The sequence below is a fragment of the Mytilus galloprovincialis genome, chromosome 10 (assembly GCF_965363235.1).
Source record: "Mytilus galloprovincialis chromosome 10, xbMytGall1.hap1.1, whole genome shotgun sequence".
NCBI lineage: Eukaryota > Metazoa > Mollusca > Bivalvia > Mytilida > Mytilidae > Mytilus > Mytilus galloprovincialis.
Window position 1 is genome coordinate 37,694,720 of NC_134847.1, and position 72,089 is coordinate 37,766,808.

The window sequence follows — 72,089 nt, forward strand, 5'->3', positions numbered from 1 at the left end:
CAAAGCGTTTTATAACATAGGGAGAACATGCACTCATACTTAGTGTAGCATAAGCTTCTGACTGTGTTTTGTTTGCATTCAAAAATTGGAGGCCAAATGGACGTCCACCTTGAGCATCTTTTGCTGTCGGACTAGCTTTGTCTAGCAATAGTTATATTTTTACACACAAGATATGACCAGTAAAACTAATAATAATTAAAACCATTAAATATACAATCATAAAACTAAGATATTATTATAAAATTGTCTCTTATCAATGTTATTCCGTGTCCTTTTTCCAAGTAAATATGTTAAAGGCCATAAAACTACTAACCGATTCCAAGATGTAAATAAAAAACAATTATACAGAGGATATCAACCTACGTTTGGAATTATTATGTACTTGAAGTGTTGACGTGAAAACATTATGAAAGTACTGCATTTAACAGATTATTTTATTTCAGTTACAATATCAAAACAAATTAAAATCAATTCTGTTAAATTGAAGAATTGGGTTTCTTTTCTAGTGTGTACATAAACTTTAAAAAAAAAAAGCTCCAACTTATTTCAAATCTGTTTTTTACTTGACGATATATTGAGTTATCCATAATAATTGTGTTTTTTTTAGGAAGTACTTTGAATGTTAGATATTTCTTTCACATTTTTGCACCAAAAACAAAATGTTCTTTCCGGGAAGCTTTATACAGTTTGTAATAACCTATACTAAATCAACATCGAAAAGTCAAAACTTGTTCTTGCCATGAAAATGTCAACGACAATCAATGATTGTTTTTTCAGGACATAAACATATTTGAATGACTGCTAAAAGTGCACTTCTTGCTTTTTTATATAGATATAAAAGTGCTTTTCCTTCTTTATTTTGAAAACATAAGTCTTTTTCGGCTTCATTGAAGAACATCCGATTATAACTTTTAACTTAGAGTACTGTAGTGAGATGTGTCTTCCGTTAAAATTTTAAATCTTAAATTGACTAAAAAAGAAAGTCTCTTGTTTTCTAATTTTTGTATAACAAATTTACAAGACTTGTAATTTACAACCATGACGCGTCATTAGAAACGCCAATACAACGACCTAATGACCAACATATATCTGGAGGTGATCAAATAGTGTTGAGAATAAGACACGTGTCTTTATTATATGTCCCTCTATTTATGATTGCCAACAAGTTGAAGACACAGTTGTACAATTATTAAAAAAGCTAAGATCTGTCCTCAACAATACTAAAATATGTCATGCACTAAATAGTAAATCATTTTAAGGTTATTATTTTATCTTGTAGGTTTAGAGATGATCACAATTGTCCAATCTGTCGCACTGATTGCAAGTCATCGTTTTCCATTTAGAAAAAGTGATTATCCACCGACTTGCTTCTTGAATTAACGCAACCGAATTGTATTTGTCTAAATATCTACAAAGAAAACAAATCCAGGTAAAAAACTTTTTTGTTCTAAAATATTATATCTTTATTGAACTTTCCTTTGCTGTTATGACAAATTACTGGACCTGCAGCAGTTGGCCGAGTATCCTTTCGAATTAGTCACTGGATAACCAGAGAATTTGTTCAGTGAATTTATATGTAAAGGTAGTTTGTTAGTTTTACATTTCATAGTTGTTACAAACAGTTTTGTCCGGTTCTGTTTCTAAAGATTAGAACTTTGTGATAATTGACATTAACCTTTTGTTGAAAAATGTTAAAGCTAGTTGATTAGTTGTCCTGAATAATTTATGCATTTTATTGATTCTCATGAACAGCTTAAACTTTAGTTAAATATTGAATGTGGTAAATCTCGTCATTCTTATTGAATTATCAATTGATTAATTATGCATAAATGAGTTGGGAGACTAAACTCTATACATTCGTTTTCAGTAAGCAAGCTGTTTTGGTTTATTACCACTTGTTCAGATACATTATAAACTTTTTCTAAATTTTTCTAAACATGAAAATAGTTTATCTGTAGCTATTAATGATCATAAGTATCTTTTTACATCGTTTAAAACATTTGCTATTTTACAGCATTAATATATTTGTTAATTTCGTATGTGTTTAAAATTTCATTTCTGAAAACTGCATAAGCGTCTATGCCGTTTTGTCATATATCAAATTATAAGGGAAAAGGCAGATATAAACTTAAACTATGGGAATCGTATGAAATCAAAAAGAGCGAGATCAGATATATCGACAAGGGTTCTCCTGGGAGGGATGTAATACACGCTCTGTGAATCCACACCAAGTCATTATTTTTAATCGAATAAATTCAGATAGGACGAATGTTCTGGTTTCAAAAGATCGAAGACTGTAAACCGATATATTTAGTGAGTTTAGACACATACATAATTTATCAATTTTACAATTCGTGACGGTGGCCGTACAACTTGTTCTTCATACTAACTTTGTTAGAGAACTTTTTGTTTCATAATAACATGAATAAGGATGATTTCCATTGTGAACATCAACGTAACAGTTAATTATTTTGTAATAACTTCTTTGAAAAGGAGAAAACATAAACAATTTAAAACAAAGTATCGAAGAGAGCTGCATTTTATTAAAAAAAAATTCAAACAAGATATTGATTACAATTTTTTTTTTTATAGAATATGGTGATTGGGAAATATAATCGGGAACCAACAGTCAACCGAAATATAGCTTTAATAACTTACAGCTGCATTCTCGAAAAAGAACCAATTCAAAGTAGTTTCTATAAACTGAAAACCGAGAATAGAAAAGAAGCGAATAAAGGCAATGCAAATAGTTACTTTATTTTATTACTATATAAGACAAACAATTGCCAATCCTTCTCTGTTATATTTTGTTTGTTTTGAATACCGTAATTGGTAATATCAGTGTCAAAAAGTTTAAAGACCATCTGCCATTGCCCAAGGGTTTACGACTCCAAATGATTTGAACGACTTCGTGAAGGTTGTATACATGATCTATGCATAGTTATGAGTATTGTCTGTGATAGGTTTTATCTATGGTATTATTTAGTCATCAGATTTAGAGGTATTATTTAGTCATCAGATTTAGAGGTATTATTTAGTCATCAGATTTAGAGGTATTATTTAGTCATCAGATTTAGAGGTATTATTTAGTAATCAGATTAAGAGTTATTATTTAGTCATCAGATTGAGAGGTATCATTTAGTCATCAGATTTAGAGCGTTTGTATTTAATTTTTCAATGTTTTGGCCTCAATCATCAATCACTATTTTGAGTCGTTACTCTGGTGAATAAGGGCATACAGGAATAGAAAAGGGACGAAAGATACCAAAGGGACAGTCAAACTCATAAATCTAAAACAAACTGACAACGCCATGGCTAAAAATAGATGTCGTAAATACATATTCAACGAATGATAAGGGAAAATATGTCAATTTGAAATTCAATAATCGCCCAAGGTCGAGATAGACAAATGCCACTGCTTTCCTTTGACTATAATATTCTAAAGATATACATCCATAGATAATTAAACGATCAAACAAGAAATTGAGACAAAAAGTGTCAGACCAAACTAAAGCCAGGATATATTTTGGTATCCTGAGTCAAACAGTGAGGAGGCTTCTGTTCTGCGTATATTAAACATAAACAATTTTGTGTCATACACATTTTCATCGTTTAATGACTTAAACACGAATAATTGATTCTTCCCTGACGTCAGTGGCAGTTATATATGTCTTTTCAGGAATAGAAAAAAATATATGTCTTTTCAGGAATAGAAAAAATGAAGAGTAATACTACAGGTAGGGTCGAGTCAGCCAGTCAATGAAGACGGGATAACGGCACTGGAACTGTTACAAAATGCAGAATTATGGCTTGCTACAGACCATCTTTGAATTCGTTATCCTTGAACGAGGTGTTGCATGGTTTCTTCAACGTGTAAAAATAGTGCTCTACCCAACATCGGGGAACCCAAACATAATAAACTAATCCAGATCGGACGTGACTGCGTACTAATGCATCCTGTACATCTGAACGAATTCCACACTATACTGCCAACTTGGCAAAGTCCATTGTCGTGTAACAAATATATCCAATCAACCATAGTTACTGAATAGGTACAGGTCATTTAAAGCTGAAAGTTACAAAAAATACGCAATACCCTAATTGAATGTCATTTTTTATTTAAAAAGATACAATTTATAGTCGTTTGTATATTATAGATTATTTCATTGTCAATTCTAGACGACTGAGGAAATCCGATATCTATTCATTGTCATATTCTGTTTAATTCTGAATCAGTTTGTACCATAATGAGATATGTCTGGCAGTCATACTTCAGAGGCAAATTAGACTTCTATCCGGTGTAATAATTTGTCATTGTCCATTATCTGTATCTCGTGTAATATCAACTTTATGACCTGTATTCTTAATACACTACCAAAAGGTTACTTTGTGCTGGAAATAACAATGTTTGCTTTCTTATAAGAAGATATTTAATATTATCAATTGAAATGTGTATGTTTTATGTCAAGTGATAAATATTTCATCTTAATTCTAGTCGTAAACACCTAAACTGATTGAAAGAATATTGTATCAGTGAAGACGATCTTAAACTTTAGTATTGTGTACCATTAAATTATATGGCCATACCGCTCTTAACCTTTCCACGTACAAAATAACCCAAGATCACTACATACTAAATTGATTGAAAAGAGAGACAATAACATATTTTTATATACACTTTAATGACACTGATTTTAATATTCTTTAAATTGGATTCATCTATTCAGGGTATGCTTGTAACCTCCATACGACAGAATTAAAACATGTCTAGTTGAATCTACAAATAATGAATCGCAATACATTTGTGTATAATATTATCAAATAAGATTCAAGAACATCATCTAGAGCAGAGGATACCTCACACTTAGATCATCATAATCCAACACTGTTTTGTGTAGATACGGCCTTTCCATTCACTGAAATAAAAAACTTTGATATATTGGTAGTTAGAGATCATTTTTTTTCCTTCACAGCAAACCGTTTTCGCTTTATGACCGAATACACATCAAACTGTTTTCAAGTTGATCTTCTGACCTATAAATTTTGCCACGAAAATTAGTTTTTCAACTTTGTTCGAATCGTAAACGTTTTTGGTTTTCTTGAGTAGAGTTGGTTGTTTTGTTGCTTTTGAATAAATCTTGTCCTTAGCCTCAGTATGTATTTGAGGTCTGTTGGTATGGTTGTTTGAACATTCGTTCCAAAATCTGTTTTTCCTGTAAGCTATTATAAGATTAAGTAGTGGTTTCCTAACGTTCAAATATGTCATATATTCTGGTCGAACTATCACAAGAGTACCGACTGAACGTATAAAATTCAGAAACATTTATGACTATGATACTCCTCAGCCTACTTTTGAATCAATGGTTGTTATATCGCGGCTTTAAAAACCTCAATATTACGTTAATAACGTTCACTACTACATATCTATGGAGCATACAAACATGAAATTTAAGAAGGGTATGTGAGAGATATGAAAATCGAATGAAAAACGATTATGTCTGTATTAGCTCTTTTAAAAACATGCTGGGGAATAAGACGGTGGTCAAGGCAAAAATTCAGATGCTAGCGTTAGAAGAAAATGATAAAAAATTTACATTAAAATTGTATATGCCAAACAAACACTACATTCTATTTGAAAGGAATAGGAATAAAATAAAAAGTAAAAAGTAAACTCACAAAAATACTGAACTCCGAGAAAAATTCAAAACGGAAAGTCCCTAATCAAATGGCAAAATCAAAAGCTCAAACACATCAAACGAATAGATAACAACTGTCATATTGAATTGGTACAGGCAGTTTCTGAACCTGGTGACTTACAAGTACAATTCCGACTTAACATGAATATCTTGTAATATATGGGTTCTGTTAATACTTATTGTCAAAATCCTATTCCGACATGCGTGTTTATGTAATAGAAAATGGCTCTCTTTTGATTTATATATGTTACAGTAAATAGGTGAAATTAGGAATTACATGTAATTACTAAACATTTCAGTAAATACATGTAATTACTAGCCAATTTAGTAATTACATGTATTTACTAGTTGTTTCAGTGATTACTGGTAATCACTGATTTTTAATGTAATTTTTACAGCTATTTACTAACTTGATGTTTTTGTTTTAAAATTCAAAACATAGTTCAAGATACCAAATAAAAAAGTAAAGGGTAGGGTATTTTAAGTGAGCTTACTTAGGGATGTTGGAATATAAGACACATCAAAAGTGCATACTCTTTAGTGTTTTATGAATTGAAACTGGAAAATGGTTGTTTTATAGGTTTTGAAACTCCGTAAATATATGCATGCAAGACAATGATATCAATTCAAAATTGATTTTCATAAATTTGTTAAACTAAAATCTCCATCATGCACTGTGGTTTAAAACTTTAAAATCATTTTCTCCAAATATCCTGGATTTCTACCAAACTTGGACAGAAGCTTAATTCTTATGATCATAATATAATATCCAAAAGTAAAGTTTGAAAAAAAATCCTTTTTTTCGTATATTACTTATAAAAGGACTAGTTTTCCCCAGTTAACATTACATACACTCTGCAGTTAAAGTTTTTAAAACATTAAAATTTATAAACCATCCTGTATTTTTACCCAATTTTGACAGAAGCTTCTTACAGTACTAGTCAAAAGATAGTATCTAGAGGAAAAATTTAATATTTTTTCCTCATTTTTGTTGAGCCTGCAATTAACAGCAAAAGAAGACTATTTGTTCTGCAAAACCCTTACAATTTTAATATGATTTAACAACAAAAAACAGATATTTTTTTTTTATATCTAGAAGCTAATGACATAACTTTATCTTATCTTTATAAGGTAATAAGTCTAAATATTCTTCAAATTCAAAGTTTTCTTTAAAAAGTTAAAACATAATGCTTTGGGAGAATTTTCCATTTCTAATTTCCATGTCTGGATTAAAACTAAAGTTACTCTGATTTAACCAAATATTTGAAAGTCCATATTTATTCAATAGATTTTTTTTATACAAATCAACCATTCAAAATTTTAAGAGTACTAACTGATCTTCTAGTTAGTATTACCATAACTTTTGATCATCTAACCATAATACAACATTGTTTTAGCAGTCAGTAAATAGGTGTAAAAATTCATTTTAAAATTAGTAATTACAGGTAATAACTGGGCCGTTTAAGGAATTACTTGTATTAACTAAGTGCATCAGGAATTACCTGTAATTCCTAAATTTTAGTAATTACATGTAATTCCTAATTTCACCTATTTACTGTAACATATACACTGCTGGTATTCAAAATTCGAATTCAATTTTCATTAAAAAAAACTTTTTTTTAATTGTCATCGGATATCTTCTTTTTGTGATATACTCGCTATACTCTTCTATTAATCCATTCAAAATTTCAACACGCACAGCTGTATTAGTGTACAAATGTGGTGAAATTGGTATAAGATAAAATTCAAACAAAGTGTTTAATAATTGCTCATCTAATCTAGAAATAATCAATGCCTTTCCGCAATAATACATTAATTCTATACAAACATGCTTTGTTTTGAAATGATTATCGAAATGATTAAGGTGAATAAAAAGGAAAATAATCCAGTTTATTATAATGTCAGTAAACCAATTGTGTTCAATAAATATTTCCTATAAAAATTAAACCATTAATAAATAAAATTGAATATATTCCATAACCGTTTGATTTTTGAAATTGAAAAAAATTGCAAATTTTACACGTGTGTTCATTTTCTTTGATTCCGTCTAGTTTTGTGGTCATGTTTGCGCTTTCAATTACGTAAACATCCGATAAGCGATTACAAATTCAACTGATTCAATTTCGTACCGAGTATTATATATCATGCTTAAATGTAACAACTCGATGACGCTTGTTACTAAATATCGTTTTTCGACCATTCGAGAGGGAATGTACATTTTAAAATCTGTAAATATGATTTTTTTTTATGTTTAATGAACTTAATTTAGATGATAAATAAAAAAAATCGTAGTTTCCCTTCAACCTACAATTTGCACTTTCTGATATAACCAATCAAAGAAGATAAAATTCAAAACAGCTCACAACCTAAATTATAGAGAACCAACTTAGAGTTCACAATTTAGTTTTAAAACATTGCTTTGGTATGCACAGGTATGAACCTTACACCATAACCATGAACATAAGAATGTAACTTTATATAAATGTACTGTACGTCATTTATCTATAATCATAAACAATAGTTTGATTTATAACGTTCTTTTTCTGTTCTTTGGATAAATCGGAGTAATTTGATTGCTGTCCTTCTCTTCCCATAGTACGTTTTATTGTAATCGATTTTGAATCATCCGTGACTTTATCATATATATGCCCGTCTTCCTGAAATATCGACAAAGAGAATATTAGTTACAATGAATGAAAATCCGATTCCGATGACAATCTCATTTATAAAAGAGACAGTTAACAGTGTTGTTTAATCCACTATTTTCTACATTTTGAAAATGCCTGTACCAAGTCAGGAATATGACAGTTCTTGTCCATTCGTTTTTGATGCGTTTTGTTATTTGATTTTGCCATGTGATTATGGACTTTCCGAATTGATTTTCCTCTAAGTTCAGTATTTTTGTGATTTTACTTTTTAATAAACTTGAATAATATTTGTTGACACTTTTCTTTTTGCATTCTTAGATTAATTGTTAATTATTCGAGAAGTATCCAGTGCCTTTCCGCAAATAGATACATTCTATTAAGACTTTGAAATGTATGGTCACCGATATGATTCAGGAACACATAAACGAAAAAATGTTTTTAGTTTTATTTCAGTAAATAATTAGTGTTCAATAAATATATCCTGAAAAAATCTAAACCATTGATTATCTGTAAAACTAAATATATACCATAACTATAACTATAGGATTTTCCATAGAGTTGTTTCTGGTATCTGTGACATTATCATATATATACCCCTCTTTCTGAAATAATGAAACATCTATGATAAAAAAAAAGATAGTAAAGTGTTATCACTTAACGTAAATTTTATTTTTGACACTTTTCTTTGCATTTATAAATTAATTATCAGTTAGTTTGTGAAAAATAATCACCAGAGGCCAAAAATCTTTAAAGGGATACTACATGTAGCTACGAGATATATGAAAAATTATAAAGTATGATTTTACTTTTGTTCAGTCATAAATAAAATTGTAATAGTGACATAATAAATCGCCTTTAGTAGCCAGTATGGTTCAATTTTGTCAACCTAAGGTAAGAAACATTGATGATGAATTATTCACTTGCAAATGAATAATTCGACCTCATTGAATCCGTATTTGTGTGACCTTCAATTTTCCCTCTTAGCTATTTATGGATATTGCATGAATCGTGCGTGTATAGTTATTTAAAGGAAAAGAATGTCTTGGAACATTGAAAGTGAAACAAAGGTAAAGCATTTGATTGACTGATTTCATTCACAAAACAAATCATTCTTTTACAGGTAAAAAAAGATGATTTTCATATATCTATAATATAAAATTAAACAGACGAGAAAAATCCAATTGCAAAAGTTCGCTTTCTATTTTTATACCTTCATGTATGTTTAACTCGCTTATATGAACATCGGAGGTCTTCTGTGGTCAACTCGATAGAGATATAGATGGCGTAAAGACTAAAATTCACACGAAACTAAGTAACTTTTATCGAGCCCATACTATTTTTTTTGATTATTTTAGACTTAATAATTTGGATGAATGATTTACATGGTTAAAAATCAAATAGCACCCCTTTATTATATCAATTATCAAGTAGAAAGGATGTTCTTTTTTTATTTCTCTGGATTTATTTTTTAGTATTTTTGATCATAAGTTGTTAAGCCTTTGTATGATATCATACAACTTATCATACAACTTATAAGCCATAAAGATCAAGTTAAGATTTGTAGTTTTGTAATAATCATCATGGCAAGCTCGATTGGATAAATTAGTTGCAAGTACCAGCTAAATTGCAACTTTTTATTTTCTTTAGTTTTTCTTTTTGTTTAAAAGGCCAAAGTACCTTTAACTTTAAATATCTAGATTTTTGTGTATTAAAAAAGAGGGACGAAAGATACCAGTGGGACAAATTACGAAAAAACGTTACTGCATTAGATAAGTCTGCAGAACTGAGGACCCCCCCCCCCCCCGAAAAAAAACCAAAAAACAAAAAGAAAAACAACAAACAAACAAACAAAAAAACATTTGTGATCTCAGGGATGCCCCTGAAGGGTAAGAGATCGTGCTCAGCTAGTTGTTGTTTGCGGAAAGCATATATAAGTTAAAAAGTTGAATACGCTGATGCGACATTCGAAGAAATGGGACCGGACTGTTGCTACATGTACGGTAGACGGGATAAGTCCGTGCTTATCTGTAACACAGATATAAACAATAATAGTGCATTGACTTGACATATCAACGCTATAAGGATGAAGCTCAGAAACGGGGAAATCCGAGGCTCTGTCGAGCTTTTTCTCCGTTTTGGGCCGAATCCTTTAATCGTTGATTTGTCGAGTCAATGCACTTTTATTGTCTTTATACTGCAATCTTGAAAAAAATCAAGTGTTGTTAAAAGTGTAAATGTTATTTATTTGATTTAAATATTGGGGAAAATTCCCCTTTACAAATGCCTCATGAATAAATACCAGTATCAGGCGAAGAAATATACAACGCAATGCAATAAACATTACCAGTTTAAACCCGCAATGGATATTGTGAGTTTGAGTAGAGGCTAATGTATCAACAATTAGCATTAATTATAATGATTTATAGGTTTAAAAAAAAAAAATTAACAAGTGAACTATGTTTATTCAAAAATGTGTTCCACGCTTTGCTGTATACATTGGAAACAAGAACAGTTTGAAGAGGTCGTTTGAATATTATAATATAGTTCGGCAACTGCTATATGAATATATATGAGGAAAAGTTATATAGGGTCAGTGACTGTTTATGACATATAAATATATAATCAACGCTTTTTGACTGCTCAAATAGACGAGTGCAGTATAAATCTCAATACTAGGATAAGTTTCGTCATATTCAAATTCAGAAACGAATTAATTCTTGTTTTTTCATGATTCTATTAGAATGCTGCTTTTTCATCTCATCTTTATTTGTAATTTAAGGATTTTCCCGAAACCTTTTATCGATTTCTTACCTTCAGTTGATGTATGATATGACGTCCAAATTCTTCAATTGGTTTTTGCTCTAATTTGTTTGCAGGTTGTCTCAAATCTATATAATGAACGAGTTTACGACTGTCTTTACTTGACTTTGGGTACAATGAATCAAAATCTTTATCGTAATGAACTGTAACTTCAATGTCGTCAGATAATGGAGTTCTGGGAGAAGGTGTGTCACGTTGATATATGATATCATGTCCAAATTCTTCAATTGGTTTTTGCTCTAGTTTGTGTGCAGGTTGTCTCAAATCTATATAATAAACGAGTTTACGACTGTCTTTACGTAACTTTGGGTACAATGAATCAAAATCTTTATCGTAATGAACTGTAACTTTAATGTTGTCAGATAATGGAGTCCTGGGAGAAGGTGTGTCAAGATAAAGAACGACTTGAATTTTCTTATTTGAAGGTTTTCTCTTTCTATACTGCGCAGGTATATAGTAACGTGTTGTCATCTGACAACGAACGTTGCGCGTTGGCGGACGTCGAATTACATATGTCTGTGGGTAGTCTCTCTCTGGTGATTCTTCTTTCGTTACATACCCGATAGGTTGCTCATTACGCAAATGATTTTGCTGTTGAGGCTGCGATTGTATCACGTATTTTGTCCTCGTCTGACAACTGACATCGCGCGTTGGTCGATAATGAAATTCCGATTCCGATGAAGAGTCTTCTTCCTCTATACAAACAATGAGTCGACTGCCCTCGGGAGAATGTTGATTACATGAAGCTCTAATTCTAGATGACCTTTCATTATGCCTAGATCTCGAACGCTCGGTCATGTTTTATTCCTGAGTTAATTTTTTTAATATCACGAAAAATATTCACTGTCGACTATTTGAAAAACATCCACATGTAAATGGCTAGTTAAAATGTTTGTTCAAGTTTTAGTTTGCGGTTTGTTATTATATTATCCTTTAAAACAAACCAACCACACAATAGAAAATCCAAATCATTTATCTTCCTATACACATTCGTAGATTATTTATCTCATCAATGTAAATCAATTAGTCAAAGTTACCAACTTCGAACGGCTATTAGTAAGGTTGGCAGTCGGCAATTTTTATTTACATATATTCATAGGAAAACGTCCAATATATAAACTAATATGAATAGCGCTTTACGTCTAAAAGTTATCGTTAAATCTATGTGCATGTAACCCCTGGTTAGTTTTCAACAAATTAAAATTTGATCTTTACACTAGATACTTTAATTGCGTGCAGTGATCTTTCGAGTCCTATTTTAAAACAATTATAACTTTTTGAAATCTGCATAATAAGGATTATTTTGAAATACCACAATGTAGTTAAAGACATATTGATATTCTTATTAACATAAAGTATACGGAATTAGGATTTCGCAGAATTTAAAAAGAAAAATACTTTTCATATTTTTTTATATAATCATAATTGCGAAAGTAATTACGTTTTCATCAAAACACCAGTAGATGATAAGTATTAATATATTTTTTTTGGTTATAAAAACCGAAACGATTTTGTTATCTAAAAGAGGGACGAACGATACCAAAGGGACAGTAAAACTCATAAATCTAAATCAAACTGACAACGCCATGGCTAAAAATGAAAAAGACAAACAGAAAAATAATAGTACACATGACACAACATAGAAAACTAAAGAACAAAAACTAGGGGTGATCTCAGGTGCTCCGGAAGGGTAAGCAGATCCTGCTCCACATGTGGCACCCGTCGTGTTGCTTATGTGATTACAAATCCGGTAAATAGTCTAATTCGGTAGGTCACATTCATGAAAGGGAAGGGGATTGTAGTTACGACGTAAGGAACATATCCGATACCATTTGTGAAACGGTTATTCCATAACGGTCAACCAACTCGTGATGGCGTCCGTAAAATTTACGAAGGGATGATTTCAACTTCACCATTTGGAACTCTTGGTTTAATAGCTTCCTTGTGAGCAGTAACCCTCTATCAAGAAAATCATGATAGGAAATGCAAGCACGGGAATATCGTATCAATTGGGAGATATATACCCCGTATGCAGGTGCTGCTGGAATGTTGCTACTTAGAAATGGAAAGTTCACAATTGGACCCATTGCCTGGCATAATCCTCGACTGAGTCCATCAAAATTTCAAAGTTGTATTTCCAATTGATGGATTTAGGCTCACGATATTTCGGACCTTTCAATAACACATTTCGTAGAGAAGTGTTATTAACAATGTTAAGGTCGACGGTAATAACTTGGCCAGCAGGATTATATATGAATTGGGAACTAGCACAAGTGCAATCAGGAGGTTTAGACTTGAAGTCGTCAATATCGAAATTCTGCAAAACGCGTTTGTAATTGAAAATTTTAGTTGCAATAGGTTTGGTATAGGTATAAGAAATTATTGGTACAGACTGGTCTTTGAAATAAGGAGGTATTTTCGATTGAACTAATTTATGATGAAGGATATTGCCTAGGTTGACGCCATCGAGACCTTTGTTGGCAAAGGAAAGATTTAGAAAAGATAATTGATAACACAAACTTAAGTAACTCGGATTGCATTTTTCATGACCGAAGGTGGGCGATTCTCTTTGTCTTCAACCACCAATTTAAACTGAATACCACAAAACAAACTGCAAGAGTATTAAACGGGGCGGCTCTAAACAGCAATCCATCAATACAACAACTTCTTTTTATAATCTATAGATCTATAAGGATAAAATATATCTATCTGGTTATTTTTTTTAATTCAATGTTTTCTCACCTATAATAATTTTTTTTCCATATTAGATTTTGTTATTGTATTTTGTCTATTCACCTCTACCTTTGCGATTCACATGCCATAGTGGTATCGAAATATTGTCAACCTCACTTCTTCCATCCGGTCAAATTTATTTTACTTCATTTATATTTAGTACTTTTTTTTGTTCAAAACTATAAAAAATAAAAATAAAACATTTTCAAACATTTCCCAAAAAAGGGCTTAATTTTTGTCAAAAATATGTGATTAAATCTTTAAAACTCGAAAAATAAATTATCAGGTATAGAGTGCATTTTTTCTAACACAAACATGCAAACGGCTAAACGCGCAAATGTTTTGATCATTTCTTTCAAGCATACGTTTGCAAAGATTACATAAACTGTGACAAACTATGCACACGCTAGAAATGCGTCTGCAGCTCGTCGTTTGTTTGTAAAAACGCTACATTTGTTTCTAACTTCAACCTGATTAAACGACGTATTTGTTTCTACGTTTGTAAAAAGACTGTTTACCTACAAGATGTGCATGCATTACTGTAAGTCCAAACAGGGTCCGTAAAGACATATTAAATGATGTATTTGTTTCTACTTTTGTAGAGTTTTGAAAACAACAACAAACGCGACACAGCGTTTACAAAATGTTGGTTGGAAAGAAATGCGGCCTATGTTTGTAATGAGTCGTCATTGATGAAACCAGGAGGCCGTATATCTGAAATAAGAGTAAAAAAATCTTTAACAAAATTTAACAAAATAAGTGAACTTTATTGAAATGGCATCCGGACTTTCTGGGATTTATATCGATCTAACAACAAATCGCATCCATATATATGACAATTAGTTCTCAATTTTTCACACTTCAGTCCTCTCTACTCTTTTGTAATATCACTTGAAACACACAAGACTATACCATATTGTGTGTCACAATGATACGATGATATTCATTAGGCTTACGAAAGTTCCACAAACCGTAAAGACAACTTTATCCATCACAGTTTTCACAGTTAAAGTGTTGATGATTTTATTGCATGATCTTTTTTTATACCAGAGTTGATTTTTGATGTCAATTAACTCAATCATTTAAAATTTATCAATTTTACAAGCCATGTCTTCTTAGACTGTCCATGACGTTAAAATAATAAATCCCTGGAAAATGTTAGTTGAGTTTAGTCTGATGCATTATTTTATTTTATTATTAATTGTTTTGGGTTTTTAACTATCTGTCAGTATGTGCGAGTTTGTTGATTTATATATATATATGTATATTTATCTACTGTAGATTTTTCCGTTTGAATGTTTTTGCACTAGGTCTAGTCATTTCTGGGGCACTTTAGCTTGCTGTTTTGTGTGAGACAAGGCTCCATGTTGAAGATTGTACTTTGACCTATAAGTGTTTATTTATTTTCAAATTGTGACTTGGATCGAGAGTTGTCTCATTGACACTCATACCACATCTTCTTATGACTACGATGTATATGTGTATTCGCTTTGTTTCCAGTTTAGTCTTGGCTGTCTTCTATTAGACAAGAGGGACGAAAGATACCAGAGGGACAGTCAAACTCATAAAGAGAAAATAAACTGACAACGCCATGGCTAAAAATGAAAAAAAGACAAACAGACAAACAATATTACACATGATACAACACATAAACAACTAAAAAATAAGCAACACGAACCCTAAAAAAACTAGTGGGGGAATCGCAGGTGCTCCGGAAGAGTAAGCAGATCCTGCTCCACATGTGGCACCCGTCGTGTTCCTAATGAGATTACAAATCCGGTAAATAGTTTTATTCGGTAGGTCACATTCATTTAAGGGAATGGGATTGTAGGTACGACATAAGGAACATATCCGATAGCATTTGTGAAACTGTTATTCCATAACGGTCAACCAACTCTTGATGGCGTCCGTAAAATTTAATAAGGGAAGATTTCAACTTCACCATTTGGAACTCTTGGTCACTTTGAGTCCATCTTGTTAGACATTTATATTTTATATTCGCATATAAAACAAACCGGCAAAATAAATCATTCTTTGGAGGAATGGTACATATGAAACATGTGAAATAATCTATTTATCGTAACATGTAGGGAGGTTGTTCTTTTCTTTAATCTGAAATGTAGAATTAAAAATGGCCTCAAGTATACATTTTAGATTCTCTTTATTTAATTCGCAATTAGTTATCATGACCATGTTATCATGAAACTATATTAAAAGCAATTTATTGCCAATGATGAGCATCTTTCTGACACTACTAATGCTACTGTGACATCAGTTTTGAATCTAGGAAATGGATGAAGAATGAACACTAGGCATCTCAAAAATAAACATTTAATGATTAATTGTGAAAAAGGATTTATATATTCATAAACATATTTTTCAACCTTTTTATTTCCAAGTCTGCACTACTGCGTAAAATCAATAATCAATAATTGTCTTAATATATGGTAGGCCTAAACGTGTTTTTGTAAAATGTACAAATCAAATTGCCTGTTTCTTACACGTTATTTTAACGTGCTGCCAAAGGTACATATGAATTCATTGTTTTGTTCTTACATGAATTCTGTTGAAATGTGAAATGCAAAATTTCATCTGAATTAAAACGTTCTTATAGGTTGTTAAGTTGTTTAAATGAATATATGATAACAATTCGTATATACGTTTTTTAAGCTATGCATTAATGTTTTTAGTGTTAAACAGCACTTCACTTCACAAGAGAAAAGGGATCATTACTTCGTTAAATTATTGCTTTGCTATTAATCATTTTTAAAGACAATCCGGTACATGTATAAATGTTTCTATGTAAACCTCTTGTTTCAGAGGGTTACTTTGTTGTTATTGTTTTCTGTTATATCATTGTATACACAAAGGTTTTTCGGAATACAAACTTGTAAACTTGTATTTAACGTGAAAGGAATATGAAAAATAATTACAAACTAATACAAAGTATCAATCAAATAAATATGGTTTTATTGAGTTTCCTGGTGGTGAAAATATGATAAATACAAGAGTCCTGCAATTTTTAATGTTTGATCAAGGATCCTTGAGATCAAAATGTTTTGAAAATAACAATGACATACATAAGAAGCTTTTTTACAAATGTACATCATTTATTTTTTACCTTGTTATATATACTATTGATTCTCTTATATCCAGGGTACTTATAAATTGATCTGAATTCATAGTACTTTTTCTTATTTTTTGGTAAATCTGAGTATTTCAATTGCTCTCTTTCGTAAATGAATGTCTTAACAGGGTCATGTCTTTTCATATAGTCGTCCACTTTATTCCATCCACCACCAACTGTGACCATATAATCTTTGTACTGAAGTTTTGACAATGAAAAACATAAGTTATCATAATAGCGTCAATAATAAACGTAATAGACAAATGTGTTTGAATTAAAACTAGACTTATATATATATTACACTTTGATCTGCATTGTGTGATTGATTCATATATCGTCTTTGTAAAATATACAACAGAGTATTAAAAGTCATATGTCAAAGGGACATTCATATGAAAAGGGATTTTTTTAATTTTTCTGGATTGAATTTTTGTGTTTTACATACACCATTGGTTTATTATTTTTATTACGTTATATAAGCCATATACATTAAAATTTGAAGAAAAAAAGAAAAAAAAAAACATTTTAGTTTGAGCTGTGCCTTTTATGTCAGTTCAGATTGGATAAATGTGACGCAATGACTATCTGAATCATGGCTTTATTTTAGTTCTTTATTATTACAGGATAAATACTGCTGCTGTCTTAAAGTTAACATTATTTTACGTGTAAATGTTAAGGGCCTTTAATTACTCACTTTACTGAGAAGAATTTGCACATTGTTGACTGTCGTACATTAGCCTGTAGTTGCGTACGTTCTCGTTTGATGTTTGGGTAAATACAAGTGTAGCTGTCATAATGCTAATCATAACACATCTTATTCTTATAAATATGATAAGGCTCAAGAGGTCACAACCCATATACCTTAATGTGAACTGGACGCTGCTTAAATGCTTTATCTTTTTGTCCCTGTAAATGTTTGTATTAGTAATCGTTAAAAAAAAATTTATTTAACTGTCGTATTAGTGATACAAATAAATGACACAGACAAAACGATTCTTGAAGCAGCAACCGAAACGAATAATCGTCGTCAAAAATGCAATGATTTGGAAAAGAGTGAATGATGATCAAGCCAAAAAGACTATCAAGAAAAATATGGTACTTTTCAGAAAGTTGCAGTCATCAGTAAATAGGGTACGGTTTTGAGTAGCTTTTGAGACAATTTCAGTATGTTGAAGTTTACATGTAAACTTCTGAACAACCTGATAACAGGCGAAACAGGTCTTAATTGACTGTATACGAATTATCTGAATATTTCTGAATTGACCGTAGTAGATAAGTCTTAACATTAAAGACTAACTATAAAAAAAAGTAGATGTGGTATGATTGCCAATGAGACAACTGTCCACAAGAGACCAAAATGACACATACATTAACAACTATAGGTCGATTGTCTTAATTACTAAGTGTATTGTTCAGCCTTTTAAGATCCGTTCAGATCAAAATGACCTTTTCATATTAAATTGTTTTACTGGTGACTAAGAGCTGATCTGACCTACAAAACGATCAACTAAGAACTACGACTGATCAACAAGAAACCGCGGGTTTTCGTAGGTGCTCCGGAAGGATAACAGATTGTGCTCAACTAGAACTCATCATGGCAAGTGCAGATTTTGATTTTAAATTTTTTAATCCTGGTATATATGATGAGTTTATTTCCAACCACTAGGTCGATGCCACTGCTGGTGGAGATTTATATCTCCGAGGGTATCACCAGCCCAGTAGTCAGCACTTCTGTGTTGACTTGAGTTATCATTGATATGTTCATAATAGAAAATTAACTGTTAACAAAACTTTGAATTATTGAAATACTAAGGTTTTTCTACAAAGGGAATAGATTACCTTAGCTGTATTTGACAAAACTTGTAGGAATTTCTGGTCTTCAGTGCTCTCCAACATCGTACTTTATTTGGCCTTTTAAACATTTTTTGATTGGAGCGTCTTTTGTATTTCTTTTTTTTATTCCTGGTATTTATGATGAGTTTGTAATGACTTGCATTCGCGGATACTACGTTAACTTTGAGGAAACGGGATGAGAATGTTATTTTATGTACGACAGTTTGAACATATCCATGGTCAGCATCCAAGTATAGAAAGTGTTGGTTTCTTTTTATTCTTATTTAGTCATCATTTTAGTTGATGTTTCGGAGTTCTTTTTACGTTTCTTTTATTTGATATTAATTTTTGGATTTGTCTCGCATACTGTTTTCTTATTTCTTACCTTTTTTGGCGGTGGTGGTGGCGGCGGCGGCGGTGGCGGATCAAATATTTCAACATATGGTCTCAAATCGATACAATAAATCAACTACAATAGAAGTTTTAAAGATGCCAAAAAAAAAAGAAAGAAATAAAGTTGTTCACTCAGCATAGACATCTATTTCTTTGAAACCACTATATTTTTTTTTAAAGTTTTATACAATTGATTTACATAGGATTTTGTCTCCGGTGGAGAGTTGTCTCATTGGTAATGTACCACAATTTTTTTTTATATTTGCTAGTATGCACCCTATGTTGCTTGAATATCGAATATATACCCAAGACATGTCACCTCTGTGTCTTATATTTTAGTATTATCTTTTTATTTTTGGTAAGAAAATGTCGACGAAAACGTCTTTAATAAAACTAAAAACGTGTTAAAATTTGTAGAGACTTATACTACTAACAGACTCGGTCAGTGTTTTGAAGTGTATGCACGTCTTTTGGGAGTATGATATATATGATTCTGTTATCAAGATTAAGCTCGGAATTCCTAGTAGTGAAATGTGTATCATTATCGGACCTTGTATGCAGTAAGACAATTCTACTATTTTTAAGAGAAAAACTGTTTAAAATAACTATTTTGACGAACCAGATCAGAGTTGGTTTATTTTGTTTCATTTATGAAAACTATGACTGTGCGTTATGGGTAGATTATCTGAGTTTCTAATAAAGGCATTATAATGGGCAGGTGAGGAATATAGAATTAAAACGTATAGTTTCCTTGGTGATAATGACAAAATAAGAATTTCGATTGATTGTAATTGATAATATGAAGATTGATGCATGTACCGTTGATGAATACGAGGAAAGTACAATTAATACAGACGAAATGTCAGACAAAGACACACCGCGTCTTCATGGGATAACTATTACTTGTTCAATGGGATTTTTCCCTTTCTCATAAGTGTGGGGCGATTTTTTAGAAAGAGGCGATTTAGTGTTGGCCGATTATCCAGTGGGGCGAGTTGACATGGTTTTATATTTATATATCGGATTAGGGGGTCATAAAGGGTATATATTATATAGTAATGTATAAAGTATATTCAAATGTGTGTATGACGTTCTAACCTATATTTTGTGAATTGTAAATGTTTTTTTGTCTAATCTACAAAAAGCTGGGATGTAAAATAGTTATCCCATTCGGACTTGGTGTGTCAGTGTAAGATCACCCTCTGGCCTCCGACCATAGGGTGATCTTACACTGACACACCGCGACCTCATGCTATAACTATTACAGAACGATGTACATTCATAATAGTTATCAAAAGTACCAGGATTATAATTTTATACGCCAGACGCGCGTTTCGTCTACATAAGACTCATCAGTGACGCTCAGATCGAAACAGTTAAAAAGCCAAATAAATACAAAGTTGAAGAGCAGTGAGGATCCAAAATTCCAAAAAGTTGTGCCAAATACGGCTAAGGTAATCTACTCCTGGGGTAAGAAAATCCTTAGTATTTCGAAAAATTCAAAGTTTTGTTAACAGAAAATTAATAAAAATGACCATATAATTGATACTCATGTCAACACCGAAATGCTGACTACTGGGCTGGTGATACCCTCGGGGACGAAACGTCCACCAGCAGTGGCATCGACCCAGTGGTGTAAATAGTTATCAAAAGTACCAGGATTATAATTTTATACGCCAAACCAGTTACTGTTGATATATCCATAAAACAGGTTATTAATAGGGACAGGAATTTACATGTAGGAGAGACAATAGAGTGTAAAGAAAACCTAAATAAATGTGAAATGTAAACTAGTAAAGAATTGAAATGATAGAACTGTATGTAATTAAGGTTCTATAGAATCGAAACATGAAGATTTCGGGAAAATTGTTTGCAAAAAGAAGTACAGGTTGTGATGTTTTGATCGGAAAGGTCATTAACAAAAACCTTATAGTTACATGTAATGTTAATAGAAAACATGTTGAAGGGGTTGATAACCGGAATGCAAGGTATGAACATTATTTGCAATTACTTTTTTAGCAGTTTTATGATATAACAGAGAAGGATTTTTATTCGGATAAAGCGACGGAAGCAATTCAACTGATAAATAACTATGTGAAGTGTAATAAATTGTCAGCATTATAATGAAGTCATTTATAAGTCTTTTGTGTGATAGGTTTGCGTGAATTTACGATAATTCTGGGAGTGATTTGATTCATTTATACTTTTTTGTGTTTATTTATGATAAACTTTGACTCTGTTGAATGCGTTTGTAGGAATGGAATCCATCCGCAAACGCTACCAATGTACATTGTTGAATTTTTGAATAGACAGTAAAAAGTAATTGTTGAATACAAGGTATCTACATACTGTGTTATTTATATAATGAAGAAAATTTAGGATTTTTTTTTATTGTTATTGGTTGTAAGATGAAAGAATGCTGTAGAATGGTAGTATAGGGACTTTTACCAAATAAGAAATATATATTACCTCCTCAGTTGGTGGTGGTGGCGGCGGTGGTGGTGGAGGTGGTGGTGGAGGTGGTGGTGGAGGTGGTGGAGGTGGTGGCAGTAGTATCACATAATTTGTGTTCATCTGACAACCGACATCGCACTTTGCTAGTGTTGGTGGTGGTGTAGGAGGCTTTGATAGTAGTATCACATAATTTGTGGTCATTTGACGATCGGAATCGTAACTGGCTGTTTGTGTTGGAGTTGAAGGGAAGTTGCGTGTAGATAGTATATCGTAATAAGTGTTCACCTGGCAACCAACGCTTCGAGGTGAATGATGCTTAACTACATATTCCTTTCGGCAGTCTACATATTTTAGCCTTTGAAAAGTCTCTTCATCAACTCCCTGTTCGATCGTAACATACCCAATAGGTCTCCTGCTCCGAAAGCTATTTTTAGTAACGGATTTAACATGTGTTTCCTCTTCATATTCTGACATTTGTATACACTTTTGTAGCTATGAATACCGAATCCGTCAGTGAAAGGCTAATTCCTTATTTATCAGCTTTAAATAGTCAATTGTAAGTTTTACATATATGGTCACATACAGGTAATAAGGTTCATAAATAAGTAAAAACTTTATAAAAGTACAATTATCATCATACATAATACATCATTATCTACATACATTTGTAGCAAAATTCCATATCTTATTTATACGTATATGAACAGCACTTTAGTTCTACAGGTTTATTGTTGACTCAATTTAACAGCTGGTTATATTTTTTTTTATATCTAAGAATTGAATCTTTGATTTAAATTGTTTAACTGCGTGAAGTGATCTTTTAAATCTAATTTTAAATCTAATTGTTAAGAATTATAACCGTTTCAATTGATTTAAATCTGGTGTTTTTATAATACTAGCCCCACTTCGAAACAATTGAAATTTAAAATCTGCTGATTACGAATAATGCTTTGATAAAATAATATATATTTAATTAAATACACATGCATTATGATACACATTCTATACAACCATTTTCTAGAAATGGGATTGCTTTATAACTAATTTCTATGTAGATGTAACTACGACCTTCTTGATATTCTTATTATTCAGCAAGTTTTTAGGAATGACATGAATAACCTGCTCTTTAGCACCTTTCGTTCAATGACTTTGTTGTATGCAGCTGCCCTCTTTCATGGGAATTATGATAGATAACACAATTACACTCTTGAATATCGTAACAAATCTGATTAATATACTTGATATGCAGATGTTTATTGAAACTATTTATTGGTTCCCAAAACATGTCGATTTGTTGTTAAAAATCAATCCCATCAAACATTTCACACAAATTGTCATTTTACGAAAACAAATCATAGAACACAGGTTTTTTTTAATTTAATTTGAATCAGATTACTTTTCCTGGCAAGATTTTATACATTATGCAGTAAAAAACACAAACCGTATACAAACAGGGGTGGTGACCGGACCTGATTTAACACACATGCATTTCAAGTCTGTAACTGTTTTAGTTGAAAATGGAAATGGGGAAAGTGGAAAAGAGACAACAACCTGATCAAGGAGCAGCCAACATTATATGTTATATTTGTAGACCGATCTTAGTACTATGAAAACATATACAGTAAGATTTTGCGAAATATTATTTTCAAAAGATTTCATGTTTTGCTTCCATTTATTTTCTATTTTCTTTTACTTTGCAAAATGTAAGTATTGTTGGAAAACAAAAATAGATCACTGACTTGTTTTAAAATCAAATATTAAAAAAAACTATCTTAGACTTTTATTTTCAAAAATTAGTTGTCTAATATCAAATCCTTTTCAATACTCACATTGCCTGACAAAATGAAATAACATAAACAAAAGTATAGATGTTTTTTTTAATAGAAATTGCTTTGATGATTGGGATAAATATGAACTGCTGCCTCAGGGGTGTTTTTGTTTTTACCTGGACCGTCAGCAGATCTAGTTATACTGTTCCACTCCGTCCTACAAACCTTTAACAAGAATCTTCCGTCAGATTAACTTGGTCTTCTATGGAGGGAAATTGTGTTACTCTTGGTCATCCGCTTTAGTTTTAGCCTGAATGGATTTTTTATTACATCGGCGCAATCAATTCCTATCTGCCCATAGTTTTCAAATCTTTCAATTTTTACAAGACACGACGTCCTTTGGCGTCTATAGAAGGAAAAGATCAGCTATGCTTCCGTTTGCATGCTACCTCATTCAATCAAGACAAAGTGCCGATCTTGTAAGCAATTATTATAAAAGAGTCGAAACATACCAAAGGGACATTCAAACTCATAAGTAAAATAAATAATAAAAAAAAAGCAGTTGATGACTAAAAGTGAAAGGATTCATTGGTATTTAGTTCAGATATCAAACTTGACACTTTTAAAACAAATAGAGCTAGTTTAAACTTTGTAACTAAATACCCATAGAATGACATTGAAATGTTTCCAATATCACCTGAGTGTATGTATGTTTTTAATAAATTGATAAAGAGTATCCCTTAATTGGTAAAGTAAAAAACAAATAACCTAAATCGGAAAAGGATATAAAAATAAGGATTATTACAGGGAAATTGATAACAAGATAGTATGGTGTAGATGACAAAAAAGGCTATCCGATCATTCTATCTCACTTTAAGTACTCCATTACACACTGTTTTGGATTCACACATTAGTCATGTTTGTAGAGTAGATTGGATGAGAACGCATGTAAACTTAAAACTGTGAATCAGAACAAACAATTGAAAGTTGTCTGCACCAAACAAACGATACCTAACGTATTTGTGGATGGTTTTCACTTAAAATGGATTGTATGAAACGTGTATGACAGCAATGAATATGTAACATCTTACATTATTTTATGATACAGATTTGTATTTCGAAATGGGATTGTTGAACAACATTTATAACAGAATAATTGTTAACCAGGCGAGAGAAGAATTTAACTTAACTATAAGATCACATTATTTAAGAAATCATACTATATAGATAAAAGTAGTTGCGGTAAGAGTGTCAATGAGACAACTCTCTATCTAAGTAAGTCAGAATAATTATTATTTATGTGTCAAATTTAAAAATGTTAGATGAAATTCATTATTGTTAATATCATAATTTAAATTTGATGTAACAAGAATAAAATAATAAACTAATCATATACTAGTATACCAGGATTAAAATTTTATATTTACGCCAGACGCGCTTTTCGTCTACAAAAAGACTCATCAGTGACGCTCGAATCAAGAACTGTTTAAAGACCAAATAAAATACACAAGAAAAACGAACTGCTATTATTCTTGAAAACTTTAGAATGACCGATATACCGGATAAGGCGCACTTAGAGGCTGTTGATTACAGTAAAAAAAGAAAACTAATCGTTAAATTGAAGAAAAAAGTAGAGCTGTTTAAATTGTTCTTAAAAGATAGAACGGTTTCGATATTATTGTTTAATAGTAGGATTTTCAGAAACTGTCAGAAATGTTTTTTCAAACTCTTCAAAGATACCAGGCTTATTATTTTAATCACAATATAGCAGTTTGAGGCTGTTTATTACAGTGAAAAAAAAATTAGAAAAATAATCATCACCTGGAAGAAAAAAAGATAAAGCTGTTTAAACTGTTCTGAAGATAAACGGTTAGTATCTGTGTAAAAGTGTTAAAGACGTTCTAAAAGAGTTCTAGGGGAAACCCCTTTCTGCCAGGAAGAATTTTTAAAACTTATCACAGATACCAGGCTTCTAATATATTTTGTCTACTAACGACTCAATAATCATGGTATTGGCATTCGTATAAAAACAAGTTTAAAAGCTATAAAACATTATGATGTTAAAGAGTATTTTAAATTGAAAATTCCTAAAAATTTGCAAATACAGCTAATGGAATTTATGCCTTAGCGTTTCAAACAACATTTTATAAATAAGTAACTGTGAGGTAAACTATCAATATTATTTTATTTCATACCAAAAGATCTAACTACTAGAATGCTGATACTCTCGGGTGAGAAACGTCTACTAGCAGTGCCATTTTAATATCAAAAGTTATATTTTACGTTTGACCTTTGTAGCCTATATGATACCACTATTTGGCTTTATTGAAAGGTCCAATTGTAGTGTATTTCAATTGATTGGTAGAATTGTCTCTTTAAAAGAGCATTTTCCAAATTTGCTTGAGAGTCATTAGCAATCTGTATTGCCCTGTCAAATGTATGTGTGTCCTGAATAATACGTTTTATTGTAAATTATGTTTTAATCGGCATTTAATGAAAATTATATTTCAGCAACATTATCAAAAGATCACAAGAAAGAATAACGAAGCCTGCTAACATATAGTTTTAAAAACATTGGTGAAATAAATTTACATTGAGAAAGGAATTTTGATTGAAAAACTCGAATATTAAAATCTAGCACAGAAATGTCTCGCCTACCGAATAATGGTGGCTCAAGTTGTAAATGCTGGACAATTTACTTACTCTTCCGGAGCACCTTGATATCTATCCCAGTTTTTGTTGGGGTTCGTGTTGCTAAGTCTTTAGTTTTCTATGTTGTGTTTTTAAACTATTATTTGTTTGTTTGTCTTTTTATTTTTTAGCCATGGCGTTGTCAGTTTATTTTCGATTTTTGAGTTTGACTGTCCCTCTGGTATCTGTCGGCCCTCTTTAATAGATAAGATTAATTACACTATGATTTCTGCCAAAAAGTGAGGATTGCTCGTTACATTTAATATCTAGGAGTATAAATGCGAAAACAGATCACACCAGAACAACATATTTAACAAACTCAGAGTCGAACCCTAATATAAAAACATATTTATAAAATATCTATTTTTAATACAACTATATCAGTATAAGTATGATATTTCTAAAACTGTGAACACAGTGCTTATGGCACACTAGAGGAATAACAAGCCTCAATCTAGATTGTAGACTATTAGACCGTTGGTTTTCCCGTTTGAATGGTTTTACACTAGTAATTTTGGGGCCCTTTATAGCTTGTTGTTCGGTGTGAGCCAAGGCTCCGTGTTGAAGGCCGTACTTTAACCTATAATGGTTTGCTTTTTAAATTGTTATTTGTATGGAGAGTTGTCTCATTGGCACTCACACCACATCTTCCTATATCTATAATAAAAATTAACCTTACACAATTATTCGTTATTTGTTAACTTCCTGAAAAAATGTTTCGATTTATAAAAATGATATGGGGTCTTATATTGAGGGTACTTATAAATTGATTTGAATCCAAAGTACTTTTTCTTATTTTCCGGTAAATTAGAGTTTTGTAAATGCTCTCTCCCATAAACGAATCCCTGTACAGGGTCATGTCTTTCCATATGGTCGTCCATTGTATTCCATCCTCCACCAACTGTGACTATTTGCTGAAATAACGACTGAAATTATTAGTAGTCATAAATGACGGTAAATTTGAAATCAGTAGTTTCATTGACTTTCAACAGAACTATTTAATGGATCATGTTCGTCAAAACCAGATGCAAAGTAAGCGTAAACAAGTTGGTTATCCATCAGAAATTTGTTTTATAAAACATTTCCTGGGTTCAGGTTTTAAGTCAATGTATTACATCATAAATAAAGGCAACAGTAGTATACCGCTGTTCAAAACTCATAAATCCATGGACAAAAAACATAAAGCCATGGACATCTAAAAGTCATAGCTTTATGTTTTGTTGTTTAGTTTTTAAAGATAACGCCGTTGGATTTTCCCGTTTAAATTCTTTCAAATTTTGCCCGAGAACACCGTTATTTCGTAGTGCATTTCTTTCTGACAAATAACTATCGTTTTCGACTTGTAAAAAGGCAGATCACAGACTAACTTGGTACCCGTCAGAAAATTCGATAAAATACAAAAAAAGAGTAATTTTTCTAACAATTTAGAATGTTATTCATATGTACAGATAAATAGCAACTACTGGACAGTCTGAAAATAGACCAATATATTTTAATTAATTGCAAGCGTTTTTTCTGAACCATTTTGATTTATCCGCAACAGATGTATCTAAAGGTTTACGTAAATTTTACGGACGACATCAAGAGTTAGTTGACCATTTTGGAATAACCGCTTCACAAATGATCTCAGATATGTTTCTAACGTCATATCTACAATCCCCTTGAAGGCTTCCCTTTCACGAATGTGACCTTCCAAATTAAGACTATTTACCGGATGTGTTATCACATAAGCAACACAACACGACGGGTGCCACATGTGGAGCAGGATCTGAGTACCCTTCTGGAGCACCTGAAATAACTCCTAGTTTTTGGTGAGGTTCGTGTTTCTTATTATTTAGTTTTCTATGTCATGTGTACTATTTTTTGTCTGTTTGTCTTTTCATTTAAGCCATTGCGTTGTCAGTTTATTTTCTTTTTAGTTTGACTGTCCGTCTGATATCCTTCGTTTCTCTTTTACTGACCAACTTTTGTAAGTACTTGTATTATCTTTTAAGATCTGTTCAGATTAAAATGACCGTTTAGGTTCAATTTCGCTTACTAGTTTAACAATCCGGCTTGATCTACAAAACGGTAGACTAAAAACTGCGTTTGAATAACACGAATCCCTTTTAAAAATGGGTGCTTCGGAAGGGTTAGCAGATCGTTCTCCACTAGTACTGTTTCATGTGTAAATGACAAGCACATATTAGAAGAGATGCACCCGTCAATGCTACAATCGATGAAACAGGATGAGATTGATGCTTCATATACAGCAGTTTGAAAATATCCGCTATCATATGTCACACATATATCCCGTGCAGAATCATAGCGTTTTATTTATTTCAATTTTGACATTAATGTAGTGAATGTTTTCGTGATTCTATTTAAAAAATGTGAAATCTGATTTTACTTTACTTTTTGTATTTTTCTCTCATATTTTTGTTTTCCTACCTGTGGTTTAGATACGATGTTGGGTTTAAAACCGTCAAATGAATCTGGTTCAAATGATTCGGAAGATGACTCTGGTGATTCGGAAGGTGACTCTAATGTTTCTGTAGGTGGCTCTGCTGTGTCAGTAGTTTGTGTCGAATCTATATATGTATGGCTGTCTTTTTTATGTGACTCCGGGTACAATGATTCAAAATCGTTAATAATTATTACTTCAATGTTGTCCGGTGATTTGTTTCGCGATGATAGCAGTGTTGATGGAGTCGAAGTTCTAGAAGAAGGTATGTCAAGCGGGGGTACCACTACCTCTGGTTCAGTTTGAATTCGTTCATTTTGTTTTCCCTGTTTCGACTGCGACTGTATAACATAATGTGTTGTCATCTGACAAGAGACGTTGCGTGTTTGTGGACTTACATATTCCTGTTTGAAGTCTATGTATTCATTTCTTCGAATTTTTTTTTCATTATCTGCTTGTTTTTTTGTAACATACCTTATATGTTGCTTATTGCGTAACGGTATTCTGTGATTAGACTGCGATTGTATAACGTAATGTGTTGTCATCTGACAACGAACGTCGCGGGTTGACGGATGTTGCATGTCATACTCGGGTAATTTTTTATTATCAGCTACTTGTTCTTTCGTAACATATCCAATAGGTTTCTTTCGATAGCTGTTCCTAGTAACATATCGAACACTTGTTTCTTCAGATTCTGACCGTAAAACAAACGTTTCCAGTTCTTCGGAACTTGGTCTTCTAGCTAGTTCTTCATCTTTAAAAGTTTTTACTAGTGTTGTATCTGAATAAACATTGCATTTTCTGCCTTTAGGAGAATATCGAACACGTGGTGAAACTTTAATTCTAGATGAACTCACCTTTTGCTTAGATCTCGAACGTTCAGCCATTTTCCCATTATCCTTAAATGTAAATTGATTTATATGTATTTATATTTTCTTTGCTCTCACTTCATTATAGTCATATGTATTACTACCTATATCTGCTGATCACAGTCTTTTGAACCTTGTCATAAATAAAATTACCTAGTAAAAACAATCCCCGCACGTTAAAAGTTCACAGAGATGTTTTATTCACGTTTTTAGTTATAACACCTACATATGTGTCCATCCGTTGGGCAAATAATATTCTAGTGTCCAGATTAATAGCGCACAAATACAATGTTCACATACTGCTAATTTCTCTACGTCATACCCTTGAAATCGTAATATTGAATACCCAATTACACAAACCTTTATAAAAATAAAAATAGTTAGAACTTATCATTTACATATATTGTAAACGAATATGAATAGCTATTTAAATCTACAAATTTATCGTTAAATCAATGAAGATCATGGTTAGCTTTTTCTGAATTTAATATTGGATCTTTATATTGGATTGTTTAATTGCGTGCAGTGATCGATTGTGAAGGTTCTTCACTGTTTAAATTGATTTTAAACTGATAGCTATTATAAAGATTGTCCTACTTTAAGGCAATAAACAGGTATCATAGGTTTATTTGGAAATACCACAATGTATTTTCAGTTAAATGCATAGTCATATCAACGTAACTTATTGATGCCATATTATAAAAGACATGGATTTTTTCTTAGAATTTAAAAAAACATTTAAGAATAGAAATAATTGCAAAGTTATGTAATTAAGCTTTCTAAATACAAGCAAAAGATATGTTTTTTTCTCACCCTTAACGAAATGATTTCGTAATCTGATTAATCAGAATAATGTTAAGGCTCATCTGTTATTTGAAAAAAGACTGGTAGTAAATTATTTTAATATACAATATCACATTGTTGTATATATGCATGTATTAGTATGACAAAAGAACTAAAATTATGTAACTCAACTGGATTCGTCAGTGCACGCAGATTCGATAAAGCAGACACAGACCCTCGGCCAATGGTTTGCAGATCCAAAACAGTTAATGATAGAGAACTCGTTCTCAAAAATGCATAACAAAGACTTACTACGGTACTAGTAATCAATTCCCGAAAAAGATTAATGATCGTTGCAAGGTACTATGGCAATAAGAAAAGAAAACCGAACGCTTTTTAAATGCGATAAACTGTATAAAGATGGCAAAGAATACTTCTCTAACGAAAGAAATACCTACTACATGTAGCCAGATAACAACCCAGCAAACACTACAAAATGGAGATATGAGAAACAAGAAGCTTAACAGACGCAGTTTTCCTGTATCCCAGGCATATATTACCTTAGCCGTATTTGGCACAACTTTTGGGAATTTTGGATCATCAATGCTCTTCAACTTTGTACTTGTTTGGCTTTATAAATTTTTTGATATGAGCGTCACTGATGAATCTTATGTAGACGAAACGCGCGTCTGGCGTACTAAATTATAATCCTGGTACCTTTTATAACTATGATAAGTAAAAACAATCGTAGTTTCCCTTCAACCTACAATTAGCACTTCCTGATAAAACCAATCAGAGAAGATAAAATTCAAAACAGCTCACAACCTAAATTATATAGAACCAACTTAAGAGATCACACCTTAGTTTTAAAACATAGCTTTGTTATAAAACACATGCTTGATATGAAAATAGCATGTTAAGTATGCTAGTCATGCACATGTATGAACTTTAAACCATTACCAATAACATAAATATGTAACTTTGTATAAATATACTGTACGTCATTTATCTATAATCATAAACAATAGTTTGATTAATAACGTTCTTTTTCTGTTTTTTGGATAGATGGGAGTATTTTGATTGCTGTCTATCGTGGCAGAATCTCTCAGCTGGTTCATGTCTTTCCATAGAGATGTTTATTGTAATCAATTCTATATCATCCGTGACTTTGTCATATATATGCCCGTCTTCCTGTAATATTGACAAAGTAAATATCAGTTACAATCTCACTGATAAAAGAGAAAGTTAACTGTGGTTTCACTTAACTTGAATAATATTTTTTGACACTTTTCTTTTTGCGTTCTTAGATTAATTTATAGTTATTGGAGAAATATTCAATGCATAATTTCTGCAAAAAAACATCAATTCGAACAGACTTTATGATGAGATGCATTGTTTCCGATATGATTTAGGTAAATATAAAGGAAAACGTTTTTTAGTTCAATATCAGTAAATGATAAATGTTCAATTAATATATCCTGTAAGATTTTAAAACATTAGTCTATCAAACTAAATATATACCTGTACCATAATTATAGGATTTTCCATAGAGCTTTTTTTAGCATCTCTGACTTTATCATATATATACCCGTCTTTCTGAAATAATGAAATCTACGATAAAAAGAAAGATAGTATAGTGTTATCATTTAACTTGAATAATATTTTTGACACTTTTCTTTGCATTCATAAGTTAATTTTCAGTTAGTTTGTGTAAAATAATTACGAGAGGCCATCAATCTTTAAAGGGGTATTAGCTAAGAGATATATAAAACAAAAAAAGAAGGATATTTTGTTTTGTTCAATCATTAATGAAAGTGAAATAGTGCAATAATAATTCGCCATAATTAGGCAGTATGGTTCAATTTGGTCAAAGTAAGGTAAGAAACATTGATGATGAATCATTCACTTGCAAGTGAATAATTCGACCTCATTGAATCCGTATTCGTGTGAACTTCAGTTTAACCCCTTATCAATATATATATATCACATGAATTGTGCATGTTCGGTTATTTAAAAAGTCAACATTGAAAGTAAAACAAAAGTAAAACAAATAATTTTTCAACAAGTAAAAACGATGATTAAATATATTTTAATCTATAGTAGGAAATTAAACAGACCTAGAGAAATCAAACTGCACATGTTCGCTTTCTAGTTTTATTTCTTCAAAACATGTGTATATCGCTTATATGACCATCCTTGGAGTTCAACTCGATAGTTAACTAGATGGTTTCAAGACTAAAATGTACACGAAACGAAGCTACATATTATCGAGCCAATGCTCTGTGAATTGTTTATTTTAGATTTTATAATTTGGATACATTTTTTAGTTATAAATCAAATATGAAAATTTGTGTCAAATCGGTAAACATATATTTGACAGCTAGTGTCCCTTTAAAATATCCTTTTATCAAGTAGGAATGATTTTTTTTTTAAACTTCTGTGGATTTATTTTTTAGCATTTCAGATCATAAATTGTTAAGCCTTTGTTTGATATCAAACAAGCCATCAAGATACAATTTAAACAAACACATTTGTAGTTTCGCTAATACCGATCATGGCAAGCTAGATTTGTTGAACATACAATTGAGAATGGAAATGGGGAATGTGTCAAAGAGACAACAGGTGTCAATTGTCTAACTAACTTACAATTCAGTATAAAGATCTGTTCAGATCAAAAGGGTTTACTGGTGATATCACAAGCTGGGTTGATCTTACAAACAGTACAATAAGAACTAGGAACTAGGGACCCCCTTATAAAACAAACCCTTGGGATAATTTCAGGGGGTGCTCCTCAAAGGTAATCAGATCGTGCTCAACTTGTGTTGTTTGAGAAAATATAAAAAAAAAGATGTGGTATGATTGCCAATGAGATAACTGTCCACAAGAGACCAAAATGACACAGACATAAACAACTATAGGTCACCGTACGGGCTTCAACAATGAGCAAAGCCCATACCGCATAGTCAGCTATAAAAGACACCGATATGACAATGTAAAACAATTCAAACGAGAAAACTAATGGCCTTATTTATATAAAAAAACCATATATAAGTTGATGAGTTGCATTCGCGTACGATTCATTCAAAGAAACAGAACCGGACTGTTGCTTCATGTACGTTAGTCGGGACAAGTTCAGGGTCATCTGTAACACAGATATCGCAACAATATGATTAGTTTCTTTATATTCTAATTCAGAAACGAATTAATTCTTGTTGTTTCATGATTCTATTTAAATACTGCTTTTTTCATCTCATCTTAAGTTGTAATTTAAGGATTTTCTGAAACCTTTTATTAATGTCTTACCTTGAGTTGAGATAGATGAAGTCCAAATACTTCAATTGGTTTTTGCTCTAACGTGTCTGTAAGTTGTGACTGGTTGTCTCAAATCTATATAATGAACAAATCGACGACTCTTTTCACGTGACTTTGGGTACAATGATTCAAAATCTTTATCGTAATAAATTGTTACTCCAATATTGCCTGATAATGGAGTCTCAGTTTTCGGAGAATGTGTTTCAGAATGATGGACAAGTTTAATTTGCTTCTGGTTGTATATAGTAATGTGTTGTCATCTGACAACGAACGTTGCGCGTTGATGGACGTTGAATCACATATTTCTGTGAGCAGTCTTCTTGTCTTGGAAAATCAACTGAATCTTCTTTTGTTACATACCCAATATGATACTCTTTACGTGAATGTTTTTTCTGTTTAGGCTTCGATTGTATCACGAATTTTGTCCTCGTCTGACAACTGACATTGCGTGTTGGCCGATGTTGAACGTCATATTCCGATGAGTAGTCTACTTCCTCTATACAAACCATGTCTCCACTGCCCTCGGGAGAATGTTGATTACGTGAAGTTTTAATTCTAGATGACCTTTCATTATGCCTAGATCTCGAACGCTCGGTCATGTTTTATTCCTAAGTGTATTTTTTTTATATCAAGAACAATATTCACTGTTGACTATTTGAAAAACATCCACATCTTATTGGCTACTTAAATTATTTGTTTTTTTGCAGTTTGTTATTATTTTCATTTGCTCTCACTAGATCATAGTCATGTGTGTTGCTGTCATGTCTTTACCTGCTCATCATAATTTGTTGAACATAAGAATTATCTAGAAAAAAAACCGGCCACCCAATATTAAGTCTAATGCATTTATATTTCTATACACATTCGTAAATATAATTACTTCGTAAATTTCCATCAGTCGGTCAAAGGCGTATTCCCTAGTTACTAGCTTTGTATTAATAGTAAGCTTGATATATTCTGTCAATTTGTAACACTTTTGTAATGATGTGAATGAATACCTCATTAAACACCCGTTTATAAAAACAAAAACAGTCAGAAATTATTATTTACATATATCCTTCATGGAAAACGTCCAATACATATAAACGAATATCAATAGCGCTTTAAGTCAAGACGTTTATCCGTTGAATCCATGTACATGTCACCCCTGGTTAGTTTTCAACAAATTAAAATTTGATCGTAAGACAAGATTATATTTTAATTGCGTGCAGTGAGTCCTATTTCAAAACAATAATCATTTTTTGAAATCTGTATAATAAGGATTATTTAAAAATACCACAATGCATATTATGTAGAAGAATTCTTATTCACATAATGTATACAGAAATGTTATCTAACAATTTAGTTCTAAATAATACTATTATTACATACAAAAGACATCAACACATTTTTTTTGCAGAATCACAAATTTTTAAAAACATTTTGTTGCTATAATCATAATTGAAAATAAGTAATTACGTTTTTTTTCAAAATAACAGTTGATAATAAGTATTTATAAATACAAGTATTTCTAAAAATCGAATTGATTTTATTATATAATTAGTTAGACATGTTAGAATTACGATCATCTTATGAATGACTAGGATTTCAGTTTTCTTTTACTGAAGGTCGGTGACTCTCTTTGTCTAGCTCAACCAATTTCTACTTACTGCCAAAAAAAAAAACCCCCGGGTAAAATATATCTATCTGGTTATTTTGTTGACAAAACCTGATTATTTTCTCACCTTCATAGAGTGGTGGTTTATAAACAAGGAGAACATACATATCTATCGTGTTATTTTGTTTATTGAAATGTTTTCTTTCTTATTTTCATTTTTTTTAGTTTGGTTTCGTATTAGAAAGTAAAATAAAAGATTTATCGTATTTTGTTCATGCACTTTTACCTTAACGACTCTGTTGTCCATAGTGGTATCGAACTATGGTCACCTTCACTTCTTCCATCCGGCAGTAAAGCTGATACTGAAGGAAATCAGTTTTGTTGCACGAAATGTTAAGTATTCATCACCGTATTGTCAGAAATGTGACATAATATCCAATGTTTTCTGTTGAGGGAGTACATTTTTTGTACCAAGCTATCTGCTCGTTGACGAAATCCTTCAACAAACACGAGGAGTCCGTTTATAGCAACTATTTTCTCTCTAACATGTCATCATTAGAAAGTGTTGGTATACATTTTCGATGCCAAACCTCACCTCATAAACTACACTGTGAAATATTTCGAGATATGGAAGAGGTGACATTAAAGCAACCCGATGTTGTCTTATTTAGTTTGTTGGCTAGATGTTGGCTGCTTTGCTTCAAAATATCCCCATTTATGGGCATTATGTTTTTTGGTCCGTGCGTTCGTTCGTTCGTTCGTCAGTTCGTCCGTCTGTCCCGCTCCAGATTAAAGTTTTTGGTCGAGGTAGTTTTTGATGAAGTTGAGGTTCAATCAACTTGAAACCTAGAACACATGTTCCCTATAATATGATCTGTCATATTTTAATGCCAAATTGGAGATTTGACACCATTTTCACGGTCCATTGAACATAGAAAGTGATTGTGCGGATGGGGCATCCTTGTACTATGGACACATTCTTGTTTGAGACTGCTATAAATTAAGAGCATAGAAATAACGAAACTAAATAAGGTAGGTTTGTGTTCTTTTTATTAGAATAAAGCAATCGACAATTTAGCGAGAAATATGTTTCTCAATTTTAATATTTATTTTTTGGGATCAAAACTATGAACAATTTAAAAAAGAATATATTTCGAAGAATGTTTTTTTAATTTTTTTTTTACCATAAATGATTTAATTATGAAACTAGAAATAGGAATAAGCAGGATTATTTAGTAATGTAACTTCATTGATGAAACATGAGGAGGCCGAATTTCTGACATAAAAGTTTAAAACAAAATCTGTGAACTGTATTGATATGCTATCTAGGCTTTCTTTGGTTTATATCATTAAACAACCAAACATTGCCATATATATTACGATTAGTTCTCAATGTGCAGATTTTCGCCTGCTTCCACTCTTTCATAATATAACACAATACCAGACCATACCATATGTCATACTGAGACGATGGTTGTCATTAGGCTTACACAAGTTCCACGAACCGTAAAGACAAATTTACCTGTCACCGTTTTTACATTTATAGATGTTCAGGCGATTTTATTGCATAATCGTTTTTCATGCCAGAGTTGATCGTCTTAAGTCAATTGACTCAGCAACTATTAGATGCATTTACTATTTTCAATTGCGATTGGCATACAGTTTTGTAATAGCTAATAATATTCATTTATATTTGTAAAACGTAAAAACAACAGAAAAGGATATAGCTAAATATATATCATGCCAGTATTTCAAGTTTAAAATTTATTTTTGAGTTTCAGTATTGAATTTTACGACTTGATGTTTGAAAATGAAGAAGGAAATGCAATGTCTAAGTATATTGTATATATATCCTTCTCTTTTAATTCACGTCAGTTGTGTATTGCTTTCTGTTACCTTAATTTTCGAATTGTGTTTCCTGGCTGAACTTTATTTTCCTTATGATCTTATAAATTGTATAAAAACTTTTTTTTAAATTCTTTATACTGATTGTAGACAAAAGTAAAATCACCCAAAACACTGAACTCAGAGGAAAATTCAAAACGGAAAGTCCCTTATCAAATGGCAAAATCAAAATAGCAACCATCTCGAGCGAATCGATAACAGCTGTCATATTCCTGAATTTGTAGAGACATTTTAATGGTGGATTAAACCTGGTTTTATTCAGCCCTGGTATGTGTTGTAAATTTTTTTGCTTAAATTCATACTTTGATGTTTTATTCTGTCTTTGTCATGTTATTTTTAAGTTGATTTCTGAAATTTGATCCTTCTACTTGATTGCGTAGTCATTCGTTAATAAAAAAATGTATATGATGTGTATGAGTATTCGCTTTGTTTCCAGTTGAATCTTTTCTGTCTTCTATTACCGACTTTGAGTCTGTCGTTTTAGCATCATAAAAACTTTAAAATTCTCATAAGAAACGAACCGTAAAATAAAATCAATCTTGGCAGGAAACGTACATATGGTATGATCTGGAAACCTTCCCCATAGAAAGACTTGTTCAGTAGCTATTTTTTTTTAATTGTCATTTAGTCAACCTTTGTACCAAATTTCACGCTTGTATCACGATTTGCACAATTATTTTCATAATATCTCTCACTAAATAAACTCATCATAGATAACAGGACTAAATTTTGTATATACGCCAGATGCGCGTTTCGTCTACAAAAGACTCATCAGTGACGCTCGAATCCAAAAAAAGTTAAAAATGCCAAAAAAGTACGAAGTTGAAGAACATTGAGGACCAAAATTCCTAAAAGTTTTGCCAAATACAGCTAAGGTAATCTATGCCTGGGGTAGAAAAGCCTTAGTATTTCAAAAATTCAAAATTTTGTAAACAGTTAATTTATAAATATAAACATATCAATGATAATTCATGTCAGCACAAAAGTGTTGACTATTGGGCTGGTGATACCCTCGGGGAAAGATACCCTCTTTTGGTTTTAATCGAATTAAAAATAGCCGGAAGTGACAATTTTAGATTATGTCTTGTCAATTTGTAAATTGTAATCATGACCTTGTAGATCAGGTGTGATATAAAACTTTCAATATTGTCTTTAGTATATATGGTGCTTATGGTTAAAGTGAATTTGCATCTTTAAATCAATCTAAATACTAGATTAATAGCGAGTCTTAAGTACTGAGGTATTTCTGATGACAATCCGAATAATCGACCTCTGATTGAGAATTATCATCAATATTTTCGTTGAAAAATAATTATAGTGTTGTTCAAGATATATTTAAATTGCGATTAAATTTAACAAATCAAATATTCCCATCATAACCTATATTAAAAGCAATGTATGACTTGTGGTGATACATGTAAAAATTTCGATTGATTAATGTTGACTTCAGATACTTCAGAAGAATAGGGATGGAAATGGTAAGCCTTTTTATTTTCCAAGTCACTGATAATGCGAAAAATAAAAAAATCGTCCTAATTGGTAGTATACCTATAAGTGGTTTTGGACAATATACAGAGCTGATATCAAGTTTCCTAATCATTATGTATACATGGTATATGTGCGTTCAAAGGTATGCATTGTTTGGTTTGGCAGGATTTTTTTTGAAACGATAAATGCCAATATTTATTTAAAGAAAAATATTTTTAGATTGTTTAGTTGTTTTAATGCAAAAACATGTGTGTGTTCTATCAAATGGTATTTACGTTTTAAAAAAGAAAGTTTCAATAAAAATAAGCTGAATATTCTTCATTCAACTGATGATGAAAATATAGGAAATACAGGAAGCTTGCAACTTTTGAAACTTATAAAAATAAATCAAAATCAACATACAACAAGAGGCTGTCACAACGACAGCAAACTGGATTTATTAACATTTATTTGTGTCCTGGCAATATCACAAATACCATAACTGATGAACGGTGAAAGTGAAAATTGTTAATATCAAATTTGACCTCCATTTTGCCATCAGTACCAACATATCAAAATTTGAAAAGCTTAGCTTGAATGGTACATGAGTAAATGCAACAACACGATTGGAAAGGCTATTTTTCAATCTTTCAAGAACCATAACTCCTGAACGGTAAAAGTCAAAATCGTCATTATTGAACTTGACCTCCATTTTTTCATCCGTAACAACATATTTAAATTAAAAAAGCTTTGATGGAACAGTTCATGAGTAAATGCACGGACACGACTGGAAACACCATTTTTCAATCTTTCAAGAACCATAACTCCTGAACGGTAAAAGTCAAAGTCGTCATTATTGAACTTGACCTCCATTTTGTCATCAGTAACAACATATTTAAATTTGAAAAGCTTTGGTGGAACAGTTCACAAGTAATTGCACGGATACGACTGGAAACGCCATTTTTCAGTCTTTCAAGAACCATTACTCCTCAACGGTAAAATTCAAAATCGTCATTAATGAACTTGACCTCCATTTTGTCATCAGTAACAACCGAAAAATTAATTAAAACAATCTCATTCAAAACTGAATCTGTAATGACATTAACGGTACCAATTTTCCTGCACCAGATGCGCATTTCGACAATACATGTCTCTTCAGTGATGCTCGTGGCCAAAACATTTGAAATCCAAAGCTTATATAAAAGTTGGAAGAGCAATAATCAAAAAGGTCCAAAAAGTATAGCCAAATCCGTGAAAGGAATCAGAGCTTTGCATGAGGGAGATACATTCCTCAATTTTAATTTCTAACATTTTGTAACAGCAAATTTTAATAACACAAAAAAATCCGTATATTCATGCCAGTACCGAAGTACTGGCTACTGGGCTGGTAATACCCTCGGGGACTAACAGTCCACCAGCAGAGGCATCGACCCAGTGGTAGTAATAACATTAACGGTACAAATTTTCCTGCACCAGATGCGCATTTCGACAATACATGTCTCTTCAGTGATGCTCGTGGCCAAACATTTGAAATCCAAAGCTTATATAAACGATGTAAGAAGTTACCGAAGTCAGGAATCTGTTGTTCAGTGGTCTTCGTTTGGTGATGGGGTTTATGAGTGCTTCTCGTTTTTTCAAAAGATTAGATCGTTGGTTTTCATGTTTAAATGGATATACACTACTAGCCATTTGTGTGGGACACTTAATATCTTGCTGTTAAGTGTGAGCCAAGGCTTCGTACTGAAGACAGTACTTTGATATATAATGGTTTACTTTTTTACAAAATGTGACTTAGACACACATACCATATGTTTTCAAACCTATATAAAAAAAAATAAACATTTTACTAATTCCTTGTGTTCATATTGCATTTTTGTAGACCATGACATATAGTAACATGCACATGCAACATAGTAAAGCTTTGATGGTAAAGTGTGTGCATTATCATTTGTGTATTTGTGTCACTTGCATATCCTTAATTTGTATGTATTGAACAGAAGATTTTAGCAACATTGTGTAAATATCACTAACTTTGCATATTACAATCAAAAACTAAAATGTGATGAGTGCAATCAATCAATTCTTTATTTGAAATACATTAGATATCTGGGAGCATAAAACAAAATAGACCACACTAGTATAACATTAACCATGTATTACCATCATTAGTTTTGATACAAGTACATAGCTATAAATTACATTATTGAAACAGATTCTAAGTATGCTAGTTCTTAGATAGTAATCACATTTGGCACAATAAACCACCAACAAGCAGCGATCTAAATTGTAGACAATTTACAATAAAAAACCAAGTAGCTTTATATTTATATATTTGTACGTCGTTTATCTTATATCCTGATTAATACTTATGTTTATAAAATACAATGAGCTCTTGTAAATCCAGGTGACTTATAAATGGATTTGAATCCATAGTATTTTTTTCTTCTTTTCGGGTAAATCTGAGTTTTTCAATTGCTCTCTTTCGTAAACGAATCTCTTCACAGGTTCATGTCTTTTCATATAGACGTCCATTTTATTCCATCCTCCGCCAACCGTGACCATTAAATCGTCATATTTTTTCTGAAGCAATAACAATAAAAACAGAAGTTTTCGTTGAGGGGTAATTATAAAGGCAAAAGTCTAATAAAATTGTTTTAAATTAATCAAGACTTATATATATTTTACTATTTGATTTGCATTCAGGGATTGATTTATAAATCGTCTCTGTAAAATATACAATAGAGACAAAGAAAGCATTGAAATCATTATGTATTGTATATACACCATACGATTTCACTTTTATCATTTTGGGCCTTTATTTTCTCCCTGGAAGGTAAATGAGTTGCCCATTGTTGAAATGGGTACGATGCCATATAGTTGCGTACGTACACGTCTGATGGTGGGCTTAATAGTTGTCTAATAGACAATGGTACATCTTTTTCTTATAAAGATAATTAAGTTTAAAAGGTCATGACTAATGTATCTTTACGTGAACTTAAAACTGGTTAAATGCTTTTACTTTTTTTTCGAGAATGGTTTAAATTACTGATCTTTAGAAGTAAGAAATACATTTACCCGTCGTATTAGTGATACAAAAAAATGACACAGATTGGAAGCAGCAACACACGTCCGAAACGAGAGAATAACATATTACGACTAACATAAAATACTTTAAAAAAAAAGCCAGTAGATACAAGACGACTTAAAATAAACATGATTTGGAAAAACGTAAATAATAATTTAGTCAGAAAAATTATAAACTGTGAAAATCGTACTTTTTCAGAAAATTGTTTCATATATCAGTACAATAAGGAATACTTTTGAGTAGCTGTTAAGACAATTCAGTATATTGACGTGTACAAGAAAAATTCTGAACAATCTGATAACAGACTAAACAGAAAAAGAATTATCTGAACATTTCTGAATTGACCGCAGTAGATAAGTCTTAACATTAACTTAAAAAAAACTAAGATTGTTTTTGTTACTCATTGTTCAACTTTTTATGATCAGTACAGATCAAAATGAACGAGTAAGAACAATGACTAAACAACTAAAATCCAAATAAAAAAAAAAACGCGGAAATACGTAGGTGCCCCAGAAGGGTTTATAAATCGTGCTCAACTAGCACTCTTCATTGCATGCACACATTTTGTGATGGCTTGCATTCGCGGATGCTACGATCACGGAAAAGCGATGAGATTTTTGTTTCATGTACGACTGTTGAACAACATCCGTGGTCATTTATGACACAGATATTCCACAAATGATAGTGTTGGTTTCTTTTCATACTAATTTAGAAATCATTTTAGTTGTTGTTTCGTGATTTTTATTTCTTACCTTTTTTACTTTCGGTTTAGGAAAGACATCTATGATACGACGTTCAATCAAAAATGGTTTTGGCTCAATTATTTCAACAGGTTGTCTCAAATCTATACAGTACTCATACTGGTCCTACAAATTAAATTGCTTTAAAGTTGGATGAAAAATAAATAATGTAGTACACTCAACATAGACTTTGTGAACATATACTTATTTGAAATATGATAGTGCCACAATTCAACAATAGTGCACCCTTATCTTTTCAAAAGTAATAAGCCATTGATTTATAAAGCAACGCATGTGTTATTTATATGTAAAAACAGAAAGTTTATATTTTGAATATTCAGAGGATAAATTCACCCCATTGAAATTTTAACCTTTATTGACTAGTACTTTCGCAAACTGGGAACCATTAAATCGTATAATTGTGAAATGAAGTGTACAGACGAAACCACGAAATGTAACACTAAAAAACATATAGGTCTTTTATATATCACCAATAGACATTCCTTTGTCAATCATATCAATAAATATTTAAGTTTCTATTTTTGAAGTGCAATGAAAGAATATTCTGTTGCTCTCATCTATAAATAGGTCAACATGGCCGAATTTGTAAGTCAATTTTTTTAATAACTTTTCCTTTGAATGATGGATTTTAAACCATATTTTGCCTTTTGTCTATAAAACTTTTATACAAATATGCATTGCTTCAAACTTCAAAGAGCACCAATGACCAGAAAGACAATATCAACAAAGAAGCTACATTACTTCAAACTTCAAAGAGCACCAATGACCAGAAAGACAATATCAACAAAGAAGCTACATTTTGCGAAACATTTTGAATATTATATGGAAACTATCATAGATAGATAGAAAAATAAAAATGAAAATTTATCAACAGACTTAGAAATCTACCTTAATTTACATGACTGAAATAGTCAGTTGACCGTTAACAGATTTGTATCATTTCATTACTCATTTTGATTTCAAAAGTTAGCATCGTTAAAATTGTAGGTAAATTACATTATTTACAACCACTGAGACGATGCCAATGCTGGTGGAGATTTATTTCCCTGAGGGTATCACTAGCCCAGTAGTCAGCACTTTTTGTGCTGACATGAATTGTCATTGATATGGTTATATTTATAAATTTACTGTTTACAAATTTTTGAATTTTTTGAAATACTAAGGCTTTTCTACCTCAGGCATAGATAACCTTAGCTGTATTTGGCAAAACTTTTAGGAATTTTGGTCCTCAATGCTCTTCAACTTCGTACTTTATTTGGCCTTTTTAACTTTTTTGGATTCGAGCGTCACTGATGAGTCTTTTGTAGACGAAACGCGCGTCTGGCGTATATATACTAAATTTAGTCCTGGTATCTATGATGAGTTTATTTATAATTGTAAAACATTAAAGGTCAAGGTAAGCTATAAAGGGTCCCCAAAAATTACTAGTGTTAAACCATTTAAACGGGAAAAACAACGGTCTAATCTATTAAAAAAACGAGAAACGAGAAACACTTATAAACCACATCAATAAACGACAACTACTGAATATCAGATTTCTGACTTAGAACAGGTGCAAACAATTGCAGCGGGTGTAAAGTTTTAGTGGTACCAATCCGTCAACTTAATATGAAAAAATAGTGTAACATCACAACATAGAAAGTCAGCCTATAAAATATCAATCGAAAGGTCTTAACTCAATCAAAAAACGTAGTAGAACAAATGCACATACACTGAACGATTAAATATTATTTACGATACAATGCATTAAATACAAAGTTAATAAAAATAAGGGATGAGTAATTAAAGTAAAAGGATTCTACCGCTGATAAATGCTAAACAATTTAAAAAAAACATCAACAATGAAAAAAAATTACGCCATTTGCAAAATCAAAATAATACACAGTATTAATTAAAATGATATTATTGATAGTATACTTTTTCTTCTGTTTGTATATCCTTCCATTTTATAGTAACACCAAGAAATTCCTTGTACTATTCTAAAACTTGGTATATGTAAGATTTATGATATCAACAATAAAACTATAACATTGGTGCTCAATAAAACTTGTATATACAGTCTATGAGGAGACATGGAATAATTTTGATGTTCATAGTACGAAGAAGTGAAAAATTATAATAATTTCAAATAATAATCAACAGGTCAAATTAACAAGAAAGAACGATTTATGAGTACTCGCAGTCACTGACAGTTAGTTAAAAGCCAAAACAATAAATTATGCACCAGAGACTAAAATCAACTAAAACACATTCCGAGGATTTAGTATTTTAACGTCATATACAATCAAAGAAGACATGACTTGTGCAATGTCAGAAATAAATGTATCGACAGGCTTTTTGTTTGTTTTATCTGTTTTTGCACTTTGAATTACAATGTATTTTATCAGTCACAGTATGTAATTTATTTTTACCATCCGTAATATTTATATTAATTGTAAACCGATTATGCAATTCTTGATAGCAGATATGAAAGGAAGCACCTTTTGCCAAAGCGTCAACGAAGATAACATTCCGGGGATTTTACGTTATGACAATATTGTCATTTATAAAATAAAAAGCGTTTTTAGATCTGAAGTGAGTTCTACGTTAATTAAAAAATAAACAGGTTTAAGAAAAAATAGATCATTAAAGGATACGTTTTCATGCAACCAACAAGTTGGAAAAATCACATGTTGCACAGTTAAATTATGTTAATTGTTATCTTAAACTTCGTTTCTGTGTGTGTTGCATTGTAGTTTGGTTTCTTGTTGCACATTAGTAGTTCGGTTGTTTCGTTGTTTTCCTCTTATATTTGATGTTTCCCTCAGATTTAGTTTGTAAATAGTTATCAAAGTGCCATTATAATTTAGTACGACAGACGCGCGTTTTGTCTACATAAGACTCATCCGTGACGCTCATATCAAAGTAACCTGGATTTCGTTTTCTCTAAATCCATGACTTTTGACAGCCATATACTACTTGCCTTTATTTATTATGTAACAATGATTGAAAATTGTTTTATAGCATAAAATTGTACTCATTTGTTATGTTGAATGGAATTTGTTTAGTATATAGTTACCATCCAAACCCATCCTTGCAGATACCAAGATCTGTTTAAAAACAAAAGAAAAATCTGTCCCTAGTAATTGGCGTAATACAAAAATTAAAATCACAAATATATTGAACACCGCGGAAAATTCAAAACAGAAAGTCCCTAATCAGATGGTAAACTCCAAAGCTCAAACACATGAAACTAATGGCCCACAACTGTCATATTCCTGACCTGATACAGGCATTTTCTTATGTAGATAAAACCTGGTTTCATAGCTAGCGTAACCTCTCATTTGTATGACAGCCGCAAAGAAATCCATTGTTATGATAACGATGTGTGAACAAAACAATCAGTCGTTATAAGTTTATTATTGCATACTAAACACTAAAGCATATTCTGTTTCCAACATATGTATTTAATTCTGCATATAATGAAGTAATGTTTTCCTTTAAAAAAAATCAAACAGACAATTTTAGTAATCTAAAAGAGTCATATGCTTCCATAAAAGTATGAAAGTGTTTAAAGATATGACATTCAATGATAGTTGACATTCACACACTATGTGAATTATAAGTTATAGGGGCCGTTTTACAATGCATGATAGGGAACACTTGCTTCCAAATTTATCGACTACATAACAAAGATACAAAGATTGAATGATACAATCATTTAAACAAGATAAACAACAGAATTAAATCATTGTTTTTGATAATTGTGCGATTAAAAAGTTGATCATATGGTTAGTTTAACAAGTTGAACCACAACCATGAAAAAAAAGCTATCAGCCCAAAAATCTTGAATAGATTCATGTTATGAAAAATCATTTGGTTAAGGACGACGTTAACAATGAGAGTGAGTATTGTTTGAATTATATCCGTTTGATCTTTTTCAGCCTAATAAGAAAAAAACGTTACCTCTTTAGTTGATAATGGTGGTGGTGGTGATGGCGGCGGTGATGGTGTTGGTGGCAGCGGTGTTGGAGGAATGTGCCTTGATAATAGTATCACATAATTTGTGTTAATCTGACAGCCGACGTCGTTTTTTCCTTGCAATACCGGCTGTGGCGGTGGTGATGGTAATGGTGGCGGTGTTGGAGTCGAAGGTGAGTTGTGTGTGGATAATAGTATTTCGTATTTAGTGTTCACCTGACAACCAACGCTTCGAGGTGATTTACGTTGAACAACATATTCATGCCGAGAGTCTACATATTCTAGACTTTGAAAAGTCTTTTCATCGACTGATTGTTCTATCGTAACATACCCAATAGGTTTCCTATCTCGAATGTTATTTCTAACAACGAATTTAACATGTGTTTCTTCATCATGTTCATGTCCTGGCATTTTTTTCTCTTCTCTTTTGAAGCTCTGAATCTAAATTCGTAAGTGAAAGGTTTATTCTTCAGTAGCAAACTTTAAATAGCCAATTGTATGTTTAACATATACTGTCACACGGAGCTAATCAAATTCATAACAAAAATGCAAACAGTCATAAATTAATATTTACATACATTCCTAGGAAAAGCCCATATCACAATAAGCGTTTATATCTACACGTTTATTGTTGAATCAATGTAACAGCTGGCTATTTTGTTTTATATCTGAGAATTGGATCTTTGTAATAAATTATTTAATTACGTGAAGCGATCTCTTAAATGTAATTGTTTATAGAATCATAACCGTTTCAAATGATGGTTTTTATAATACTAGTCCTACTTTAAAACAATTAACGTCTTTAAAAATCTGCTTAATAAGGTTATTGTTTTGATAACATTATGTATATGTCAATAAATACATATGCATAATAATTAGGGGTGTCAAAAGATCTGCAATCTAATACTCGGATACTCGGTCATGATACTCGAGTACTCACGAGTACTCGGATGAATCTTAAACGTCTATTGAAAAGTTTAAATTTTAGGTGAGATGCGGTGTTTTTGTTCATTTTAACGAAAGACAAACTTTCTAAAAATAACCTATCATGATAGCAATTATTGTATGTGTTCGTGTTCCTGAGGAGTTTTCCCGACCATCAACCGGATGGCCTTTATTGCAAGAGCTACCTATTGGATTAATTGTTAACTTGTTCTCGTCCAAATCATGCATGAAATATATTTGCCACTGGACGTTAAGCAACCCGGCAACACTCAATCAATAAATCCTGAGGAGTTGGTATTTTTTATGATACGACTTGTCCATCAATGTTAATCTTGTCAACAACAAAATTGGACTTTAAATTACTTTGCGCTTTTTCGTGTTGCTCAGTCTTACTTTTTCTGTGTTTTGTTTTTTGCACTATATCGTTCGTCTGATTTTCTAAATATTTTTTTAGCCATGATGTTGTCAGTTTATTTTCGGCTTTCTTGTTCTTTCGCCTATCTTTATATTGTAAATTAAACAATTATAGTTAAGTTTCAAATACCGAGTAATTAAACTAATTTAAAAGAGGGACGAAAGATACCAAAGGGACAGTCAAACTCATAAATTTAAAACAAACTGACAACGCCATGGCTAAAAATGAAAAAGACAAACAAACAACAGCACACATGACACAACATAGAAAACTAAAGAATAAACAGCACGAACCCCACAAAAACACTAGGGGTGATATCAGGTACTCCGGAAGGGTAAGCAGATTCTGCTTCACATGTGGCACCCGTCGTGTTGCTTATGTGATAACAAATCCGGTAAATAGTATAATTCGTTATGTCACATTCATGAAAGGGAAGGGGATTGTAGTTACAACGTAAGGAACATATCCGATATCATTTGTGTTTAAGTGAAACGGTTATTCCATAACGGTCAACCAAATCGTGATGGCGTCCGTAAAATTGACGAAGAGATGATTTCAACTTCACCATTTGGAACTCTTGGTTTAATAGCTTCCTTGTGAGCAGCAACCCTCTATCAAGAAAAACATGATAGGAAATGCAAGCACGGGAATATCGTATCAATTGGGAGATATATACCCCGTATGCAGGTGCTGCTGGAATGTTGCTACTTAAAAATTGAAATTTCACAATTGGAAAGCTGAAATCATCTCTTTTGTCGTAAAGTTTTGTTTTCAACCGACCCTCATTGTCAATTTCTAGATGTAAGTCAAGATATGAGGCCGACTTAATTGTATCTGTAGTATCCTTTATCTCTAGATCGATTGGATAGATGCGTTCCACATAGTCACCAAATTTTGAATTATTTAGTGAAAGAACATCATCTATATAGCGGAAAGCAGCGTTAAATGATATTGCTAACTTCTTATCTTCCTTCCTAAGAAGTTCCTACATGAAGTCGGCCTCATAATAATAAAGAAACAAGTCGGCGAGTAGAGGGGCACAGTTTGTTCCCATTGGAATGCCGACAGTCTGTTGAAAAACACGTCCTCCGAACGTAACAAATATGTTGTCAATCAAGAAATCAAGCATCTTGATAATATCAGTTTCAGAGAAGTTTTTGTTAGAATCAGAGTGATCCTTTACAAAGTAGGATTTATCCCTCCCTAAGACAAGATACTTGTATCTACGTTAGCCATTCTTTTTCATGAAGCAAAGCGATACCAACTCTTTCAATTTGTCTTTTAGTTTGTAATGTGGAATACTTGTGTAAAGTGTAGAAAAGTCAAAAGTTTTGATTCTGTTACAAGATGACAGAGAGTTAGATTGTATATACTCCAAAAGATCTTTGGAATTTTTAAGTATCCACATCTGATTCACGCCACCTCTAGAATAGGCAGTTTCACAATAACTTTGAAGCCCGTCTTTGATTGCTGATAAAATAGATTTTAATAATTTAGGAAGAGGTTTCGTGGATGACTTGGAAGACCCAGCAATATACCGTTGTTTGTAAGGACACTTATGAAGATTAGGTATCAAATACAGTGATGGAAGATCCAGTTCTTCATCTGTGGTTGCAATTCCAAAGGAACACAGAACAGACCTATGATTATCCAGGATTTCCTCTTTGGTAAGTGTCGTGAGGGTATATGTTGAGTTTCCAAGTGAATTGCCAATACCTAATTCGTTGCGCTTTTTCGTGTTGCTCAGTCTTACTTTTTCTGTGTTTTGTTTTTTGCACTATATCGTTGGTCTGATTTTCTAAATATTTTTTTAGCCATGATGTTGTCAGTTTATTTTCGGCTTTCTTGTTCTTACGCCTATCTTTAAATTGTAAATTAAACAATTATAGTTAAGTTTCAAAAACCGAATAATTAAACTAATTTAAAAGAGGGACGAAAGATACCAAAGGGACAGTCAAACTCATAAATCTAAAACAAACTGACAACGCCATGGCTAAAAATGAAAAAGACAAACAAACAACAGCACACATGACACAACATAGAAAACTAAAGAATAAACAACACGAACCCCACAAAAAAACTAGGGGTGATATCAGGTGCTCCGGAAGGGTAAGCAGATTCTGCTTCACATGTGGCACCCGTCGTGTTGCTTATGTGATAACAAATCCGGTAAATAGTATAATTCGTTATGTCACATTCACGAAAGGGAAGGGGATTGTAGTTACAACGTAAGGAACATATCCGATATCATTTGTGTTTAAGTGAAACGGTTATTCCATAACGGTCAACCAAATCGTGATGGCGTCCGTAAAATTGACGAAGAGATGATTTCAACTTCACCATTTGGAACTCTTAGTTTAATAGCTTCCTTGTGAGCAGCAACCCTCTATCAAGAAAATCATGATAAGAAATGCAAGCACGGAAATATCGTATCAATTGGGAGAAATATACCCCGTATGCAGGTGCTAATGGAATGTTGCTTCTTAAAAATGGAAAGTTCACAATTGGAAAGCTGAAATCATCTCTTTTGTCGTAAAGTTTTGTTTTCAATCGACCCTCATTGTCAATTTCTAGATGTAAGTCAAGATATGAGGCCGACTTAACTGTATCTGTAGTATCCTTTATCTCTAAATCGATGGGATAGATGCGTTCCACATAGTCACCAAATTTTGAATTATTTAGTGAAAGAACATCATCTATATAGCGGAAAGCAGCGTTAAAGGATATTGCTAACTTCTTATCTTTCTTCCTAAGAAGTTCCTACATGAAGTCAGCCTCATAATCATAAAGAAACAAGTCGGCAAGTAGAGGGGCACAGTTTGTTTCCATTGGAATGGCGACAGTCTGTTGAAAAACACGTCCTCCGAACGTAACAAATATGTTGTCAATCAAGAAATTAAGCATCTTGATAATATCAGTTTCAGAGAAGTTTTTGTTTGAATCAGAGTGATCCTTTACAAAGTAGGATTTATCCCTCCCTAAGACAAGATACTTGTATCTACGTTGGCCATCCTTTTTTATGAAAGAAGGCAATACCAACTCTTTCAATTTGTCTTTTAATTTGTAATGTGGAATACTTGTGTAAAGTGTAGAAAAGTCAAAAGTTTTGATTCTGTTACAAGATGACAGAGAATTAGATTGTATATACTCTAAAAGATCTTTGGAATTTTTAAGTATCCACATCTGATTCACGCCACCTCTAGAATAGGCAGTTTCACAATAACTTTGAAGCCCGTCTTTGATTGCTGATAAAATAGATGTTAATAATATAGAAAGAGGTTTTGTGGAGCACTTGGAAGACCCAGCAATATACCGTTGTTTGTAAGTACACTTTTGTAGATTAGGTATTCAATACAGTGATGGAAGATCCAGTTCTTCATCTTTGGTTGAAATTCCAAAGGAACACAGCACAGACCTATGATTATTCAGGATTTCCTCTTTAGTAAGTGTCGTGAGGGTATATGTTGAGTTTCCAAGTAAATTGCCAATACCTAATTCGTTTATCAAGCAGTTAATGTAATGAGTTAAATGTACATCTCATACCAATCACGTTTGCATAGAAGTTTTGATTAACAAACAAACTTAGGTAAGTTTTACAGCTTGTAATAATTTCATTTTTAATCCATGAAAGTGTTGATCCGTGTACAAAAACCGTTAAAATATCTCTAAAAAGTTGCGTAGGATTCACCGCATGTTACTTTGATTTTGTTCTTGTTTAGAAATATGATCTGCTCAACAATTGCAGAGGAAAGACTGTATGACTTTCTATTTTTTGTTACAAGTTAAGTAGTGCACATGAAAACATTCAATAGGAAAGAAAGGACGTTGCTGGTACTACAATAACAAATAGTAGCCTCAGTATAAACATATTTCTGTTGTTAATTGATTTTATTTAATGTATTACGAAGGGGATATTTCAAAGCATCAAAAGTTAGTAGAAATGTGCAGAGAAATATCTCAAGATGTATAACAGGCAAACGAGTACCCGAGTACTAAAACTGTACTCGAGTACTCGGCCTTCCGAGCGAGTATACGTACCCGTTGTTATCCTTAATAATAATATACATTATATGCCATCATTTTCCAGAAAATGTGACTCCTTTATAACTGCTTGATATGCAGAGGTTACTACGACCATCTTGATTTCTGTATTGATCAGCAAAATTTAGGCATAACTATCACTTTAGCACTTTCCGTTTAATGACTTTGTTGTATGCAGCTGCTCTCTTTTACGGAAGTTATGATAAAAAACACAGTTATACTCTTAAATATCGTTATAAATGTGATGTATATGTCGTGTACATTTTATTATTTTGTACAGGTTATTACTTGTACAAAAACTTTGTACGAGTAATTACTTATATGATGCCATTATACAAGTTATTACTTGTACAACTAAAATTGTACCAGTAATTACTCGTACAATTTTTGTTGAGAAAAAGATAATAGCTTGTACAACACAATAACTTTCAGTTATGTGTTTCTTTTTTGCTTTAAATGTTTTATTCAAAAAACCCATTCTTTGGATTAGTAAGTCTGGGATTTGTCAATTATCCGGATACTGACTTCTGGTGCAAAATGACAAAGTCGTTAAAAGTAAAAATGAAATAAACCCTTGTACCATATATTTTCAAACATAAATCATGATACAAAATTGCAATTGTAATGTCATATATTATTGGAAACAAAAGTAAAGTCTAATATATCAAACAACCTATTTGTTTGCACAAGATTAGACAAGGAGGCAAGACATCTGGAATTACACAATATGCTCAATTTATTGCATTTACATGTGCCTGTCTTAAAGCCATCCCGACAGCTGCATTGCACATGGCCTTGGTCACCATTTAAAAAAAGCAGTTGTACTGCTTTCATGACGTTAACCTCAGTGTGCTCTGGTATGTCCAATATTGTCAAATCCTTTCTCTTAATATTTTCGATTTGATTGACTCATTAAACCAATCATTATTCCAAATTTTGTTCCTACTTTGTATCCATTCTAATCGGTCTACTCTTTGCACTGGTATTTTAACACTGTCTCCAGTTTCTAAATCTTTTAATCATCTTTTGGAATGTGCTGTTTTAATCAGAAGGTAAAGTTCATCAACTGTACACTAAAAATAAGTTCGTCTCCTTTGCGAATGAGTTTTTCAATTTCTGCTACATTAAAAACACCATACTGCCCTAAGAAATATCTTTGAAGTGCTGTCTTTTTGGTAATTAATTTGGTTTCCTCTACATTATATTATTGTTTTCCATCTTTACACTTTAGTTTTGTGTTGCTTATATATTTATTATAAAACAATACACACACATGTTGAAAGTTTATACATTAATGTCTTAGGCCTAAATTTTTTTTAAGGGAAATGATTTGACAAGAACATCAAATAGGCCAAGTTAGAAAAGTATAATAATTTGTACAAGTTATTATATTTTCTCAGTAAAAATTGTACTAGTAATTACAAGTACAATTGTATTTATACAAGTAATAACTTGTATGACGGCTTAATACAAGTAATAATCTGTACAAAATCATAACATTTATTTCTTATGCAGCAAAAATACTGCAATCTGATTGGTTAATTACCCCGGTGTAAATAACACCCCACCCTGGTTCAACCTCGGATAAATAAAATTTTGCCAAAAATTTCAGAATTTTTTAGGTTTTTTTTGCCAATAAAATAAAAAAAAAAATAATCAAAATAAAATGTTAAAAATTCAAAAAAAAAAATAATTCAAAAAATTTAAAAAAAATATTTAAAAAAATTTTGTCCGGAAAACTCAAAGAACACAAAAATTTTCTGATTTTTTCCAAAAATTAAGTAAAAAGTATTTTACAATGCGCAGCAACATGGACATTGAAAAAACATTACACTGTAATTTTTCATTACCATTTTTTCAATTTTACATCCTGGTTTCAAAATGAGTTAAGGAAAATTTAATGTTCATAAGAAATAAATTCGTTATCTTGGTGTAATCAGGGGTGTACGGAATTTTACACCGTTGTTGAAAATTCATACACCCATTCGGCTGCGCCTCAGGGTGTATGAATTTTCAACAACGGTGTAAAATTCTGTACACCCCTGATTACACCAAGATAACTAATAGTACACGACATATATACTTCATATACAGGTCATTTTTGAATAAATATAATTTGGTTCCCAATACATGCCGATTTGTTGTTAAAAAAATCACTATCAAACGTTTCCCACAAATTGGCATTATATCAAAATAAATCATAAAACACAGTATTTTACTATATTTGAATCAGCTTGCTTTTGCTGATAAATATGCGTGGAAAACACCAACCGTATAAAATTGCGATGATGAACGGACCTAATTTTCCACACATGCATTTCAAGTCCGTAGCTGTTACCTTACGGATAATAACTGTGTACTCTGAAAAACAATAGATAATGGTATTTTGCAAAATTTATTTCATTTTTAAAATGAAAACCCCCAAAAAGTATATAGATTTAAAAAAACAGAAATTGATCCGATGATGGAAATGAAAAGGAAATGTTGCCTCAACTGATTTGTTCCTGCACCACCAGTGGCGAAACAGGTCTAGTTATATTGCTGTTCCAGGCTGCCCGAAAGACAATTTTTACGAATCGACCAACAAATTATCTTGACCTTTATGGAAGGGAATGATGTTGTATTTGGTCATCCTCTTGAGCTTTTAACAATCAGTGATGCAATTACTTTTTGTCTGCCACTAGTTTGAAATTATTTAACACTCGCTATACTACAACTTTTTGGGGCTTTTACGGAGGAAGAAGGATTAGTCATACTTCAGGTTGCATGTTGTATCATTCTATCGCAGGTCCAGACCCAGTGCTGTTCTTGTTAGCAAATATTACAAAAGAGAGGCGAAAAAGACCAATGGGATATTCAAACGTATAGCCAAAAATAAACTGAAGACTGAAAATAAAAAGACTTCATTTGTTTTTTGCAGTATCAAAATTGACTCTTCGAAAATAAATTGAACGATCGTGAGATTAAACTTTGAAAAGATTGCCCATTTAACAAGATTTAAAATGGTTCCAATATCACCCGTACATGTAGGCATATTTTATTGAATTAATTGAGAGGAACTCTTGATAAATCGTCAAATTTAAAAAAAAGTATAAAACGATCAAAGCAAATTAGAAAAGGGGTATTATTACAGGGACACGGATTAACAACCAGGGTATGTACATGGTCGTAACGGATATGTCGACGATAGTTGAACATATCGAAAGTAGAACTTTTTCTATTTCAATTTCAATCATTCAAGACACGTTGTTTTCAATTCACAAATTAATTCTGATTGCATGGTAAATGGAACAAAAACGGATGTAAACATAGATCTGAGAACCAGAAACAATTGAAATCTGTCGGTAGCAAAATAACAAACAAAAAAAAACTAGAGGCTCATAGAGCCTGTATCGTTTACCCAATTTTACTTGGATTTTGAAATCATATAAAAATATAAAATTTGGCTACAAAGTAACAAAATTGCCCAGCACCTCATTAAGAAAGGAACATTTATGCTATGTTTGCTTTCATTCAATTCAGTGGTTCTATGTTAAACCAAGTCCCCTGCTGGAAGCCATCTTGGATGATGGATTGGCTACAAAGTGACAACACTTGGTCAGCATGTCATAAGGAACATTCATGCTATATTTGACTTCATTCCATTCAGTGGTTCTCTAAAAGAAGACATTTGTATGTATTTCCCATTGGGTCCTATGTTAAACTAAGTCCCCCGCTGGTGGCCATCTTGGATGATGGATCGGCTACAAAGTAACAACACTTGGTCAGCACCTCATAAGAAACATTCATACTATGTTTTGTTTATTCCATTCAGTGATTCTCTAAAAGAAGGCATTTGTATGCATTTCCCGTAAGGTCCCATGTTAAACTATGTCTCCCGCTGGGGACCATCTTGGATGATGGATCGGCTACAAATTAACAACACTTGGTCAACATCTCACAAGGAACATTCATGCCATGTTTGGTTTCATTCCATTCAGTGGTTCTCTAAATGAAGTCATTTGTATGCATTTCCCTTAGGGTTCTATGTTAAACTAAGTCCCCCTTCTGGCGGCCATCTTGGTATGTTTTGTATTTTATACTATTATTTCTCTGTTTGTCTTTTTATTTTTTAGCCATGGCGTTGTCAGTTTATTTTCGATATTTAAGTTTGACTGTCCCTCAGGTATCTTTCACCCCTCTTTGGTAGATAACGTTAATTACAAAATGCATTTCTGCAAGTTTAGAACTGTTCGTTACATTAAATATCCAGGAGTATAAATGCAAAAACAGATCACACCAGAACAACATAAACCATGCATGACAAACTCAGAGTTGAACCCTAATATAAAAACATATTAATTTATAAATATCAATTTTTAATACAACTAGATTAGTATAAGAATGATAGTTCTGATATTGTAAACACAGTACTTATGGCACACTAGAGGACTAACAAGCATCAATTTAGAGTGTAGACTATTACCAAAAAAAAAACAATGATAACCTTACTCAATTATCCGTCATTTGTTAACTTCCTGAAAAATGGTTTCGATTTATAAAAATGATATGGGGTCTTATATTGCGGGTACTTATAATTTGATTTGAATCCATAGTACTTTTTCTTATTTTCTGGTAAATCATAGTTTATCAAATGCTCTCTTCCATAAACTAATCCCTGCACAGGGTCATGTCTTTCCATGTAGTCGTCCATTGTATTCCATCCTCCACCGACTGTGACTATTTGCTGAAATAATGACTGAAAGTATTAGTAGTCGTAAATGACAGTAAACTTGAAAGCAGTAGTTTCATTGACTTTCAACATAGCTATTTAAAGGATCATGTTTGTCAAGGTGCACAAGTAAGCGTCAAATATTTGGTTATTCTTCAGAATTTTTTTTATAAAATAATTCCTGGGTTCAGGTTTATAAGTCAATGTATTACATCATATAAGTCATAGACATCCAAAAATCATAGCTTTATGTTTTAGTTGTTTAGTTTTTAATGATAACACCGTTGGATTTTCCCGTTTGAATTGTTTCACATTTTGCCCGAGAACACAGTTATTTCGTAGTGTATTTCTTTCAGACAAATAACTATCGTTTTTTTCGACTTGTAAAAAGGCAGATCACAGACAAACTTGGTACTGGTAAAAAATTTCGTTAAAATACAAAAAGGTAGCTTTTCTAACAATTTAGAATGCTGTGCATATGTACAGATAAATATCAACTACTGAAGAGTCTGAACACAGATCAATATATTTTATTTAATTGCAACCATTTCGATTGAACCGCAACAGATGTATCTAAAAGTTTACTGACAAACTTTTGTAAGTACTTGTATTGTCTTTTAAGATATGTTCAGATTAAAATGACCGTTTGGTTTCAAAATCGCCTACTTGTAAAACAAGCCGGCTTGATCTACAAAACGGTACACTAAAAACTGCGTTTGAGTAACAGGAATCCCTTTTGAAAACCGCGAGTGATTTTGGGTGCTCCGGAAGGGCTCAATAGTACTGTTTCATGTGTTTATGACAAGCACATATTAGATTGATTGATTGATTGATTGATTGATTGTTGGTTGCTTAACGTCCAGTGGCAAATATTTCATGCGTATTCAGGAAGGATAACAAGTTCACAATAAATACAATAGGTAGGTTGATTCAATAGAAGGCCATCTGGGATGATGGTCGGGGAAATTTGGACTGCCACTGGAAAATGAGGGTATATTGGATAGGGACAGAAATTTTGCTTTGCAACAGGCCACCTACGGACCCCTCAAAGAGTTGTTGCAAGGGTTCTTAACGTGCAAAGAGCGTGGCATTCTCTTTACACGAGGCATCGAATTTAACGTCCCCCTTCTGACCGGACGTGACTGCAAACTTGATACATCCCGCACAGCCAAACGGGCGCCCCTACTTCGGCAAGCGTTTTACTGCCGGTCGGAAGAAGACCATGTGACCATATTTCTATACCCCAGTCACCCTTGGGGTTGCAGCACATATTAGAAGAGATGCACCCGTCAATGCTTCAATCGATGAAATAGGATGAGATTGATGCTTCATATACAGCAGTTTGAAAATATCCGCTATCATATGTCACACATATATCCTGTGCAGAATCATAGCGTTTTATTTATTTTAATTTTGAAATTAATGTAGTGGATGTTTTCGTGATTCTATTTAAAAAATGTGAAATCTGATTTTACTTTACTTTTTGGATTTTTCTCTCATATTTTTTTAATTTCTTACCTGTGGTTTAGATACGATGTTAGGTTTAAAACCGTCAAATGAATCTGGTTCAAATGATTCGAAAGATGACTCTGCGGATTCGGAAGGTGACTCTAATGTTTCTGTAGGTGGCTCTACTGTGTCAGTAGTTAGTGTCGAATCTATATATTTCTGGCTTTCTTTTTTATGTGACTCCGGGTACAATGATTTAAAATCGTTAGTAATTAATACTTCAATGTTGTCCGGTGATTTGTTTCGCGGTGATAACAGCGTTGGTGGAGTTGAAGTTCTTGAAGAAGATATGTCAAGCGGAGGTATCACTACCTGTGGTTTTGTTTGAGTTAGTTGATTTTGTCTCTGTTTCGACTGCGACTGTATAACATAATGGGTTGTCATCTGACAAGAGACGTTGCGTGTTTGCGGACTTACATATTCCTGTTTGAAGTCTATATGTTCCTGTCTTCGAATTTTTTTTTCATTACCTGCTTGTTTTTTTGTAACATACCTAATAGGTTGCTTATTGCGTAACGGTATTCTCTGATTAGACTGCGATTGTATGACGTAATGTGTTGTCATCTGACAACGAACGTCGCGGGTTGACGGATGTTGCATGTCATACTGGGGTAATTTTGTCTTATCAGCTGCATGTTCTTTTGTAACATATCCAGTAGGTTTCTTTCGATAGCTGTTCCTAGTAACATATCGAAAACTTGTTTCGTCAGATTCTGACCGTAAAACAATCGTTTCCAGTTCTTCGGAACTTGGTCTTCTAACTAGTTCTTCATCTTTAAACGTTTTTACTAGTTTTTCACTAGAATGTATATCTTCTGTATCTGAATAAACATTGCGTCTTCTTCCTTTAGGAGAATATCGAACACGTGGTGAAACTTTTATTCTAGATGAACTCACCTTTCGCTTAGATCTCGAACGTTCAGCCATTTTCTCATTATCCTTACGTGTAAATTGATTACAGCGAGACACATATGTTGATTGTTTCAACTCAACTACATGATTTGTTTCGTTTGTTCGTGTTTTGTTTTAACTGTTTGTTTATATTTTTTGCTCTCACTGCATTATAGTCATGTGTATTACTATCTATATCAGCTCATCACAGTCTTTTAAACCTTGTCACAAATAAAATTACCTAGTAAAAACAATCCCCGCACGTTAAAAGTTCACAGCGACTTTTTATACACGTTTTTTTAGTTATAATACCTACATATATGTCCATCCGTTGGGCAAGGGTAAAGACTTATTCCCTAGTTTCCAGTCTAGTACACAAATACAATGTTGACACACTGCTAATGTCTTTTCGTCACACCCTTGAAACCGTAATGTTTAATACCCAATTACACCAACCTTTAGAAAAATAAAAATAGTTAGAACTTATATTCTTAACGAATATGAATAGCTATTTAAATCTACAAATCTATCATTGAATCAATGAAGATCATGGTAAGTTTTAAAACTTAAAATTAGATCTTCATTTTAAATTGTTTAATTGCGTGCAGTGATCAATCTTGAAGGTTCTTTGCTGTTAGAATAGATTGAACACTGATAGCTTTTATAAAGCTCGTCCAAATTTGAAGTAATTTACATTTGACAAACATATTATATAAGGCATTGACTATACAAACTTTTCACAGAATATGAAAAACATAAATAAATGAAAATAATTGCAAAGGTAATTAAGTCTTTCAAAATATCAGCACAGTATAAGTATAAGAACATTTTATTTTTTTGTAATCTGATTAATAAGTATAACATTAAGGTTTATACGTTATTTGAAAAAAAAGACTTCGTTCTTATGTTGTACTGTTATACCACTGTCCCAGGTAAGGGGGAGGGTTGGGATCCCGCTAATATGTTAAACCCCGCCACATTATTTATATAGGTGCCTGTCCCAAGTCAGGAGCCTGTAACTCAGTGGTTGTCGTTTGTTTATGTGTTACATATTTGTTTTTCGTTCATTTTTTTTTACATAAATAAGGCCGTTAGTTTTCTCGTTTGTCTTATCGGGGCCTTTTATAGCTCACTATGTGGTATGGGCTTTGCTCATTGTTGAAGGCCGTACGGTGACCTATAGTTGTTAATGTCTGTGTCATTTTAGTCTTTTATGGATAGTTGTCTCATTGGCAATCATACCACATCTTCTTTTTTATATTGTAGTAAATTACTTTTATAAACAATTTCACAGGAATACAATTTAAATGTGAAATTCTTTAATTGTTTATGTTATTAGTACTGGTTTATTGTTACAACTAGTACATGATTTTGAAATATCTGAATTTAATAAAGTTTTTCAGATAGTCATTTGCTTACATGTATATTACGTCAGAATGACACTTTTTCAGAGAACGATTGAAGATAAAACCTAGTGTCCAAAAATTAAACCACAGAACAAAGAAGACCTTGAATCATTTAAAGTAATATAGATCAAGACAAACAAGCAATACAATTTTAATCGCTCGATACAATCAGTAATACCGAAACTATTGTTAAACATGATATTGAAAATTTTAAACAGTAGCATTTATGTATTTAACATCTACAAGTCTAGCATAATCCAGTAAAGATCTCACCTAAGACCTTCCTGTATAACATGTTTTAGTTTTGAAATCCAAATAATAATATTAACTGGTATCAACATGATTAACTTAACAAATGGCGAGAACGGAAAAACTCCCAATACAACTCATCGAAATCTTCTCATTTTTGCATTTGAATTAATCTGATCAAGAAAAAATGACATTGATAAACACAGCAAATGTTTTTAAGGATGTTCGATACTCTGTTCCAAAATAACAAGGTTTTAAAAAGACTATTATATATTGATAGTACATAAATAAAGAAACGAAAAAAGGATAAAAAGTTAGGGGTCCGTGTGCTTGTTTTCGAGATATAAGCCATTGAAAATTTGGCGGGAAATAATTCTCTTTAGACTTTTCATATATTTAACATTGTCGTTCAAAAACGGTGAAAAAATATCAAGGATTTTATAAGATTTTCAAAGATGACATTTTAAACTATATTTAATGAAATAATGGAAAGAAAAGTAGGAGTTAATGGGAAAATTATTTTAATGGCACAACATGGATAAAACCAGAGGATTCCGAATATCTGTTAAAAATTCAAAAACATGAGGAGCGAACTTCCTTAAAACAGAACAAAACAAAGGTACAAAAAAGGTTTGGTCTGCAATAATTAAAAACAAATAAAACAAATCAACCTGTGTTGCAACAGATGGAAATGAATAATACCATAATTATAAAAACTCCTCCCAAGTCCAACCTCAAGAGAATAACATGATCGTTCCCTAGTAACACGAAAATAACGTTTCGCATATCCTTAAGGACAATTACAATCAAAACCAAGGAGTAAAACTGAATGCATCGCTAAACAAAACTGTTTTTTAAATTAATTAACTTGTCTTGCTTTGTCAGAGTACATAAAACAAATTACTTTTTGTCTACTTAAGATCGTGGGATGAAAACAATCATAGAAAGTAACAATTTCATGAATATATTGATTACATAAGAACTTTATTTTACGATGAAAAGAAAGTTATATATGGTTGCCTGAAAATATCGAGTAAATATTTTAAATGCACTATCCTATGTTGAGCTAACTGAATTATTACCTGAAGTGCATTAACCTCAACCATTATCATTTCAGCTTTGTCGTGTGTATAAAAAGAAGTCTAGGGTATACAAACAAGTTCATTTTTAGAAAATGGTCTCTGTGTCTTTTACGTAGCTTACATGAGGCACAAAGTTGGAAAATCATGTAGTCTAATGAAGAAATCATATTTCGTTTAAATTCTGCAATATTTTCCTTCTCTTACATGATTATCATGATTGTGCAAAATATGAGACATACGTAACGCGCACACATATAACAAATTAACGATGCTTCCCTCAAATATATATACAACAGAAAACATAAACTGGGTATACAATATTGTTACCTGGACATTCCCTGTCCTTCAGTTATAGCAATAAATCCGTTAACCTGAATGTGTGGGATGAATAAATTAATATCCGTTTAAAGAGGTTAAGAGGGAATGTTTCATTAAATTAATCATGTCGGACAAGTAACCTTTTCTATGTATTGAAAACATATTTTTTTTCAATATTATAGAATTTTCATTCAAGTGAAAGGTTAAGCTAGCTATAAAACCAGGTTTAATCCTACATCTTCAACATTAGAAAATACATGTCCCATGTCAGGAATATGGCAGTTATTATCAACTCGTTCGATGTGTTTGAGCTATTGATTTTGCCATTGGATTATGGACTATTCGTTTTGAATATTCCTTGGAGTTTTGTATTTTGTTATATTACTTATTAGGTAAAAAGAAAATCATACAAATACTGAACTCCGAGGAAAATTGTAAACAGAAAGTCCATAATCAAATGGCAAAATCAAAAGAACAAGCACAACAAACAAACGGATAATAACTGTCCTATTCCTGACATGGTACAGCTAAATGAACAAGGGATCAACGTTTAAAAGTTCGTTTGTGGTTTGTTACAAGACAACACGCATATTCCGTGTAAAATAATCTTTTCAATTAAGATTTTATATTTATATTATTCAAATTTGTAGATAACATGAACATTTCTTTGACTGTGAAAAAAGAGACAAAAGATACCAATGAACATTCAAAATCTCTACTTCTATCTCATCCAGCCTTATTATTCAGTTGTATTCCTGTCGTCCAGATATAGTGTATCTACATAAATGATTTATGGTTCAAGATGACATTAGATTCCTTTTAAAGTTTACTAAACAAAGTTTGTTTTTCTAAATATAAGTGTAAATACAAAAAAAATCACTTCATAGCTACAAAAGGTGCGTACTAAATCATTGCTTAATGAATGGTAATGCATGAGCAAATAAATATCAAATTTTGCTGAAGAATAAAACTACCAATGTGCACATATAACGCTTGAATAGAATGTTTCATTGAAATACCCCTTTTGAAAGTTACAAAATTCAAAATATATATAAATATATGAAAGAACGTAGGAACTTGTTGCTTTGATACCTATTTTACGCATATTTTTTTCACATAGAAATGAGTTTATTCCATACTTATTTTCAAAGTGATTAAAATGTAGGATGAATTATTCAAACTTAAGGACTCTCATTCATAGATTGATCAAATCTAACAATAAATATACTATGATGTAAATCCAATATAACATGGAATATATACTAGGCATAATATGAAAAGACAATACGACCTTTATGTAATACTGTGTCAAGGATCACGGATATGTTCTTATTATCTTAACAACAATCCCGTCTTCATTTTCAACAATTATGTCTTTACGTAACTTGTACATATAATGAGAAACATAATAAAACATGGATTTATTACCCTTAAGAACCATATATCATCCCAGTGTTTAATGGAGTTCATGTTGCTAAGTCATCAGCTCCCTTATACTGTACTTTGACATGGCGTTTTCCGTTTGTTTCTTGTTTACTCCTGATTATGGGATCTTTCGACTCGTTTTTCCAAACATGAAATCCTACCGTAGACGAATTGTAGGGTTATATCGCTTTAATCGCTACTGGAATCTTTTACCCAGCAATACAAACTATTGATGAAATAAATACGCAGGCACATATAAATGGAATGTAAGTGGTGCCAATTTTTACAACTAAATACTTTTTTAAATTTCAGGTATTCATTAACTTCATCCACAAATGTGTCTAAATAATTCATCTTGACAATGTTACTGACTGAATATTGACCATTTTTATCGACATATATGATTCAAGGAACTGTTACAGTATAAATATTATTTGCGTTTAGTCAATCTTAAACCTGAAATATAAATTGCTGATGACTAGGCAACATGAACTCCATATAAAACTAGGATGATTAATGGTGCTTAAGGCTAAAAAGTCTTCGTCATATATGTTTCAAAACATCTGCTAAAAACATGATCACTATCCGAAATGGAGTTCTTTATGACTAGTTTATTTATTATGTCTGTTTAGTTCACGCATCATTGTAAATATAACGGAATTTGATGAGACTGTCATCAAAGTGAGAGGTTTAGCGCTTAAAAACCAGATTAAATCCACCATTTTCTACATTTGAAAATGCCTGTACCAAGTCAGGAATATGACAGTTCATGTCCATTCGTTTTTGATGTGTTTTGTCATTTGATTTTGCCATGTGATTATGGACTTTACGCTTGGATTCTCCTCTGATTTCAGTATTTTTGTGATTTTACTTTTTATTGGGTAATGACATATACTCCCGTCCAGTGATAAAGCACGATTGGAAACATAAACTTCAATGCCAAGTCAAACTTTAATGAGGGGTCTGTAGGGGCCATGTTTTATAAAACAAAAAGTTTTGCCCTATGCGAAGTCTCACATAGCCAGAAATTAGTAGTGGTTTTGCTAATTAATATTCATAATATGTAAATGAGAATTGTACCACGTGATAGTACTTTGAACTGGACTGGCTTGATAGGCTTGATATCATTAAAATCTTTAAAACACGGATATTAGAAATTGCCCGTCACAGAGTCCTTATTTACAATCACTTTGATATTTCCGTAAAGTTGTCAGGCGGTCAAAATCAAAACAATGAACGCGAATTTAGTGAATTTTTCGTGCTTTCGTGAGTATATTCTTCTTGAAATAGTGACATTTTAATTTTACGTGGGAACCTAGAGTTCAACGACTACACATACAAGGTTTGGACTTGCTTATTCTTTGGAAATTCAAGTTTCATATTTCACCCCGGCAACCTGTTTTTGTAAAGACCTTGTAGCCAATTTTCAACACGAAGTTTGCAAATTTGACGTTTCAGTCATTTTAGCCTGTATTTTACACTGCAATGTTAAAAGCCTCTCGCTTCGATTTTTAAAATAGCTCAGGAACCTGTATTTTTGCAACAGTCATTATCTTTCGTTTAAATGGTGTATATTGTTGTGTATATTCATTTTATGCCCCGGCAACCTGTCTATCACTTAAATTAAAATTAAAACAGACATTTTTTTTAAATTCCCTATCATTTTAATGTAGTTTCCGTGACCCGTATCCGATTTCTTTAGTATAATATTCAAATAAGCAAAGTGGCATTGATTTCTGTATATGACATTCACCAGTGGTACACACTTCCTTTTTCTAGTACTTTGACCAACAGCCAAGAACCTACTTGTTGTATTTGTTGTTAATGCATTCTTTTTCTAAATATTAATGACGACATTAGTACATGGATTTTTCACCAGTTGTTAGGCAAATTACAATTAAAGACATCACATGCATTTCATAATAGTTTTCAACAGTCTTGACTTTATTGTATTGAGCATGTGTTTGCAATGGTTTGTTTTTAATCTAATGTAAATGTGTTCTACGGCTTTCGATATTCCCATAGATATATAGTATATTTAGTCGCTAGACGTTTATCAAACAATAACTAATCAAATGCTTGTAGCACTGTGGGCCTCCATATTGTTTTGAAACTAATGTTTGTTTGTTTTATTTATGGTGTGCCTACAAGCAGTGTTATTAACATCTTTATTGAAAAATATGATCTCAGTTAAGTCAGTTTACGTAAAGTGTTTTTTGTTTTTAGCTTAGTTCATCTAAAGATGTATATATTGATTAAAGAGTTAGAGGATGATGTGGTATGAGTGCCAATGAGACAACTCTCCGTCCAAATAACAAGTTATAAAAGTAAACCATTATAGGTCAATGCACGACCTTCAATACGGAGCCTTGGCTCACACCGAACAACAAGCTATAAAGGGCCCCCAAAATCACCAGTGTAAAACCATTCAAACGGGAAAACCAATGGTCTAATCTATATAAAACAACGAGAAAGGGGAATTAAGTATACATTAAATAAACAAACGACAACTACTGTACATCAGATTCCTGACTTAGGACAGGTGCACACGTTTGCAGCGGGATTTAAGAGTTTGGATATAAATGTTTACTTTAGCATGAACTTTTGATGAAGCTATTACGAAAAAGATTGAATTTTAATCTGGTGTTAACTATTCTAAAGATACAATTTTCATCTTCTTGAATCCGGCATGGGAAAGGCAAATAAAAATTTAAATCGGTGAATATATTCTTGTTTGCATGCTAATCATATTAGATTTTTACGAATCAAGCTTAGATGTGACATAATTTATTATTTAAATTGTAGCAATAATGGCCTTCCAGTAGTTTGCATAAGTCTTTTGATTAGGAGAGTTGAACGAAGAAAATCAATTTCAAATAATAACGGCACCACGAAAATCTGTATTTTCCATAATTAAACGACAATTAGTACAGGTAGCTTAAGGCAAAATGAATACATTTAATATATATTGATTAAAACATTGTCATAATGTCATGGTTGTTACCATAATTAAAAAATATGGTGCTAATGTACTGATCTCAGTTGACATAGTTTGTATTTATTTTCAAAATGACACAAGTATAATTGTGTATTAACAAAAATAACTGAGCTCCATGGTAAATTCAATAAATATACGTCCTAAACACCTGACAAAAACATGCGGTCGACTATATTAACCAAATTGAACGAGTAAAAATACATTGCAGTTACAGTGAAAATGGTATTTTTGAATTAGCACGTTGAATCCAGCGTATGCTTATGATTTGTTATGTTTATAATAGTTTATTTTGTATTAAGTTAGAACTGATAAATTATGATTATTACATTTTTTTGTTTTCATATATGTAAAAAGGCATACACTTGTCGTATATATTTAAACTAATAATTATGTTATGTTGTCATTGGCATCCAATCATTTGTTTGGGACGGTCCTGGGTAGGACTTTACATTCCTGAACATTGTTTAGCAATGTCTTTAGATCATCTTTTATCCAGTCGTAAAACATTATCTTATTTATGACATAAATTATGATACTTGTACTGATATGGTCCCAAAATTACTTCTAAGTAAGTTGTCTACTCCGTAAAGATCAACCAAGAGCAGACAACAACAATAATCCCATTATCCTCAGCACACTCTCAATTAAAACCAATGCTAACGACAATTTAAAGCCATTAAAATCTAAAAACCAGAATAAGAGTATTTTAAAAACTTAAATTCAAATACATGCATTTATCCTGCAATTGGGTGTTCTACTATACAGATACAACCCTACAGATATCAGTTCAAAGCTCCACTCACTGCCGGACTGTGTATTGCGTGACCTCAGAATGTGTATTGTAGTCGCATTCCAATGACGTATCAATTGCGATTTAACGATTACTTTTATACGTTCCGTTTGTTTTCAAACATTACTTTAGAGCAATAAGAATCACACCAATTTTCTGATAACATACATATATGAATAGCAGTCTTTTCTACGATGACAACTATCGATTTCAAAACTTGAATGTGTATGATTGTGTAACAAAAACAACCATGTCAATTTCAGCATGCATGTTTAGTGAATGTCGAGTCTGATGCGTAGAACAACTCGTACACTCCTTTTTTCAAATTGTACAATGTTTTGTTATTTGTTGTTACTGTTGAAATTAGTAGTTAAAATAGATAATCATCACCTTGAGCGATGTATTATTGTTGACCATTCGAGATTCTTTTTTTGCGAAACCGTCTTCAGCTGAATGTGTGATTACTGTATCGTATTACTACACGGGCCTCAAGGGATTTCAAATCGAAATTAAATGCAAAATATGTGTTTTTGTCTCTTTCAAAGCACAAATCATATACAAAATTAATTGCAGGATAAAGACAATAACTATTTAGTGTCTTTAAATATCAGCTGTATTTGTACTCGGCTCGAAACAGGAGTAATAGCTCGCTAAAAGCCAGCATACACCTTGTTTCCTAGCCTCGTACAAATAAAGCTGATATTTAAAGACACTAAACAGTTATTGTCTATGTATTTATAGATTTTGATGTTCAATTCGAGTGGAATATATATATTTTAACAGCTGTAAGTATTTATTAATTGTTTCAGAGTAATCTTTATTCTAAATAAACTCGTTATAGATAACACATGCGTGATTGAAATTTTGTATTAACACCACACATTTGTCTGTTGAAATAATTCTTTTACTGTTTAATTAAACATTTATGAAACCAGAATCATTTATTAAAGTCAATAATCACATGTATTAATTTGAAAGTATTAATATCGCTTTTTTGTAAATTTTCCTTTGATCTTTTTATGTAACAATTTGCATTCTCGTTCCACTCGCTAAAGATAGAAAGTTATTGCTAGTATTTAAGGCCTTAAGGAAATAGAGTATTAATTCACATTAACAGACATTTTCGGCCAAATCAGCAAAGTCTAACCGGAACTGTAAAAATGATGCCAACACAACATTATATCTTCCTCGCTTCATTTTACAATATTCCCTCACCTTTAAAAAAAATTATAAATCAAAGTTAATACAGATGCAGTTAATTCTGTTCCTACAAATGCAAGATGCCAAAATTAATATTAATTTTCAAAACATGTGTTTCAGTGAACTTATAAAAAATCTAGTCTTCTGTGGCATCGTTGAATGAACATTCATATTAAATATCATTTTCATTAAAATATTGGTTACATAAGTAGTGTTTTTTACGAGAAAAGAAAATGTTTTATATGTTTGCCTGCAACTATCGAGTAAATATTGGTTACATCAGTAGTGTATTTTACGAGGACATAAAAGTTTTATATGTTTGCCTGCAACTATCGAGTAAATATTGGTTACATAAGTAGTGTATTTTACGAGGAAAGAAAAGCCTGCAAGTATCGAGTTAACATAAATGCACCATCCTTTGGTGAGCTGACTGAATTACTACCAGAAGTGCATTAACCTTTAACAATCACTGTTCAGATGTTATCATTTTTAAAATACACATTTCTTTTCAGTTATGTCATGTGTAGCGGTAAAGAAGTCTCCGGTAAATAAAACAAACTCTTTATAGAAAATGGTCTTCGTGTTTTCACACGGACTAGGCTAACCCATCGCACACGTTTGGGAAAATGATAGTGAAAATCATGTTGTCATTTACAAAATCACATTTCTGCATAATTTTGTCAAATTTTCCTCCTTGATATGTTAATCGTGGTTATGTAAAATATGAGACAAAATAAACGCGCATGTAACAAATTAACCATGTATCCCTCATATATATAAACAACCGAAAACGTTAATGGGGTATAACAAATGGTTACCTGGACCTGCCCCATTTAACATATAGCAATGATTCTGCTACGTTGACTGTTCGGAAAAAAATAAATGACCTTCCGGTTCAAATACAGGAAAGGTGGAATTTTTCATTTGTCGGAATAGTAACCGGGTCTCTGTAGGTAAGTAGGGAAATGAAAAAGGCAAAACTTTTTTGAGGTTCATTTGTGTCTTGTAACAGGTCAAGACGCCTGTTCTTTTACACACTCCTTGGAATTCTAAATTAGTCGCCTTTAATTTTATTAACTTTTAATACGTCTCAAAATAACATGAATAATGCAGATGTGAAATGCTATACATATCTGTTCATGTTAAAGAACACTTGCATCTCTCTCGTCAGTTTCATGCACAATTTTAATCTTTTAAATCCAACAAAGGAATTGATTTATTAGAAAATTAAACAGGTGAATATGTTCTCCTTTGCATGCGATGTGTCCTAATAAACAATTTGAATTGTAGCAATAATGGCCTTTCAGTAGATTTACATAAGTCTTTGGATCAGGAGAGTTGAATGAAGTAAATGAATTTCAAATAGCAACGGAACCACGAAAATCTTCATTTTCTTCAATTAATTAAACGACAAGTTCAATTGGCTTTAGGAGAAAGGTATGAATACAATATATATGGATTAGAAAATTGCCATAATTGTCATGGTTGTTACTGTAATTAGATAAATATAGTGCTCATGTACTAATTTCTGTACACTTAGTGTTAAAATGGATTATATTTATTCTCAAAACTACGTTGGTTTAAAAAGAGGAGTAACAAAACATACCATTGTGAATTAAAAAAAATAATCTTTAAAACCTTACAAAATCAAACAGTCTACCATACTACCAACTGTACAAATTGAAATGCATGACCGTTACAGAACCATGGTATTTTTAGAATTCGTACGTTGTTAAAAGAGTTATAATTATTTATCGTTTTGTTATTCATGTTATTCTTGTAACAGTTTGCTTTGTGTTTGGTTAGAACAGATATATTATGATTCTTTTTTATGTATGTTGCATAATTTTAGTCTAGAGATATAACAAGATGTGATATGAGTGATATTAGGACAACTCTCCATTCTTTAACTAATAATTATGTTAATCTATTAGCATAACATTGTTTTTGACGATCCTTTGTAGGACAACCTGAAGATAGATTTACATTCTTCAGCAATAACCTTAGATCATTCATTATCAATCGCTCGATTCGCTTAAGTTAGGAAGTTATTTGTTGTATATAAGGTCTTGTTATGTGATTCACACACATACACAATCACGGTAGGCATAGTGTCCGGCTAGGATCGTGGTTTTTCGAGTGATTTGATTGGGCTTTTTCGAGTGTGACCACTTTTTCTCGAGTGAATATGATCAAAAATGTAAACAAACAGACTTCTTTTCTAACAAGACGTGATATAGAAGCTTCAGTTTGATAAACAAGGTTGTACATGATATGTTAGCATTTGAGATATAAAGATAGTATCATTCTAACATTACTTTTTGTTTAAAAAGTTAAATTTAGCCTTAAAATGCTTTTATTCCAAAGTACCGAATAAAGCCATTTTCTTACACATACCAATGCAAATGTCGACGGAAATGCATACATGGATTCTATGTATCCTTAGATATACAGACACTTTACAAAAAATATTGTTATTGCATTGAAAACGACTTTTTGAGAGTAAATTTAGTTTTTCATGTCCGGGTTTTTTTCGAGAACAATCCGGGCTTTTTCGAGTGTGTCCTTTTTTTATCGAGTGATTATACACATTTCTTATAGTTAAAAATCTTATGTGTTTACGTTAAAAAAAACTATAAAATAAAGGCTGAAATTAAGTACTTTCAAGGCACATGGTGTATCAACACTTGCATTTTATCATGAAACAAGTATCGTTCATTTGTAGATATATTCTTTTTCTCAATCTTATAAATTGCATGTGCAATATATATCCGTGATGTCAATAATCTAGTGTGAGTGTTTAGGACCATATAAGTATTTGGATCTCATGGGATGACTATTACTGAACAGCAAAATGTCGACTTGTAAGATAACTTACAAAAATGTCTGAATGAACTATAAAACAAGAGTTCAACTGTTTTACTAATTGACAAAAAAAATTAGATATGATAAAGAGTCAAATAATTGATACTAGAGACGGACAGAAAACAGATACACCCAACTTAGGAAAATAATTGAAAGACAATGGGTTTCAACTTGTAACTTGTGCTGTTTTGGGTAGCCTTTGAAATTAATACATTTCATGTAACCGTCATTGTTATAGATAAGTTTATTGTTTTATTGAATCGTTTCTAATGTATAAAATTGAGAATGGAAATGGTGAATGTGTCAAAGAGACAACAACCCGACCATAGAACAGACAACAGCAGAAGGTCACCAACAGGTCTTCAATGCAGCGAGAAATTCCAGCAACCGGAGGCGTCCTCCAGCTGGCCCCTAAACAAATATATATACTAGTTCAGTGATAATGAACGACATACTTAACTCCAAATTGTACACAAGAAACTAAAATTAATAATACAAGACTAACAAAGGCCAGAGGCTTCTGACTTTGGACAGGCGCTAAAATGCGGTGGGATTAAACATATTTATGAGATCTCAACCCTCCCCTATACCGCTATCCAATGTAGAAAAGTAAAAGCATAACAATACGTACATTGAAATTCAGTTCAAGAGAACTCCGAGTCTGATGTCAGAAGATGAAACCCAAAAAAAATAAACAAAATTAAAATAATACGTAAATAACAACAGACTACTAGCAGTTAACAGACATGCCAGCTCCAGACTTCAATTAAACTGATGGAAAGATTATGTCTTCATCATGTGAATATAAGGCACAATGTTTCCCGTTAGGGGTTTAGTATCATACCATCAGAACATATATGAGAAGATATACCTATATGGTTCCAAATTGGGGTTCCCC

The 72,089-nt window shown here is 32.0% G+C and overlaps 2 protein-coding genes and 3 long non-coding RNA genes across 5 annotated transcripts; all 5 read right to left on the minus strand.

The window, feature by feature from the left end:
- Positions 1-8,082: 8,082 nt before the first annotated feature.
- LOC143047497 (uncharacterized) lies at positions 8,083-12,223 on the minus strand. The gene is made up of 3 exons (XR_012969580.1): positions 11,156-12,223; positions 8,872-8,946; positions 8,083-8,353 (listed from the first exon to the last, which is right to left on the minus strand). It is a non-coding gene; the product is annotated as an uncharacterized LOC143047497 (long non-coding RNA).
- A 4,680-nt stretch (positions 12,224-16,903) lies between these two features.
- Positions 16,904-22,476, minus strand: LOC143047498 (uncharacterized). Its single transcript, XM_076220555.1, has 3 exons — positions 21,720-22,476; positions 19,243-19,326; positions 16,904-17,222 (listed from the first exon to the last, which is right to left on the minus strand). The coding sequence occupies exons 1-3, from the start codon at positions 22,176-22,178 to the stop codon at positions 17,004-17,006; spliced, it is 762 nt and encodes a 253-aa protein (XP_076076670.1). The 5' UTR covers positions 22,179-22,476; the 3' UTR covers positions 16,904-17,003.
- A 90-nt stretch (positions 22,477-22,566) lies between these two features.
- Positions 22,567-34,634, minus strand: LOC143047499 (uncharacterized). The gene is made up of 4 exons (XR_012969581.1): positions 33,563-34,634; positions 31,781-31,855; positions 28,595-31,450; positions 22,567-27,078 (listed from the first exon to the last, which is right to left on the minus strand). It is a non-coding gene; the product is annotated as an uncharacterized LOC143047499 (long non-coding RNA).
- A 5,973-nt stretch (positions 34,635-40,607) lies between these two features.
- LOC143049132 (uncharacterized) lies at positions 40,608-46,945 on the minus strand. The gene is made up of 3 exons (XM_076222886.1): positions 46,332-46,945; positions 42,378-42,491; positions 40,608-41,120 (listed from the first exon to the last, which is right to left on the minus strand). Exons 1-3 carry the CDS (start codon positions 46,755-46,757, stop codon positions 40,950-40,952), a joined length of 711 nt encoding a protein of 236 aa, XP_076079001.1. The 5' UTR covers positions 46,758-46,945; the 3' UTR covers positions 40,608-40,949.
- Positions 46,946-56,084: 9,139 nt separating this feature from the next.
- On the minus strand, positions 56,085-59,264 carry LOC143047500 (uncharacterized). The gene is made up of 2 exons (XR_012969582.1): positions 57,977-59,264; positions 56,085-56,473 (listed from the first exon to the last, which is right to left on the minus strand). It is a non-coding gene; the product is annotated as an uncharacterized LOC143047500 (long non-coding RNA).
- Positions 59,265-72,089: the final 12,825 nt, after the last annotated feature.

Bases quoted from the DNA above. Each gene is read 5' to 3' on its own strand.
- LOC143047498 (XM_076220555.1), bottom strand. From the start codon at position 22,178: ATGTCAGAATATGAAGAGGAAACACATGTTAAATCCGTTACTAAAAAT. The intron at 19,327-21,719 runs GTAATATATATT...CTTCTATTGTAG, and splicing joins CACCACCACCAACTGAGGAG to TTGATTTATTGTATCGATTT. The intron at 17,223-19,242 runs GTAAGAAATAAG...TCAAAACTTCAG, and splicing joins CACCACCACCGCCAAAAAAG to TACAAAGATTATATGGTCAC.
- LOC143049132 (XM_076222886.1), bottom strand. From the start codon at position 46,757: ATGCCAGGACATGAACATGATGAAGAAACACATGTTAAATTCGTTGTT. The intron at 42,492-46,331 runs GTAACGTTTTTT...TTTAATTTGTAG, and splicing joins CACCATTATCAACTAAAGAG to GACCAGTATGAGTACTGTAT. The intron at 41,121-42,377 runs GTAAGAAATAAA...TTATTGCTTCAG, and splicing joins CTAAACCGAAAGTAAAAAAG to AAAAAATATGACGATTTAAT.